The sequence below is a fragment of the Ixodes scapularis genome, unplaced genomic scaffold (assembly GCF_016920785.2).
Source record: "Ixodes scapularis isolate PalLabHiFi unplaced genomic scaffold, ASM1692078v2 PGA_scaffold8__174_contigs__length_109621045, whole genome shotgun sequence".
In the NCBI taxonomy this organism is placed as follows: domain Eukaryota; kingdom Metazoa; phylum Arthropoda; class Arachnida; order Ixodida; family Ixodidae; genus Ixodes; species Ixodes scapularis.
The window spans coordinates 48,755,224-48,827,312 of NW_024609883.1; the positions used below are offsets into that span (position 1 = coordinate 48,755,224).

Here is a 72,089-nt window from a genome sequence, read left to right on the forward strand (position 1 = left end):
TAATTCATTTCACGCAGCGAAGAGACAGCCGTTGGTTTGTACCATAATTAAAGAGAAGACAAGCAAGCCATCGCCCCCTCGTCTAAACTCCGGGCGAACAAGCATAGCAAAAACAAAGACAAAAAATACAACGAGAAACAAAAAACATGACGCAAGGCGCCATTGCTTCCCACCAATGAGAGCGCGGTGGCGCGACGCCTCCACACGCTCGCATTGCTCTCCTTGGCTCTTGCGCCCTCTCCCTCCATGCTGTCTTCGGACGACACAGACAGACAATAGATCACGGCAAGCGCGGGAAGTTTGTGACCCGGCGTTGTAGAAGTCCATCTTTTGTTTTTCTACGGATTCGGCAGTCTGAGACTCTGTTGCAAAAGTGTACTTCTTCATCCCTATGGGCCTTCAGGGCCTTCTCGGCGCTGAAATTTATTTTATCGGACCAGAGGTCTTGCCTTTCACCGAGCACACTTGATGACGTGCTGCTTCTGAGATCATGCTCGGTGCCTTATTGATCATGATCTCATTCTCAAGGAAATGAACATGATCTCAGAAGCAATGTCGTTTCCGCGGATTCCTCTAGAGCGCCTGAATTATATATTTTTGTGTAAAAATAAACGTTACGTTCCTTTTAATTTTTGCTGAGATTTGTTTTTGTTTTTTTTTTTTCATAGAAAGAAACCGTTACGAACCGTTACGGAGCATTATTTTTTCGTTCCGGAGCGAAAACGGAACGGAACTTTTTTGTAGGGAACGAAAATGAAAACGGAACGAAAAAGATTTCGTTCCAACACCCTGCTCGGAACCCAATTTTTTCCATGGACATGCGCTTGCCAATCAGCGAGCGTCCGGACATGACGTGTCCCCCTTTTCCGGTCGAAAAGGCACAGGCAGCACAGGGGTTGGGGGATTCGTGCACTCGCCAAACGTGGCTGGAAGCATTTCAGCGTGGAAAAAGGCAAGCCGATTGGAACATCTAACTGTGAGCAGCGTTTTATGTGCGTGTACGACGCCGTGAAGCTACTCTTCATCGTTTGCGCGAAGCTGCCGCGAAAGCTGCCACCGAAGTTCGCGGTGTGTTCCGACCTCCGACTGTGCGGGAGCGATCACTAATGTGTTGTGTAGTTTTATCAGTTTTATGTACACCCATCACTACGGAATACAACAGTTCTCCATCGAAAACACTCTCGCACAAGCTGCGTGCACTGTCAAAGGTACGGACGCGAAGGCTCTGGGACGCGCCGGCGTAGCACCGTGCTTTATTTGCACAAAAACCCGGCAAAAGAGCACCTTCTGAAGCTGCCCGTTCGAGCAGTTCGAGTCCGTGCCTTACGCCAATGATGCATATATAACCGGAGTGTAAACGTATATATAATCATCACCGTTGTCCATTCAGTGAAGACGGTTGTCTCCCACCTCTCCCACCGCATATGCAATCGCGAAGTGTGTGTGTTTATACAGCCTAGAACTTGGTCTGCCTCCAGTGGCGTACCAACTTGTTTTTGAGTGGGGGGGCAAACCCGACCCTCTTCTCCCCCCCCCCCCCCCCCCCCCCCCCCCTTAATCGAAAATCCGGCGCAACTTTTGTCGAACTTTTCTAAAGATGTGGCAATGATTCGGCAAAATTACAACGTTACCAGACTTAACATTGATATTTTGTTTTTGCTCACGAAAAAAATTTTGCTTCTTCTTCTTAAAATAAATACAACTTGTAGTGCCTATTGAAACAGTTATGATTAAATAAGGTGATATTCTACAAGATAATTGTATCGATGTCGCTTTTGTGTGTTTACTGGCAATTTTAGTGTTTGTTTGCAGAAAGTGGCGTGACAACGAGGTTGGGTAGTAGCCGGAGCAGTCACGAATCACACTACGAGAGTTTTGATTTTGAGGCTTCATCAGCGCACGCCTGCAAGTGTGTTTACATTGTTAAAATAAAGACAATCACTGCGTTCTTACTTTCTCTGGGAGTCACCGTTTCGTGCGCGAAAACGGATGCAACGGTTGTTTAGCCTTCACCAGAAGAGATAACAATACTGTAAATATGCATGTTTTTCGATTTGAGTCACTTGACGTCAGCTTTGCATGAAAGTGCGCGTTCCATATTCGCAACGTGCCGTTTTTAACCTTTAAAATTCCGGTTTCTGGTGTTAGGACACACACGGACGTTTAGGAAGATGGGGAGAGTTAGGAATGTCGGATGTGCAACGTCGAGCATGATAGTTCTGTGTTTAACGAATACTTTTCATCAGTGTTTACTAACGAGTGCTTGGACTTCGTCCCCACTCTCCCTGAAGAGCTTTGCGAGCGCATGCATCCTATTAACGTTAACTCCGCTGGTATTAAAACATTGATTGATAAACCAAAACTTACTTCGTCCGCTGGAACCGATAACATCAACCCTAAAATTTAAAAGAAACACCCGTGTTATTTCTAGCGAGTATTTGAAACTCATCTTCATTCAGTCCTCATCTCAAAGCTGCCTTCCATCTGACCAAAAGGTGGGAAGGGTAATTCCCAGTCTTTAAACAGGGCAGCCGCTCTTCCGCATCTAATTATCGCCCTAATTCATTGACTTCAATTTCTTGCAAACTACTTGAGCATATCCTCTACTCCAATATCATGAGGCACCTATCATCCCATTTCTTTTCTTTAAACAGCAGCACGGTTTTCAAAAGGTACTTTCCTGCGAAACGCAACTCTGCGACTTCATCCATGACTTGCACACTAACCTTGAATGTCACGTCCAAACTGACGCAGTTTTTTTTTTTTTTTTCCAAAGCGTTCGGCCGTGTCCTCCATCAACGCCTTCTTTCTAAGCTATCATCTTTTTGCCTCGACCAATAACCGTTTGCATGGATTCGCGACTTTCTTTTTTCCCGTGTACAGGTCACGTCCATGATGATCATGAATCTTCCTTAATAAATGTATCTCCTGGTGTTCCCCTGGGGTTCGTACTTGGACCCTTACTCTTTTTAATATTTATTAATGACATTCCCATTGGGATTTCTTCAAAAAAACGCTTTTTCGCCGACGACTGCGTCATCCATAACAAAGTAACTTGTGTGCAAAATAATAACCAGCTTCAGGAAGATCTAGATAAAATTAACAATTGGTGCAAAGAGTGGATTATGTCACCAAACAAGTATAAACGCAAACTAATCCACTTCACCAAGAAAAAAACCACTCTGTCATTTAATTACTTCTTGGACTCCGATCTGATTGAGACCGCTACTGTGTATAAATACCTTGGTGTAAGACTAACATCTGACCTTCCCTGGAATAACCACATTGAAGTCATTACCGCCAATTCATCTGGAACTCTTGGACTAAGCAGACGTAACTTAAAAAATCGCTCCACCCTTTGTCCCTAAGCTAACCTCTAACACGTACGTCAGACCAAAAATAGAATATGCTTCAACCATCTGGAATACCCATCGACTGTACCTCATCAATACGCTGTCGAGGCAGTTCAGAACAGAGCTGCTCGCTTCATTTCATCCACTTATGACTTTTCTTTCAGTGTATCGGCGCTAAAAACTGAACTAACCATGTCCTCTTTGCAGCTTCGCAGGAAAATCTCTCAGCTGTGCCTTATTCACAAAATCTACTACCACATTCCCGACCTCAAAACCACTTTGTTATTACCCCTCGACCGAACATCTTCTCGCCTCAACAACGTCTGCACCATCAAACACACTTCTGGCTCTACGAACGCATTCAATTGGTCATTCCTTTCTCAAGCCATCAGCCACTGGAACAGTCCCCCATCCTCCATTGTCACCATCTTGGACCCTGCTGATTTCTCCTCTGCAGTAAAACTACACCTTTCTTGGCCCATGTGATGGTGTGCGGGGCTAGGCAGAGCAGTGAAAACACTTATGCAGAGCGCTTGCCAGGCCAGACTTGTACGTAGTTCAACTACTTTACTCAAGTTACTGTAGTTTAACTACTTTTCTGGGTAGTTTAGTAACTTTTAATTACATTTCTATTCTAGTAATCAGTAGTTTACTTTAACTACTTTTCCGAGTGACTTCCACTCAAATTACAAATTACTTTCTAATTTTAGTGGTTGTTTTGCCTATCAACACAGAAAAGATGTCGGAAGGTCAGCTGATATTTGCAGAGGGGGAAGCATGCGGAGTAGAAAAGGGGGGGATGGGAAGGAAGAAAGTGATTTAGATAGTCCAAAAAAACCCCAAAATTTTAACGAGCCCCCCCACTGCAACAACACTGCTACGAGGCGCGGGGAGCGAACAGACACGACGCAAGAGAGGTCGAGTAACTGTGGGATTAGCTCCGAATAGTGGCGTTTCTTTGTATTCCGAAGCTCAAGGAGACTTGACGCATTTGAAGAAAGGGCTTGTCCCCGCTTCTCTCCAATGTAGGAATTCCTGCCCACTACAGGAGGTGCACACACTGCTCCTTTTACGGTGCAGGCGATAGAACCCCTAACAACGACGCTCACGCCGGATGGGCTGCTCGTGTATCACTCGAAGCGCGTTAACCCACCCCCGCGCCTGCGTTCACGCCGCTTCGCGGTGACGGTGTGCGGCTGCTAATTACAAATCTATTAACCCACCTAGCCCCCCCACCCCCCGTACACGCCGCTTTGCGGCGTCCGGTCGGCAACCCAAGCCCCGCTGCCCCCCATGCACTTCCGTAAATAGAGTCGATACGATTTAGTTTAGCGATGTTTCGTCAACAACATTAGTTTTTTTTAGTGTTAATGGTAAAAAAGAAATGTAAATATCGCCAAATGCCTCGACAAAACAAAATGTTCGAGAAAAAAAATAAAAAGAAGTAAGCCGGCCCACACCATAAATAGAACCCGGGTCTGACACGTATGAGGCAGACATCTCACCACTAAGTTACGCTACCTCTTCGGAAACTCGCATTGCATCCGCTGCCTATGTTGACGGCGGCAGCGCCTATCTCCAAGCAAGCAAGCAAAACTTTATTTTGTGTAAGGGCCTACGTCCTGGTCTGGACGGCCCGTCCGGCCCATGTCTCGCGGATGGATTCCGTAAGGTTACCGCTTTACGAACCAGCCAATCCGGCGTGCGTGAGCACCGTTGCTAGGGTTTGTATCACCTGCGCGTTAAAAATATGCCCGCGCGGGTCGGGGGGCAGTGCCCTTGGTATTCCTTGGGCGCCGCCGGCCTGTGTCTGCTCTGCCCAGTGGCGGCCGTTTCAGGGGGGGCAAAACGCATGCCTTGCCCCCCCACTCTGAGAACTGGGGGGGCAAGTGCCCCCCTTGCCCCCCCGGTTGGTACGCCCATGTCTGCCTCACAGGGGCGACGAGTCTCCCAGCTGTAGATGAGAAATTTAGCCAGTGCGGTACAGCCGCTAGCCTGGGGTCTTTAACGTGCATCACGCAGTAGTGATACGCGATCGCACGCCAGTACGATGCTCATCCAGATCGAAACGGGCAGGGGTGGGGCTCGAACCCAGGATCCCTGCGTTCTGCAGCGCGAGCTTTCGCTCCACGTGCTCCGAGCTGGTGTGCGCTTAGTGTGCGCTAGACCACTCGGCCACCGATCCCGAAATCTGCCATTTTGCTCGGGCCTTCTCTCCCCTCCCCCTCATATAACATTTTGTCATGGGTGCCCCCCCGCTCCCCCCAAAACAAAATCAAGGGGTATTCACACGAAGGAGAAATCCCGGGGATTTCTCCCCGCCACGCGCATCCCACAACGAAAGCGTCAGGCTTTTCATCTCGTGATGCGCGCGTGTCGGGGAGAAATCCCCGGGATTTCTCCCTCGTGTGAATACCCAAAAGGGCCATGAAACGATTTTTCTACTTCTTCTTCCTTACCTGTAATCCTCAACTCAAAGGCGAACCGAGAATTCACGTGGTCGTAACCACAACCAGTCGTGACAGGCTAGGACACCGGTGCGATGTCTTCAAGCTTCCATGGTGCTTTTTAAGCACCGCGTAGAATTTGGCATTCGCAAGTGATGTTAAGTTCCGTCAGGGCATTTATTGGCCATGAGCGCGAATTCAAATATTCGTCGACGAGTATTTGAATTGACGAGCGCATACGTCCGAGTGGCGCAGTTCTCGTGTCCAATGGGGTCGGCGGACGTCAATTTGGCACCGCTGACGTGCGTTTGGCGCCACGGATGTATCATAGTGAAAAGGCGGTGAGCTTTTGAAGGAAATAGTCCGCTAAAGTATATTTTCAAATATTTTTACCTAGAGTCGGGCTTTTGACTTTCTACCCTCTTTTCTTTTTGACCCACGAAACGATATGCGATTTGGTAAGGTCTAATTTAAATTCGTTTATCCCAGCCCAAAAATCATTCCATGACCCCTTTAAAGGGATACTACAACGAAATTTCGGCGCTCATTTTTTGGTCTATATGTGTTCAAAAAAGCAGCATCACATCGAACATACCGATATCTTGTTAAAGAAGTCACGAAAAGGAATTTTAAGACGAATTAAACGATTAGCAAAGAGCACCTAGTGGATGTCGCTAACGCCTCGCCTGTAATGCCCGTCTAGGAACCTTGACAGCTAGTGACGGAGGTTGTCTCGTCTCCGGCCACGACGAGAGAAGAGGGGCAGGAGGAACTCCCCTTTTCCCGAGAATGCCTTTTGTGTGTCGCAGAAGTCGCTATTGTCCCCCTACAAGATTACAGAAGATTAACCCGTCACTCAAAATTCGTACAAAAGCAGCCGCTTCGGTGGCTGGAACGACTAGGCCATCCTCTCGACGTCCGCCTCGCCGTAGCTTTGCTCGTCTTGAGACGACCTACGTCACGATTGCGTTGGATGTCACGTGGTCTCCGCTGGGCCTTCTCCGAGCGCTTGCCAGAGTGGGCCGTTTATAACGAAAAATACAGCCACCAGGCTCAAAACACAAACGTGCGATTGTCATTTACGGATATTGTGGATCGTATTCAACCTATTTTTGAACACGACAGGAATATTTCAAATATCGTTGAAGTATCCCTTTAAAGCATCTGCGAACAAGGACATGCAGAGTGGCACGTGCAGAGTCCGGGTCGCGAGTAAATTTGCCGACTGCCCGAAGGCCTTTGCTATAAATGCCGTATGAAACGCCGCAAAGCTGGCTGTAATATTCTCCGAACTCACGAACACACGAGGAACAGAATTTCAGCCTTTGAAATATTTTCTCCACCGCTTCGCCGACCCCTCGCACGATCGCCTTGTGGACGAACGGGGAGGTTTATCGGCGGAATTGCTTCTACCGATAGCTTTGGGTACTTGTAACCTAAGTATAAAGGTAAACGTGCTTGGAAACACGCTTAGAGAAGGTACGGAAGCAAGTCAGTATCGGTCTTACCCAGTGTCTTATACACCGAGTAAACGAAGTCCCGATCCTCGAAGTCCTTCCGGCACATAACGCCCGACGTTGACGTCGCCGTTATGTGCCGGGAGGACATAACGGCGACATAATGTTTGTTTCGGTGTGGCAGACTCCAAACAGGGTTTTAGGAGGATAAAGTGTTTTAACGTAAACAAATTAATTTGACACAAGAAAATAAAAATTTGCTTTATTTGTGTGTAAGAAAACAAAAGGGATTTGCATATTATTGCCTTTGAAATTATTTATAATGGATAATGACTACTTATCCGCTGATGTAATGCAGTTTAATTGCGTTTTAGCTGTATAAAGCAAATTTCGCGAACAACATGTCTTGATTAAATAAAAAATGTAATTCGGCCGTACCTCTGCTTTACATGCATGTCTGATCTGCTCACGTGAGCGTTTCTGCAGTTGCAACATGTCTTTATAATTACTTTGTGTGCGCATATGACGCGTGGCGTTTGCGACGAGGCGCGTGTCGAGGTACACTCGTACATTTTTCTGAGCACGTCCTCCACTTTATCGTCTACCGACTTCCTTTTAGCATGTGTCGCTTGCCAATAAAAATGCAGCTTTGTGCAGTGCACTGTACGCCGCTTTTGAAAATGACTGTGTCCAGGAGCGGATGTTCGCTTTTCGTGACCCCTTTTTTGTTAAATTGCGTCCGGTTGTGCACGTCAGCAACCGGCTGTGTGTATCTGACTGGAGCATTGTTCTGAAGTACTTGAGGTTACGCACGCATTTGTGTCGCCACCCAGGAGGCCCTGAATCAAGAAGCTACTTATATTCGTCTGCCCAATCGTGAGTCTGTGCTATGTGCCTTCGAAAGGCTAGCCCACATGGCGCGTTTTTCTCCGCGTCTGCGTCGCGTCTGCGTCTGCGCTTTGACGTCACTTCCGGCGCCGGGACGAAAAGCAACGTTTTTGGCGCATTCCGACGTATCTGGAGGAGCGAGATTTTGCGTCCAGGCGTCGCGTCTCCCGCTGCTTTCAGAAGGCAACAACCAATGAACGGCCGTGTTCACTAGTTGCAAGGAGCGTTTGCATCTTCTTCACTGTTTTCGCCACGGACTTTGCGACAATCAAGAATCAAGAATCAAGAATAATTTTTTATTAGGTGTCCAGGAACGACCATGCGGTCTTGGTGCTGGCACACCGAAACTTACACACTTCAAAAAAGTCGGAAAAAAACATAAAAAAACTCAAAACATTGAGTAAAAGATATGATACATATAACGCATGCTGACACAAAGATACGATATACACAACAAGGAAAGAACGGAACACAGGGTCCGAACGCAGAGTAGGAAGACTACCACAACAACGAATATACCTTCTTAAAATAATATAGGCGATAATAATAATAATAATAATAATAATAATAATAATAATAATAATAATAATTTTTATCTGCACAGATTGCGATACCCACTCGGCAGCGCGCAAGGCTAGGCAGAAAGCTTGACACTCTTACGCAGGTGCGCCTGCTAGCCCTTTGCCGAGTGGGGAAAGGGATACGGGAGAGGAAAATAACTTACAAACACTCAAAACAGAGAGATACACGTACAAAGACGGGTAAAAAACCTGTGCCATTCCAAGCCAGAGCGCACGCATGCATACACACGCACACCCGCGCGGGCGGAGTTTACAAAATTTGCACGCCCGCGGCCCTAAATAAAAACAGCCGATTCTCGTTCCTGGAGGGGCTAAACCGCTTCATTCCATTGATTGAATTCACAAACGTAAAATATGGTTCTTAACAGCTATATTGTGTTACTGGCAAAAAGCAGCTAAAAGCTGACGTACTAGTCAAATACATACGGGTAATTTCATTTCAAACTATTCAGGAAACAAAAATGATATTTTGGGAACGTGGGGAAAAAATATATATATTCTGGGCAATATTTTTTTTTAGGAGGAAACTAAAAAATAGCTTATGGCAATATTTCGAGTTTTCGAGTTCTTTTTTTTTTTTTTTTTTACTTCTAAAGGATCAAAGGCGGATTCTAGGATTTTGGGGGTCGTGGCAGGTTGCGTATTTGGGAGCTTTCCCAAATAGGTTCCACACAATGAACATTTGTACTTGTATTTTTAAAGCTACATTAAAAGCGAGAAATCTTCATAAAAGGTAATATTGTTTTTATTTAATTTTGTAAAAAATTTAGAATCTGGCCTCTTGGACGATAATTTACCAGGTTTGGATAATGGCAACTTTTGTAACAATCAGTTTTATAACATTTATTATATATCTCATAAAAGCTTAAACAAATACCTATCCAACAAGAACAGTATTGATATAGCCAAATAAACTTATCTTAGCAAAAAAAAAAAAAAAAAAACGCCTTTGAATATAAGAGGAAACTCTAAAAGTACAAATTTCAACATACATTTTATGATAAAGGTCTTTTTTAAATATTCTAGATTTTTGTATTAAGAACCCTCGATATGTTCTAAAATATCCAATAAAAATCATATGCAATACAAGGTTTGGAAATATAGATTTGTACATTCAAAAAGACGAAATTTCTCAAGTTTCATTTTAAGATGAAAAGTTTGGCCGTCGTCATTTGTATGCTTATGAATTAATAAGTTCTTGGAACTTTGTCCATGTGGCTTCGCTTTAACACAGAGTTAAATAAAGCTGATGCATAGACGGGTGTATTATGTTTAATATATAAAAGTTTTTCTACGCATGTCCATTTTATTAACTTTAACTAAATCTGAAACACACTTACATAGATTCCTTGAATTGTCGCATGAGAATTAAAAGCTTAAATATACTTCCCTCTAAAGAAAAAATATGTGGAATAATGGATTAATGGAAGGAAACAAAATATTTTAGATGTGCCGACAGTCATACAATGAAATTGAATATTTTTACGTCACGCTTACTGCACGCACACTTAGCCTAAGGATGTAGACTTGCTTAAACCAGCTAATATTCGTTCAATGACTTTTTTTTTTTTTTTTTTAAAGTGGACGGTTGCATAAGATGTGGGGAAGTGCATACAATTGCCGAAAATATCCGGTAACGCAAGTTCACGAGAACGTTTAATGTGACTGAAAAACACCGTTAACGCTGGTTAGATTACTCTAGATGCTTAGCTATTTGTTTAACATAACAATGAGAAACTGTTTTGAGCTTTCGTTCATAAGGCATTACCGAATGTTCTTGACAAAACTTACAACATGCTGTTCCTTTTGCTTGGCGTGGAGGTAGTGAGCCAGACGTGCTGTGACGGCATGCGGTGAGAGCCAGGCGCGTCTCGCGGCGTGTGGCGACCACTCACGCATCAAGCGGGGTGGCACAACCGTAGATCCCCAGACACTCGTGGGGAAATCAGCTAGCGGCCTTGTGTGTTACAGAAACGTAAGCCAGTTATGGCAGTTTTGACTCTACGCGCGCCTCTGGGGTCAGAAGGATTGCATCTGAGAAAAATTGGTGGCGTGGCTTTGTCCCTGCATGCCTGGTGGCCTACGACTGAAGCTCTAATCGTGCATGGCCACAACAGCTGTTCTGTCGCGTCTCGCGGCGCCAAGAATGACACCTTGTCCAGGCTACAACTATGAAGTTTTGGTTTGCTGTGGACGCCATTTACATCCTCGGGGGAGTATGGGCCGGTAAGGCAATCAAGCCGTCAGTCATGTTAAGTACAGTGACGGTGTTTACGAGCTCCCATGGCCGTGCACCAGCGATACGCCGGCAGGCTGCAGGCCTTGGCTGAAGATCGACACGGCTCACATAAGAAGGAAGCCCATTCCATTTCATTCCGGGCAAAAAGCATCTAATTCCGTTCCGATTTCATTCCTCCTAACGCTGCCACCGTTCCATTTTCATTCCATTCCGGGGCCGCGGAAGTGCGGAATGATTCTGGAAGCATTTCAACTCCGGAGTGGCAACTCCGCAACACTGGTCTCAAGTAGGGTGTCGAATCGAACCCGAACCTGAACCAAAAACTGGGTCAAAACCGTTATTTTCGACCGAACCGGTACCAAAACCGAAACCGAACCGGAACGAACTCATATTGTGATGTGGCGGTTACCGGTTCAAAGAAAGCGGTTCAGGGCCAATTTTGTCAATAGTTGGTCTTAATGAAAAAAGTTGCGGGCGTATTTCTTTCTTGTATTGCCAAGACTAATGCTATATACTGTCAGATATTTTTACCTTTCGTTTTTATTGCATGCGTAATAAAAAATGCATAATAATAAAAAGCAGAGACACTAAGAAACCGCGTGGTTACCGAGCTCGCTCAGTCCCGCCTCTACTTAGGCATCTAGAGAGCTTCAACTTTACTTTGTTTCTTGGATTGGGACACTGGCGGCGCGGCAGCGGCGGCGGCGATTTCAAAGCACCGCTTGGCCACTTTGCCGCAGCCCTGAACCCCGCGAGAGATACAACGAAGTTTTTCAGTTAGGTCAGTTGACTCTCGGGGACTTTTTTGGGCCGTGGCTTAGGTGCCACAAAAAACATCGAAATCAACCTCTGCTTTTGGCAGCTTCCCAGTAGAAGCCCTAAAGAGAAGAGAAACAATGCTTCTTGGCAACGACGTTTTCTACGCTGGAAGTTACTTAGATCCGAGGTACAATATTCTGCTGCCAGTGAAAGGAAAAGAAAGAGCGCAGGCTTACCAAGAAAGAAAAAAGACAGGGTCAAATATATATTAGGTTTACTAGTCCAAAAGAGAACAGTGAAACAATTAATCCCAAAGTATGTCGTACCAACTCGCTCAAGCCTCAACCTTAGCAAATACGACCCCCAGGATCCGTGCAAAAGCAACTTTAACGTCATCGAATACGGTGACCAGGAAGAAGACAAACTCGACGAGGTTTTAGAAGCCCAAAAAAGGTTGACGAAGGGCGAGCCGCGTGATTTCACTGCAGCAAGCAAGAGCATCGGTCCCCTGCTGAAATCTTTTCTCGGGGAGCTGCGACTCGACTAAAACGAAGACATTCGTTACTGGGAGAACCACAAGCTTGAACGACCAGAACTCTATCAGCCAGCCAAGGCTGCCCTGGTAGCGCCAGCTACGCAAGTCAGCGTAGAGCGAACCTTTTCAGGTCTCAAGTATGTGCTTTCACCGCTTCGACCCACCTTGAAAGATTCGACGATAGACAACATCATGATAATCCGCACGAACAAAAAGGCCCCATAAGTATATATAACGCTATGAAACGTCATAACATGTAAACGCTCTAGTGGTGTTTGATCAAATATATCCCTCTTTCGCTGTGGGATAAAACAATTCCAAATAAATATAAAGATTTCAATATGCCCCCGTTTTTTTGTGTATTTTTTATTTATTTATTTGTTTAAACACTTTAAACACCCCGGGCGGGATTTTATAAGAGATTGGTAACAATGAAAACAGGTAAAAAAAATGGTAGCAGCGCGCAAACATACGAAAGGGACAGGACTAGCGCTCGACTTCAACTGAACGTTTAATGAAAAGAAAACACAAAGAAAAACAACCAAATCACCAGACCGTCACGGCAGCAACAAGTGCTCAAGAAGGCTATTTCTTTTTTATGTAAATTTATCGAGGCTTGGCTGACGCATTGGACTCGTTCCTTTCCTATCTCGTAGGCTTCCAGCAGATCGCGTGCAGATTTGTCAGCCCCCGTCCTCAAAATCGGGATGGTCTCAAATTTCGGCACAGACAAACAAGTGATGCAGTGTAAGGGAAGGTGGCCCCCCGAGGTTAACCGCAGAGACAGTGCGTGCTCACGTGCCCGGTCACTGACACATCGGTCAGTGTGGCCGATGTATACACGACCACAGTTTAACAGGATTCGATTGACTACCCCAACTGCGCACTCGACGTACCTGTTTCTGTGTTTTACCTTTTACGTCACACTGGTCTCCTCTGGTTCCCCTGTTAGCCACTCTGGCGGATAGCTGTGACGTCTTACTGGGCGTCGAAAACAGGTAGCATGTCTAAAAAACACGTGTGTGCAGAGCAAAACAAACAACAACACATAGAGGGCAAGCAACCCAGCTAGTGACTTTTTTACTGTTTACAAAATCACACCTCAGTGTGTGATCTTCACAGCCCAGCACGTGCGTGTTCGACGCTTCGGAAAGCGAGCGAAGCACGTGCTATATATATACGCACGAACTAAAGATGGCACTGACCACACGCTCTCTTTCCCGAAATGACGCCTTCTTCTGGCAGCGTTTGAAATATTGCACACCTGCGTGTGCAAAAGATACCATACTTAATGGAAAGCCAATCTCTTATATATAGTTCACTTAAGAACAGTATTATACAAGTAATGGCCTTGTCACATTATAATGGTGTCATCTGCGCAAGTTACTGTGCAGGGTTTTCAGATCAGCCAGAAGAGGGAGTAGTTGCGGGATGGGTCTGTTGCAAGTATCTCGTGCTCAGAAAAGGCTGCAGAAAGTGCTCGGTCAGTATTCAAAGGTCGAGTTAGGAACCGATTCGAACCGGTTCGCACTTACTAAAACCGATAACCGGAGTGACATTATGTCTGCTACCCTAAACCGGAACCGAACCGGAATAAAATACAATGGTACTGAACCCGAACCCGAACCGAACCGAAATAATGACCGGTTCGACACCCTGGTCTCAAGGGCTGTCCACGACACGATGGATGGTGGCATTCAACTCTCCCATATATCAAAGAGAAAACCCCGATGCTGGGTGCGTCATCAGTCCCAAATACGCAGAAACTGTCGGCGCCGAGGCCACTAAGTTTTGGCGGAGTGAGATGTGTTTGTTAGTAAAATATTTGACAACACAATGTAGCGCTTCTCAGTTAATGGGTATACTCGTGGATAAGATGAGACCTGCGTTTCAGTGACGCTTCCTGCTCACACAGTGAGAAACGCTTCGTATAACAGCTGAAACAAAATGTAATACATTCTTTCTTATTCAAAGTCGTCTTTTCTAGCCAAATACAAAAAAAAAAAAAAGGAGATGACACTCAAGGCCCGGATTGAGAATGGCATCGTCTATTCCCCATATCCCTCGGAACCAGTGCCCGAAATGTCGTTTTACCAGGTGGTGAAACAGTGCCTCGAAAAGCACGGCAACCGAACGGCTGTGGTAAGGTTGTAATCGTATTTAAGTTAACCCAGTTTTGAAATAAATTTCTTTCTGTACAGTGTAAATTTGTTTCATCTCCACGTCCCGAGAAACAAATAATTGAAACAACACACGATCATAGCTCAACGCCGATTAAAATGTATCGCTACTTCTTAACAAGGTAAATAGTCAAGTTGTTTACTGCGTTGACATTCTGGCATATAAAAAAGTGCGAAAACTACATATCTAGTTTTCACTAAGTCTTGCTGTATAATGAATTTCAGAATGCAGAGCCTCAGTTGAAACTTGACTTTGCGCCACACATACACAACCAAAAAGACACGACAAACAATTTTGAAGGGAAAATACATGTACATTTTTATTTAAACGTTATATTTACCATAGATGACAATCATATGGAATGCTAAAATGTTTCACTGAGTGACACACACCGATGCCCATAATCCGTTATACCGCCCTTTTGTTACGCTCGAAGGCGATGCCCGTAACACGACGGTTCACTTTTTTCCGTGTCGTGATCTAAACAGTTTTATCATAAAAAGAAAAACGACAACAACAACAACAACAACTGTGTAGCAAAGAAAAAAAAGAGAAAACTAAGTATTACTAACACATTGCAAGTTTGAGGGAATTTCCAAGAAAACATTTTAGTGGACTAGATTTAAATGAATCACCCAAACCAGAAATCACAATGTGGGCTCATTTAGGTTAATAATAATAATAAAAATAAACACGTTTCACAGAAAAGAAAATAATATAATCTCTTTCTAGCTGTCAAGTGTTTTTTATTGATATATAATCCACAACGTCAGTCCTTATTCTGACAATGTTAGCTGTATAGTGGTAATCGGCTCACGGAGAAATTTGCTTCCAGTGACTTGGGGCGCGCTAGACAGTTCGCCTAGCGCACCCCAAGTCACTGCAGGCAGCACACACTTGTGCATTAGAGGTAGAAGCTGCTCGGCAGGGGTAGGCATCTCGATGCACGTTTCTACGACCCTCCACGCAGCCCTAAACTCCGGCAATAAGGACGCAGGTGCCTCCAGCTCCCGTTTGCTGGAATTGCCGCCAGCAAGGTCGCACCCGGGCACAGTGCCGTAAATATGGCCCCGGCAGCCGACCCCCAACAACCACGACTCCGCGAAGAATCACTTCAACTCGAGTACTGGCCCCGCCTCCTACTTCCATCTGCCTCCAAGGCGTCGTTGACGGGGTGCCAGTGCGCGCACTCGTTGATACCGGAGCTACAGCCTTTGTAATCAGGCCGGAAGTTTTGACAAAGGCAAACCCAGTTGTTCTACAAAACTCTGAAAGCTACGTTGTGCAAACCGCAAAAGGAAATATGGTGACTGTCCTCGGCTCCACAGCTGTGCCTTTCACCGTGGGAAGCCTTCACACTACTCTGCCTGTTATCGTCGTGGCTGTCGAGGAAGAGTGCATCTGTGGCGTCGATTTTCTCAAAACACCCAAGTGCGTGCTCAATTTCGACGCTGGATTATCGCATCTGAGAACCGACTCGTTCCCCCTAGGTGCGGCCACGATGACGGTTCTCAGCGAAAGTGGGCTGCCAATAAATACCACGTCCCCGTATCTGTATCCTCACGCATTATCTATCAAATTAGTCGCGCTCGAATTACACTCTATGAAAGCGCGCCTGCTGACCTGGATAAACACAACGCTGAGAGTTCTTGCCAGCTACTTCAAAGGTTCACAAACCTATTCTGCACGGGAGACGCAGATACAGGGCTCACATCGACATCAACACTTCGTATCGTGACAGGACAAGTTTCCCCCATTCGACAACTCCCTGGACGTATTTCCCTTGCACAGAGCTCAGACGTCGACGACATGGTGAAGGCAATGCTGTAACAAGCCGTGATTGAACCGATGTTCCCCCTGGTCCTCACCAGTTACATTAGTGGCAAAAAAGAACGGTTTAACCCGATTTTGCGTAGACTATAGAATACTTAACGACGTCCCTAAGAAATACTCTTTTCCTTTGCCTCGAACTGACGACGTCTTGGACGCCCCCGCCGAGTGCACGTGATTCTCCACACCCGACCTCAAAAGCGGATATTGGCAGGTTCCAGTGAACCTAGCAGACTGCGAGAAAACCGCTTTAACCACGAGCAACGGCTCCTATCAGTTCAGAGTGATGCCACTTGAACTTTGTAATGCTCCGGCTACATTTCAAAGACTAACGGAATTCGTTTTGTCTGACCTTATGGACACCATTTGTCTTGTATATCTTGAAGACATCATCGTCTTTACCAAGACATTCTCAAATCATCTGACGAACCTCAACACTGTTTTCTCACGGCTGTGAAACACGAACCTGAAGCTGACACCGAAAAAATGCTCGTTGTTTACAGGACAACTAGAATACTTCGGCCGCATCATTTCGGCGGATGGGGTTTCTACCGGCCTTCGGAAACCCTCTACTCTAGCTGAATGGCCAACCGCAAGATCCGCCACAGACGTGCAGAGATTTATCGGGGTGGCATCGTACTATCGAAGATTTATCCCCAGTTTCGCTCGCATCGCCAAGCCTTTGTATGTCCTCTCTCTAAAAAAAAAAAAAAAAAAAAAAAAAAAAAACCCAAAAAACCGAGGTTTGTTTGGTGTTTGGAATGTCGGTGTGCGTTTGAGACACTCAAACAGCACTCACATTTCCGCCAACACTCGCGTGTCAAAAGGACACTGCACGCTTCTTACTTGACACCGATGCCAGGGCCTCAGCTGTTGGTGCTGTGTTATCGCAAGCGCAGGATGGACGTGAACGCGTCATTATGTATTATGCCCGAGTCCCACTTGAGCGACAAACAGAAACAAACGACAATGGCAAACTTCCAACTCATGCAGCATGCTCGCGATGGTACTTTTTGCAAGCGTTTACTCGTTCCGTGCTCGTGAATTAAGCACAAGTGATTACAAGCCTGCCACAGATACCCTCGCGTGCATGATGCTCGTGTCTGAGGATCATGCAACCTTTATTCTGCAAAGCCTGTCAAATCGCGAAAGACTCTGGTTTGAGGATTGTCGCTGTCGTTTGTTTCTGTTGGTCGGTCTAGTGGGACTTGGGTATTAGAAAAAGGACTTTACGAAACCCGCACGCCATTACTGTACCACCCGACGCGATCTACTGGCCATCATCCAAGCCATTACTTATTTTGACCATTATCTACTGGGCCGGAAGTTTATTATTCGTACCGACCACGCATCACTGACATGGATGCTGAATTTCAAGACCCCTGATGTTCAGGTCACTTGCTGGCTGGAACACCTGCGTCAATACGACTTCGACATCCAACATCGTGCTGGCTCACTTCACACCAATGCCGATGGCCTCACCCGTCGCCCATGCAGTGAAAAGTGCAATCAATCAGTGCTTGAGCATTGTAAAACGTAGCTTAGACTCGCTCAACGCACTAAACTACCTCCTTTGCGGCACTTAAACGTGGATATCGGAAAGCCTTTCTGGTGCTCAACGTGACGACCCGGACATCGGCCCATTCGTAAGATGGAAGAGACAGAATAGCAAGCCTCCACCTAAAGAAGTGTCCAGGTTATCTCCGGCACTCAAGAGTTACTTGGCGCAATAATGGGACTCTGTTTCTGCAGAGGACGGTGTTCTTTACCGACGCAGGAAGTCCGCTGCAGGTAAATCTGTTGTCTTTCAACTGGTGCCGCCACGAAGGTTTCGCTCCCAAGTGTTTCATCAGCTGCACACTATCCCCGAAAGACGCCACTTCGGCGTAAACCACACGGTCAAAAAGATTCGGCAACGCTGATACTGGCTGCAGTGCCATAGTGACGTAAAGCAATGGTGCCGTCAATGTGACATGTGTGCCTGGCGTAAAGGGCCTCACGTAAAATAGCGAGCACAACTTCAAGAACATGAGACGGGGGCACCTTTTTGAACGCTCTAGCATTGATGCATTGAAGCTGTACCCTCGATCTTAGGTTGGCAACAAGTTCCTTCTAGCCATTGTTGACTATTTCACAAAGTTGCCAGGGGTCATTCCTACTACAAACCAAACCGTTTCCGACATCGCCGGCGCTCTGGAGAAGAACTGGATTACCCTGTGTAGAATTCCCCTGAGCATCCACTGGGACCAAGGACGGAACATTGAACCTCGAGTGTTCAAAGGGGTTTGCGAAATCTTCAAATTCACAAAGACAAGAACGAAGCCTCTCCACCCGCAGTCAAACGGCTTGGTTGAGAGGATTAATTGCACAATCGCACCTTTTTACAACATCTATCTATGTTCGTGAATGATTGTCAAAATGACTGGGATAGCATCGTCCCTTTAGTTTTGTATGCATACCGCACGGCTCCTCATGAGGTTACTGGCTACACGCCTGCCACAATGCTCTTCAATCATGACCTTCGCATGCCCTGTGAGGTAGCCATCCCACGAGCACCAGAACCGGCCACAGACTCTGTGTCTTATATAGGTGAATTGGGGGGGGGGGGGGGGGGGAGGGGAATCGGTGGCCGAGTGGGCTGAAGCGCACACCCAGCTCGACGCGCGTGGAGCGAAAGCTCGCGCTGCAGAACCCAGAGGTCCTGAGTTCGAGCCCCACCCCTGCCCGTTTCGATCTGGATGAGCATCGTACCGGCGTGCGGTCGTGTATCACTACTGCGTGGTGCACGTTAAAGACCCCAGGCTAGCGGTTGTACCGCACTGGCTAAATTGCTCATCTACAGCGTGTGACTCGTCGCAACTTTAATGGCTGACCGACTACACGCTGTATAAATATCCCCACAACCCAATTATTATTATTATATGTGAATTGAGAACCAACCTCAAACGAATGCTTGCATTTGCTCGGCAGGGTTTGGCAAACGGTCTGGCTCGCATGGAAACAAAGTACGAGGCACATGTCACAACACGTTCGTTCTCGCCAGGTGACAAAGTGTGGCTCTACAGACCGCTTCGAAAAAAGGGCTGTCTCAGATACTACAACGCCACTGGCAAGGATCTTTCACTGACATTAAACGTCTCAGTGATGTGGTCTATCGTATACGTCGCAATGATCGAACGCGGGCCCTTGTGCTTCACCGCGACCGGCTTTGTACGAGGGACTTAGTTAATTAAGCCTCACTGAAGCTTCAAAGGAGAGGAGGTGAAAAGTGTAGCGATGAAAAAAAAAAAAAAAAAACAAGAAAGTAGGAACGCGACGAAAAAGCTCGCGGGGGTTGAGACAAGCGAATGATAGAAGATAACTGATGTTCTGTCCTGTAATTAAATAGATGGAAAGCAGACATCTGCTTCAATATATATATATATATATATATATATATATATATATATATATATATATATATATATATATATATATATATATATATATATATATATATATATATATATATATATATATATATATATATATAAGCTCGCACATGAGATCTCGGAGTTTCTCTTTAGTCTGATTTTTGTAGACCTATATAAGATCATGCAAGTGTGAACGCATCGCAGGTCTGGGAAGATGAAGAAATCACTTTTGCGGAGTTCCTCAAGATGCTGCGAAGGTACGCCACTGGGCTCCAGAAGCACGGTATTCAGAAAGGGGACAAAGTCTTGGTACATCTGGACAATTCCCTGGAAAACATGATTGCCTTGTACAGCGTTATGTTTGCCGGAGGAGTTGCTGTGTTGTCCGTCCCTGCACTGTCAAATGGTGAGCGATAAAAGAAATGGCATTTGCAAGCAGCGTTTTGTAGAATATTGTTGTTTATCACTTTCATCAGGCTACACAATTTGATAACGTGTAAACGAGATTGTGACGCAGACAGTCGGGGAGCATGTCACGTTTAATAATTTTAACACGGAATATGTTTTATCAGCCTAATTCGACGAGGAAACCGTCACGATGAACCGTCGCGTTAATAACCCTCCAAAAATTTTCGGGGGAACAAATGACACGTAACGTCGATTTATCTTCTAAATTTAGTGTGGGAAATTGTCGTCACGCTACCATGTCATGTGTTATCAATTCAAGTGACGTAAATGTTACCGAGAAGGGACATTGACGTGATGTGACCAAATCATGCGTCCTCAAGTCAGGTAACGTCAACGTCTGCGGGATGGTTCTGCAAGGTGGTGGTTTGTGCTGAGCACAATCCCAGCTCTGCAGTATTTGTGAGCAAGATTACGTCATTTTCCATTGTCAGTTTAGTTGAGCTAATAAGTTCCCCCCGCGTCTTTTAACGAAACACAAATTATAATTTCTTTTAACAGCTACAACTTTTATCATAATCTAACCCCTGAGGCACGGAGAAATAAAATAGCAGACAAGGCGACACAAAATCTAAAAACGCAGCTGGGTTTATTTGCGAGAGCAGCAGTATATACGTCCGCACACACAAAAAAAAAATGCATAAAAGAAGAACGAGGCGAGACATGCCGCAGCAGAGTTTTGACAGAACTCAGCCAGACAGACAGATTTTGAACTTCGACTGAATTATAATGCAATTAAATGCAAAGTGTCTCGCCGTGTTCCGTCAAAACTTCACGGCGGCATGTGTTTTGTCTTTCTTCTGTTCTGTCCGTGCTGTTCCCTCGCAAATAAACCCAGCTGCCTTTGAGATTTTTTGTTGATCGTGTTCGTTATTTTATTTCTCCGTGTCTGAGCGTGAAGATTACGATATTTCCAAATCAGCTAACCTGCATATACCTTCGCTTCTTGATGAAACATTTTTTTTTTAATCTTTAGACGAAAGGTGTCAAGCAAAGCACAGCTTCGGTTTTCGCTCTTTTTTTTCCCCCGGTATTAATTTAAGGGAGAGATCCAGCGATGATTCTAGCCATACACCAGCTGAACTGTGGCGTTACGCGTCTGCGGTGGCGCTGCTGTCGGTACTGCGCATACGCAGAAGAATTTCCTCGTGCGAATCCTTGGCTTCCGCGCACGCGCAGTAAGCACACATCGGGTGTGGGCAAACACGGGCTTGTTTGTAAACAGTGTGTGTAGGTGCACGCACCAAAAACTAAATGTATTTTCAGAATAGCTAGCTTTATACCATTTCCGGCATGCTATTTGTTATCTTTAAGTTCGAAATAGCTATCGAAAAGAGGGAAAAGCAAAGTTATGCCAAAACCAACTGCCGAAAGAAATGCTATCGAGTTTAAAGCCCGACGACCAGTTCGCGCTTTCCACTTTTCTCCCGCGTCCTCCTCTCCCCCCTTCTACCCTGTCTACCGTTGCCGGTTTCCTCCTCCCCCATGATGAGGAGGATCTTCTGCCTTGCAGAATCTCAAATCTGGTCGTCGGCATTTAACGATATAACTTTTGAATAATATAAAGGTTCCTCTAGTACTACAGTCCGGGGGAAACTAAGCGTTCAGTAATGCGTTATTCATTTTTGAAAAAAAGAAAAAAAAAACTGTAATTTATTTGTTTGGGGACAATCTGTACATCCTGATTACTAGCCCAATAAAGTGCCTTAGTTCTTCGTTATTTGAATGTATTCGCACGGCCACTCCACTCTATTAGAACTCCCCTTGGGAGCGGCCTGCCGTATGCCTCACTCCGCCGGTGAGAGCGATAGTTCTACTTTACCCCGCAGCGCCAGCCGTGGCGCTCGTTATCGGTGAGAGATAGAATTCCTTTCGGGGGAGCATATCGAGGAACTCTATATTTCGTTTCACGTTAGTATGTACTTGTTAGACGCACGTGCTAAAAGCGCGAGATAGTTGCTTCGACGGAAGCCTCGGCGGCTGCGTGAGCGCTCGTGCAGCGACTGCTCCAGTCAAGGCAGCAAAGGCTAGCCGCTCGCGCTAGCACGGCGTTCGCGGTTAGTCCATGCTAAGGTAAGACGAAATATAGTGAGAGAGGAGCAGTACGCCCGGCCGGGCCCGGTGTGGCTATTTAGATTGCTTTTCGTGAAGCCGCAAGTCTCAACTGAAACGAGTGCCAGATTGAATGAATGATGTGACAAATCTGTGTAGAATAAAAGCGCATGATTCTTTCTGCGAAAAGCTCACTCAGCAGCAGGCTGCGCGTTAGAGCTGCATTCTGCTGGCAGTATGAGCGAATCGTCGTTTTCTTGTTCCCGAAACTGTTGCCCCGTTTCTATTACCACTGTAATATAGGAGTTATAGTTGGATATAGCTAGGGCCGTATGATTTCAGGTTTTAACCGACGCTCGAGCACGCGCGAGCTGTGCTATATATTCATCTGTGAAGGACAATTTAAAATCGGATTCCGCGTGCATAACTTCAGCAATATAAACTTCATTGTTCACAAAAAACAGACCAAGGGAGTCATATAGTTCACAAGCGGAGTACCTTTCGGGAAGGCTTCCGCGAAAGCCTCAATATATTCTCTAGTGGGCTGTTTAGGTCACCAGCCCAGTTTGCCAAAAAAGGTCTGAGGAGTTTTCTGAGAAAGAGCTCGCAGGAGCTCTTCGCTGTGGTAGGGGTCTCGGCAGTTAACGCACCACATCAGCGGGCAGTCCATAAGGTGTGGAAGCACAGCGCTCGAGAGGACCTTGCCTTCCACAACCACGAATCTCTGCCGACTGTAGAACCCCCTCGACAAAGGTGCAGACGAGCTTGCACTGCCAGACAGCTTCAGGTCGTGGACTGCTGAGTCCTCCTTGGTCAAGGCTAAACATGGACTGATATGCTCCGTCATGTGATGCATTTCCCTTAAGTTCCGCTTGCATTCAGGACACGTCACCTGCAAAGTTTAGCGGATTCTACACATTAGCCTTCCTTGCTTTCACTGAGAAATTCTTATTCCTTTGCTAGGTTGAATTTTTCAGCTAATTACTTTGAAATTACGACGATTTCTACAAATAAAAATGGTTACCTTTTGTTCGCAAACGAAGGCCAAGTAGCCAGCCACGTAAGTCAGCTGTGCGAACTTAAGTTCGGAAGAGACTTCATTGTACTTCATCAACTGCAGGATTTCCTGTTTCACGAGTGGAGTTGGCACATTTCATCGCCATCTGGCACTTAGAACTAGAACGCGCATTTACATTTCCGGCAGCTTCCAAAATGCCAACACAAACCACACACGCGAGCGTAGAGTGACACTACGATTTTCGCCGAGCACAGCGGTGCATAGGTGGGGGGAAAGCGAGTTCTGCTGCCTTCTGCAACCGCGGCAGCGCCTCGGTATCGGCGGAGCCAATGACTGGCAGATATTTTATCTGTGTAGCGGAGCAAGAGCGCGGTGGGCGCCTTCTCTGTACTCCGTTTCACCTTATGTTGTACCGCAGCGAAGGCTGGAAGCGCGAGCTCATATAGCGTTGACAGCTGCCCTTACTGTACGAGAACTTGTGCCGCCGAGATCTGCCTCAGAGCAAGGAGCTCGCGCTTACAGCCTTTCCTGCGGTACAACATAAGGTGAAACAGAGTATTTGCTTTCAGCTCACAAGACCGCTCACCGATGTGCAGCGCCCACACGGAAAATGGGAGAAGTTCTCCTCTCACGCGCGCTCTTTTGTTTTCGGAAAAACATCGGCAGGCCACACCAACAGGGGGGATCGAGTGGCCGTGGTATTCGCCTGCACATGCAAAACTTTTCACTGCCTCTTTCTTTATTATTACCAAAGCAATACAAATGACTACACAAACAGTAGTGGGGATTCATAGTACACTCTGAAGAAAAAGGGTGTCGTCTTAACGCTTTTGTCCCATATAATGCACCCCAAAACCTCAGTTCGACTTACAGTGCACTATAGTCGAACAGAAGGCTCAAAATTTTACGAGGGTCTTGACAACGATGCGATATAACTTATCAGACAGCTAAACTACGTATCAAAAACCAGAAAAGAAAACACTGAGATTTTGCAGTAGAACCAAGAAAACCGGGATATTTTTGTTTTGTCAGTAACACGTACATTAGTTATTTTAATAAGTTGTTGTACCAAATGGCTATCAAGGCTCTCGTGAAAGTTGGCACTGTCGGTTCGATGTCAGTGCGCTGTACTGAAGTTTTGGGGTGTCTTATTTGGGACAAGGGGTGTAAGAATACAGCCTTTGCTTCTGAGTGTGTAGAAGTACCTAATATCAAAGTGTGCCGTTTTAATACACATTTTTATGGAACAACAGCAATTGACAGCCAGAAAGCCCGGAGCTGTGGTCATTTTACGTCTTTGATAAACGCTCTAATATATGAAATGATCGACGGATCTTTAGTAATCTGAAATTAGGAATAATTTACAAACAGGCACGATTAATACGGAGCATGCCTTAATGCTGCCATATACCAGATGTCTCTAGAAAAAAAGAAGAAAAGAAAGACAGAAGCGTTTAGCCGCAAAAATGAACTAATTGCTGAACACTCAATGTCCGCTCCAAACGTATTGCAAGCGGCCCGAACCAGACGGCAAAGTTTCAGGGCTTGCCGTTATCTTAGTCAAAAGTTACAAACAATTTTCAGAACGTTTCATTAAGAAAATGGTGGTCGACGAAAACCACGAATACCTGGAGATCAATGTCGTACTATCGAGTACCAGCCGCATTTTCCAGTCGAAATTCTCAGAAAATCCCTTCTAACCTTTCAATAGGATATCGGTTACAGGTCTATACACATCTGTACTTCGGGCCACAAGTGTTATTTCAGCAGTGCGTAGTTTATTATTAAGGCGAAGAAAACTTCTTTTACTTTATTTCCTTTTTCTTTGGGGGAGGGAGAGAGGGGAGGGGGGGTGGACACGCTATTTGTAACTCGCTGTTATTAGCGAGTTTTCGTAGATCGTTTTCGCCGTCCCGCAAGGCCCTCCGCAACCCGCTACGATAGCGGGAACTCCACAGTCAAGGCTATCGGCGCGCAGGCGCAGTAGCAACTTCTTCGTTGCGGAACGCTTAGCGGAGGGGGCAGCGCGGTCTACGAAAACTCCCTATTAGCGAGTTTTAGTAGACCGTGTTTCCCCCTCCGCTATGCCCTTCCGCTACCCAGAACTCTACAGCCAAGGCCATCGGCGCGCAGGCGCAGTGGCAATTTTGCGCTCCGCTCTGCAAAGCGGCTGCACGAAAACGGTCTACTAAAACTCCCTATTCATTTGCCCCAACGAACCAGGATAAGCCCAGCCGTATTTTCTCGAAGAAGAAGCGCATTGGAGCGTTCATTGAGAACAATTTTTTTTCTAGCGGATATCTTCTATAGGACGCAACATAGCAACGCCACCTACATTGTGACCACGGCCAGCGAAGCGAATCGATTCAGCGAAGTGCGTGACAAGCTGCAAGTGAAGGCATGTAAACTCTTCTTTCGACGCGCGTTCTTACGAAATGCGGAAAATTCGAATATTTTTTCGCGACAGTTCACTACGCAGAACAAGCGACTGCGGTGTGACGCTGTATCTTGCGTGGTAGGCCAATGCAGACTGCAAGTTTGTCTGCTTCTTTTCCAGGGGTTATGGTGTCGTCAGAACGCAGAGCTCTGATTGGCTCTGATTGAAAGATAGTGGGTAGACCTCGAAGCAAGCTGCCATTGAGGTATAACCGCTACCCTTCAATCAGAGCCAATCAGAGCTCGGTGTTCTGACGACACCATAACCCCCTGCAAAAGAAGCAGACGAACTTGCGCTCCGCGTAGTCCCTTTTCGAAATACCGTCAAGCAGCATTGGCGGTCGCCATTTCTTGGGCACGAAACGAGTATTGGATATCCCTGTCCCTGCGCGCGAACCCTGACGGAACGCGCTCGATCTTGTTACCAGTTCAGCCGAGTTCGCACCGAATGCTGCCACAACCCTCGTGTCTAATACATGCTCAGAGCCAGTGTCCAAGCGATGGCGGACTGCGTTGGAATGAGTTGGAGCGCGGAACGGCGTTCTTGCGGCAGGAAGCGAATGCTCGCGGTGCGACGCGACCTAGCGCGCTGCTCAGGGCAGGAAAGCAGAAACGTGCGCAACTTTTTCTACGCACCTGCACTGACAAAGTGTAATGGGAGAACAACCAGAAGACGAGAAAAGAAAGTGAGGATCGCGTTCTCGCCCGCGCCCTTCAGCGACGCGTGTACGATTCCCTGTTTGGAAACAGGATCTTGCTTATGCTTGTTGGGGAGCGGTGGGGAACACGGAAGCAGCAAGATTTTCTGAGGCTGCGATGGTTTAAGCTGGACAGAAGTCGCGGAAACCGGCAGAAGCATCCCAAGATTAACCACGTCGACTTTGTCGCTGGGCGCCGCCATGGTGCTTTTAGTTTTGCTTACTATTGGAGTGTTTCAAGTAGCAATAGTGCGTTCTTATTGGCTCTTGACTTTGATCGACTGCGTTTTAACGCAACGGTGTGCACAAGTTTTTTGCGGACGTAGTTGCAGCCGCCTGCCGCAACTTAAGGCATCGCCCTCAAACGCCGAATGTTGGCCATCAGTGCTCTCATATCAGTCATTCTTGGGTTGAGCTTTTTGAAGGCTTGAGAGACCTTGCAAGATATGAAACCTGGGGTTGTCTTTCAGCGTACATCGTGAGGAGCTATGCTTTATTGATACCATTGAGCCTCTAGAAACTTGATGCATTAACAGTCGTGTCAACGAGGGAAATAAAACCTTGAATCTACCAGAAGACATATATGAGTGATTGATTTCCGTGTGGATGTCAGTCATATCACTTGTAATGAAATCTGTCAAGCTCTCGGTTACTGGGCCCCACTTCTCCCACATCTGGAATACTTTCGATTGTTTTGATTTTATCACGTGTGCTAATGTTTGATATATTTCTTTTTTTTTTTTTGTATCCCCCCTCCCCGCCCCCAACTCGTCATGTAATATCCGTGTTTATGTATTTATTTATTTAGAGATACAACCAGTTTCCATTGGAAACTTTATTAGGATGGTTACAGGGTAAAATTCAAGTTACATAGTTTGTAGTGCATGGTTGAAAACGTCAGTGAGGAGGATGGGGCTACGCAGTGGAGACACAGGAGGATCCTAATACGACGTAACACACTTGTAAATGCAAAAAATAACATTACACCAATAGAAGAGCATGGACCGATGGGAACAAGTAGAGTACACACATCATATGAGGTGATTGTCAAGAGCAGTTGAGCATAATTCTATGGATCTGGAGTGAACAATGATGTCAGGTAAGCTATTCCAGTCTGACACTACTCGCGGAAATAATGAGTATTTGAAAAAAGTTGTTACTCTGATATTCTGTGAGTAGCCTTCCATGATTCCTTCTTGTAGTTCTGGACATGTGCGTAGTAACATATTTCATTTTGTCTATAAGTGTTAGCCACTTAATATTTGAAACAGGAACCTTAGTCTCGAGATTTTGGCCCTTTTCTCGAGTGGTACTAGTTGAGCTAAATTGCATTAGTGGGGCGGTGAATCAGAGTAGCGAAATTAATTAAAAATGAATCTTGTAGCCAGGCGCTGCGCCTTTTCTGTTTTGGGCGACGCGTGTTTTGTAGTGGGGGAACTATACGAACGTTAGCATATTCTAATATGGGACGTACCAGTGCCTTATAGGCTACAAACTTTGATTCATTGGATGCTGATTTTAAAACTCGTCTTAGATAACGTAGTTTGTTAATTGCTTTGGTAGTAATGAAGTCGATTTGGGTTTCCTATCTAAGGCTCTGCTGAAAGTGGAGCCCGAGGTATGTATTGTTCGACTTTTTGAAGGGGAGTGTTTTCGATGCTGTAGAGAAATTACAATGTACTTTTTTTATAACTGATTGTCATGCAAACGGATTTCTTTTTTTTCGCGTTTAATACAATTTGCCAATCAGAACACCAGTGACTGATCACTTGCAGTGCATTGTCTAGTTAACGCTGGTCGTTTTGAATGATGACTTCTGTATACAATATGCAGTCCTCTACGAACAGTCTATTGTTTACATAAATGTTGTCTACTAGTCGTTAATATAAAGTGAGAAGAGAAATGGTGCTAGCATAGATCCCTGTGGGACTCTACAAGTGACTGTGGTTAGTGGTGAACTGTGATCGTTAACTTTGACGAACTGTTTTCTATCAGTAAGGCGTGCTTCAATTCAACTAACAATTTATCCTGTGCCAAGTAAGGGTTTAAGTTTTAGCAATAATTTAATTTTTATCACCATTAAGTGTTATAAAATGAAGTGTTTTTTTTTTTGCTGATTGTCAAAATACATCGAATAACACCCTACAGTAAGGTAACATGATATCGAATGTATCTCTGCTTTCGATTCACCTGCTTTTGAGTCATATTCCTTGCTGAGCACCTTTGCACTCCCTTTACAGCAACAGCAACAGGATTGTATGTCAGGGGGCTCCGTTCAAAATACCAGTTGTGGGAGGGGCAGCCTCCCCGTTTTTTCTGCACAGGGCATGTGCGACCCGCTATGCGTGGCAACCCGTACAAATGGGTTGTCCCCATTTAACGGAATGACATTTTAAGTGGAGCAACCCAAACAAATGGGTTGTCCCATTAGCATGGGTCGCCCTGCATGGGGCCCTGTTTGTATAGGGCAACCCGTTCACATATAAGAAAACCCACCTTTAAACAGGTTTAGCATGTCCATAAAACTACATAGCCCAAACGGGATAACTTGCACAAAATGTATACGGGTTTTCTCAGTAGGAAATCAGGCGATGCAGATTTAGTGTAAATAATAAATAAATAAATAAATAAATTAATTAATAAATAAACATTTACGCAATTTTTGCTTTTAGGGCTACTTCACTACAGGGGTCTTCCCAGGATTTCTGTCCATGACTGAGTTCCAGAAATTGAACGAAAACGACTTCCAGGAATGTCACATTGAGGACTTCAAGAGCGAAGTGATCGTGCTGTCCTTCACATCCGGATCAACGGGTCCCCCGAAGGCTGTTGAACACACGCACTACAGCTTCGTGGCCGCTTTACCTCGCCCCAAGTACGTTCTCTAATTTCTGCCTATGAGATAGCAAATGAATTTGGTCTTGCTACGGACGGCCCTTCGCTGTTTCCAAGGTTCTTGGCGCCTGGAACAAAACGGATCGTTTTCCCAAGGCACCCAAGGTTCTGATACTGCTCCTTAATAGTACTGAACTGTCCACACGTCTCGAAGTGTCCTTTTTGTGTCTATGTGTGTGTGTACGTAAGTGAGCTTTAACATGATCCTCGCCAATATCTTGCATCATCATCATTCTTTCATCACTCTATTTTTCTTATCCCTCTTCTCCTAACCCAAGTGCAGAGTAACCAGCAAGGACTAACTTCCAGGCTAACCTTTCTGTCATTAAAATCAATCAAGTTGGTCTCGATATGAAAGTTTGCAAGCAGCCAGGCTTCAAAAAGCTATATAGTTGGACCACCATGTGTAGAGAACGCTTATGTTGGGGAATTTGCGGGGCAATTGCGGGCACCCTTTAAGGCCCTGTCCACTGATGCAACACAATGGCAGCAGCAACAAGACATGTTGTCCGACAGTCGGGCAACTTGTTACTCTCTCCACGCGTTGTCCGACAACCCTGTAACATCGCGGCAACAACAGCACAACATGAACGACAATGAAAATGTTACCTCGGAATGACAGCTTTCGGTAACAAAAACAGCGGCAACTTCTGTTGGACAACGTGTGTTGCCCTGATCGCTGGCTGAGCGAATTTCTAGCCGGTAGCACGGCAGCAGAAATAATTTCGGTGGCATAGCTAGTTCCCGATCAACGTATTTTTAATAGCTTACTCAAATAAAGGCTGGGAGAGAGTTATTTAACAATAATTAAGGCTGGCACGGAGCTAAAATAATTTGATTACTGGTTTTACTGCATAATTACGGAGAGCGATTGTCAAAATGGTCACAGCTACGGTAAAGAACGACCAGACTGGTGTTCTGGTTAGAACTGCCGAGAGACCAGCTCACATTACAACTAGTGAAATAAAATGGCATGCCTACTCAACCGCTGCTAAAGTGTAATATAAATAATCCAGGATAGCAAAGAATAAAAATTCTAATAAATAAAACAACCGCCGTGACCTTGATTGTTGCTCCTTGGAGCTTGGAAACAGCCGCTACCAGACACCTGATTTGTTTAAAAAATACCCAGGACGTTTTATGGAATGGAGCGATCACATAGCGGGCGGTATACGCAAATATACAGTGCTGAAAAATATTTATTTCACCAATTGTTACGAAGGCCGATTGTGTCGGTGTCGCACTTTTGGAGCACGCTCAGTTCAGCTGAGCACCACGCTATAAAAGACGCTCTGGGGTATTGCCGGTTCTAACTCAACTTTACGGTAGAAATAGGAATTTCATAAAAGAGAGAACCGGATAGAAACACCCCCTTCGTACTGGCATTAATCACGAACATGTATCAGCGATCTCACTTTCCTCGATTAGGGCTATCCGCTTTGTCAAAGATTGGAGAACATTTTGAAAAAAAATGAAGGTTGGAAATAGTTTTCCAACCACTGTAACTGGCTGATTTTATCCCATGATAACTGCCGGCCCTTCGAACGCACTAGCACTCTGTAGGATCCCATTTCCAGCGACGCCGCGCCGCATATGAACGATGGTGAACAATCAAGATGGCGGGGTGTTCCCCGTGTCGTCCCCGCCGTCAGCGCGGTGTGACAGAGTGGTCGGACAGTAAATTGGCCAACACGGTAATATTGAAATCGGTATTATTGAAAGTATTCAAAGAAAAGCTGCGAGATTTAGTTTTCACAAATACGGTCATTATTATTCGCCAACAGCTAGAGCTCTTAAAAAAAGCCGGACTATTGTCCATGATCTAGCAAAATTTCGTGGATTGAAATTTTTGTACATTCTTTTAAATGGCTGATATAAAATCGACAAAACCAATTATGTAAAGCGTTCAGAAGTAAGAATCACCAGAAACAAGCACAGCGATACAGCCGTTAAGTATTCCTTTGATAATAACATTTTCCATTTTTTTCAGTTATACAAGTGTTGACTCGTTGATTGGTGCCATTTAAACCGACTTGTTTTGTCAATCTATGAGTTGATATGTTATTTATTTTTTCGAGAAAGACGCGGGACTTTCATTTTGTTTACTCTCGGCTACCTCAAATTGTATATTTGTTTCTTTTGTACCCCAATGCCTTTTATAATCTGTACCAGGATTAGCAGTATTCTGAAATAAACAAATAAATAAACACGGCTGCCTGATAGAGTGACGATAACCAGTCGCCCAATCGTTGTGGCCGCGATGTGACAGTGTCGGCTGAAAACAGGTTTTCCTCGTGTTGCCGGACAGAGCTGTCCAACTGTGTCTTCGGTGCGGCAGGGCCCGTAGCGAGGCTCCATTAAATCCTACCGCGCAGCCGACCCTACGACCCAACGGAGCGAGCCAGTTGGGCAGCGCAAAAACTGCATCGTCATGGCGCTCATCGACTTTCGTATGCTATCCCCCGACTGCACCAATACCGCACAGTGCATGCGCCGCCATCTTGCCCTTTCTCTGCGCGTGATGGATTTAGCCGGCGATAGCGAACCCACGACGAAAGCAACGAGCGCCGTGACGTCACATTTCTGGCGCTGCTCGATTCGCTTCATTGGATCGTAGCTGCGGCCTGCCTTAAAAGTGTAACGAAGTATAGATTAACTCAACTCACTGACGTCACGCCACCGCGGTGGCGCTGCTGTCGGTACTGCGCATGCGCATACGCTTCTCTTCAAGCGAGTTTGATTTCTGCGCACGCGCGGTGCCCACACCTTACGCGGCCAAAGCGGGCTTGTTTGTAGACACCGTGTTGGTGTGTGTGGAGAGAAGTAATTTTTTTTGTCACTTCGTTACTGTCTTAGTTTTAGTGTTGTTGTACTTTTTGCTTCTGCGACAAGTACCGAGAAGCCTCAATTTGAAATTGGTTACAGCTAATGTACATGCAACCGTCGGTGAAGCACATCATCGCCGATATTTCGTATGTTGTACGTGCCTAATGCGCGTGAAAGGCAAAGAAAATCTGTCTCGAATCACTTAAAATAGTAAAGTTCGATGACGAAGCTACTTTCTTTTCATACTTTTCTTAGTACGGGTTTTCCGCGTGGCATTATAAAATATGGTTCGAATGGGCGCATATAGTTTTTTTTTCAGTAAAGCAAAGCAAGCAAAAGATTAAATGTCTTATATGGACGGTGTCCCAAGTCACCAGGCTCGATCTAAAACGGACCGTCAAAATCGACGCCTGCATGTAGCAATCTAAACTTTTCGTCAATGGTGTATTTCACAGGTCGGTTTTTTCTCGTAAAGTTACACAGGGTAGCTCTCTTTCTGTAAAAAATAGGGCCAATAAACGTGCCAGGATGAACGGCGAATGGCGACGCAGACGACCAAGTCGAGTAGCGGGGCGGGTTTGGCGCGCGCATTTTAGAGCGCAGCTCTTAGGCGCCCGTTTCCGGCTTGAGCGGCGTCGCCGTCGCCGTAATTAAGGTCATTACAAGGTCACGTGACCCCCCAAGGTCACCCCAAGGGCACGTGACCCCTCCCAAGGTCACCTCAAGGTCACGTAACCCCCAAGGTGACCCCCACGTGACCCCATGAAGGTCACGTGACCGCCAAGGTCACCCCAAGGTCACGTGGTCCCCTCCCCAAGGTCACGTGACCTCCGAAATCACGTGACCATCTTAAGGTCAACTCAAGGTCACGTGAGCCCCAAGGTGATCCCACGTGACACCCCAAGGTCACGCCTCCCCGAGGTCACGTGACACCCCTCCCCGAAGTCACGTGACACCCCCCCCCCCCCCGAGGTCACGTGAACCCCCCGGAGCATATTAAAGAATGATGGGAGGAGGAGGAGAAGGAGGAGGGGTCTACCCTCCCCTCAGTACCATTCCCTCCTCTTCCTCAAGAGCTGCGCTCCAATTCGGCGTTACAGGGAGTTGGAAACGACTTTCACTTTTTTTAGATGGCACTACCTCTTGTTCCGGCTTGCTTTTAAAGAAATACCAAAAGTGTCCGCGTCGACAGGGGTCTATTAATGTAAACATAATTTTTTGGTAATGTACTTTCGGCTTGAAAATAAATGCGGACAATGATTGCAAAACTCGAAGTAACAAAAATAGAAGAAAGCGCGGATGCAACCGCTTTTTTTTTTGTTTTTGTTACTTCAAGTTCTGCTATCATTGTCCGCATTTATTTTTAAGGCAAAGCTAGATTACAAAAAGGTTATCTTCAAATTAAACGACCTGTCAAGTTGACGAAAAGTTCAGGTTGCTACGTGCAGGTGTCGATTTTTATGGTCCATCTTAGATCGAGACTGGTGACTTGGGACAACCTATATAAAGAGTAACTAGGACACGTCTAAACAGTAATCATGCATGCTTTGAGACGTGACCTTATTTTTGTGATACGAGTCACCTAAAATAAAAGACAGTTAATCAGCCTCCTTTTTTTCCAGACGTTTAAACTGTGATTACGTGTTCAGTGGTCCCGATGTTTTCGCTACTTGGGTCAGCATTACGTTGTTTGCTGGGCTGCGATTTTATCTGCGAGCATCCTGTTCTGGAGCGAAGATTGTGCTATTCTCATCACCATCCGATACTGCAAAAATACTTGACACCATGAGGAAGTACAGGGTAGGATACACGCATTATTTTTAATGCTTTAGTATTAAATAACTATTATTACATAAAACGATCTCAAGGCTTGGTTTCCTAGCTATTTGTACGTGAGTAGCATTTAGCAGAAATGTTTAGATATAGGGGCATTCACACGAGTGCGATGATAAATTCGCTGTCTTGGTAAAGCAAGAAGAGCTAAAAGTAAAGCTGATCCTAAATATTACAGTTTTTCGGTATGTATAGTCAGGTGATCTCTCATTAAATAATTTTGGGGACGGTCCAGGTTTGCAAGTCGAGGAAGCTCCTGCGAAGTATTAACTTTTGCCCCATCCAAGGTTTGGCACAACTAATCTGGGAGTTTTGAAAGCCCCACTTTTGTTCTATTTTTCTCACTATTGTTATGAACACGTTAATATAGACAAGGTAACAAAGGACATGCCTGAGATGAATAAAATACAAAATAATTTTAATAGTAAAAGCGGCAATAAACGATTTTAGAAGACACTGCTTATAGCGTTTGTCCTTACAGACAAAAAAAGAAGATATCCCTGATATAACAAAATGATCGGCCATATAATCTTAAATTTTTAAGGCATATTATGGGATCATTGCTAACGTAATTAAGCTAATTATTCAGATTGGACTTCAAGGTCGATATCGACTTTAAAGTTTGAGCCCTCAATTTTATGCCAGAAAAGCAAAAGGCTAGGTCCTCTTCTATATGAAGGTGCCCGTTCTCCACGTGGTCTCCAAGGCATTTGAACACAAATCTACATAATTCTTAGTGTCTGATTGCTGCGAAAAACTTCTGGTCACACGAGAATTTTCTGGTTCAATGCTAAGAAAAATAATTTTATATTCAAACTGTCAGTTTAAGGCTCTTTTTAAGGGATTTTTTGGATATGTACTATTATTTCGCAAACTGGTTAAAAACAAAAACAAAAAAACTGTCGCTTACCTTATGGGAACATCTTGCTTTTCACAAAAATGAACACCGAAAAACTATTTTCTTCATATACAGAGTATTATGCTAAAAGAACGCCTAGTACACCAACAACTTGGATCTACAGTTAAATCTCGGCTGCGATGAAATTTAAGATACTCGCAATTGTACTTAGAAATTATATTTTTCAACACACACCTTTCTTGGTGCAGGTGACAATGTTCTTAGGAAGTGTCAACTTACTCGTGACTCTGGCCAGGAAGATGGAGGAAGAGGGAATTCGGCTGGATTCTCTAAAGACTGTTCTCACTTCGGGTACAATCGCCTCACCGCAGATTTTGAAGCAACTAGAACCGTCCTTTGATCCGGCTATCGTCAAAGACTGCTACGGAAGCACGGAAGTTGGTGGGATCTGTTCACCCCCGATGGGTGCCTCAAAAGGGTACGGCATAGGGTTTCCAGTTTCAATGGCACAAATTAAGGTAAGGTTGACTAAAATTGCTGCTAACTGCGGTTGTCACTGTTAATTTGACAGTAGCCTATCTTATCACGTTTACACAACTATCGGAACCTGTCACAAGGGGTGTTTGTAAGTGTTTACACGTGGGTCGTTCTAATGATGATGATAATCATGGAAACTTGTTTACTCACATGAAAATGAAATACACAGCGGTTCTCTTGACAAAAGCCATCAAATAAACCATATGTAAAAAAGAAGCGCCATCTAGGGCGCTTATGGCCGAATATCAAAGTTTAGAGAGACATTAGTCCTCTCAAAGTGAAAGTCGTAGATCTAAAAAAATTATCACATACTTTCGGTCCAGTACAAACCTTTATACAACGTATTAAAAAACAAAAAAAAAACAACAGGAAAATACATTTACTTATTTAGATGACCTTTCTCATTGCTTCAGCGACGAGTGTCTTTGCTCACTTCGTAGCACCGAAACTAAATAGGAACCGGTCTTCAAACAATAGGGCGCCGTATTGTTTGAAGGCCGATGGCTTCGCGGCATTTTCATAGGAGTTAAGCCTTTTTCTTTTTTTACTTTTTTCTGGGGTAAATTCGCTCTTTGCAAATTTTATAGAAAAAAAATGCACCACCTGCGAGCGACGCTGCACAAAATCGTAGCGCGAGAAGTTAAGAAACCGAATTTCGCGGTCGATTTAAAGAGCCTGGCCGCTATTTGAGACACCGGATATAAAAAAAAGGTAATTACTTCACCGCTAAGTTACTTCCAGAATGAGAATTCCTCATCTCGTTAGGACTGCAGCCTCAACCGCCAAAAGGAGTTTGTTTGCTGCAGTCGTCGATCCCAGAGAATTTACGGTAAATCAGCTAATTTAATCCGAGTTTGATTTTGAGTTGTGGAGAGGCGGGTATGACGTACCGGCTCGTCTTAATTTGCCTGAGAACGAGACAACGAAATCATTGAAGCTATTCGCCATAGAAAGGGGACTGGGCCCCAAAGCACCGTCAAAAGTGTTCGCTTGTGAGTGAAGAGAAGCAACACCACGCATTTCATTATTCAACGACCAGGATTTAACAGGATTTGATCGATATTCTGAATACTGTTTCTGAAAGTAGGGTCGCTTGGCCGAGTGAATAAGTGCGATCACTCGGTTCCGAATTCTTGTGAATTCAAAAAGTAAGCTCAAGTTATGAGGCGACCGACGGCATCGTTTCCAGGCTATTTTTTAAAGTTAAATGACAGAAAGAATGTCAATATTTAACCAGCGGATACTAGGTTTCCTTTGTTTCATTACAATTTTTTTTAGGCTTCAGAGAACTAATTGAACAGCTGAACAAAGTGGGGATAGAGGTTGGATGGTGTTGTCGATTGTTGAAAACTGTGCCAATCATATGCTGAAATACAGTTCCCCCCATGACGATCAACTACTTCAACCTTACGCTCGTTGTTTCGATCTCCTCCCGACCGGCCGCCGGGGAACACCAGGGCCGGTTTTCTCGAAGCGATGGTAAACCCATTTTGGTAAACCACGGTGCCTAGGAAGGGAAAAGTACCTAGGTACTGTAATAAACAGTTAGATATAGAACAACAATAATTATTTTTGATTGGGCAATAAGATGCGCCATCAATAGGTAAAACAAGCCAGTCATTTTGTTTATCCTCTTTTTCCGCTGGTTGTCATCGATCTAGTATGGTATTTTAAGTCAAAATATAGTAATGTTGTACTTGAAGACCAATTTATTTGCTTCCGATGGTACGAAGAAATTTTAGCTACTATGCTAGAGTTTGTCGACGAATATTCGAAAATGTAAGAAGCATTTCCTTCAATATGTTTCGCCATAAACAACGCATAACTTTCCCGTGTTTCTTCCAGTCTGGCAACGCCGGTGCTGTAGTCTCGTTTTCGTTCCTTGCGACGCACGTTTCTGCGATTCCTGCTGATCTCAACTGTTTGCCCTCTCTTCCGTTTGCCCAACCGATTCACCGGTGACAAGAAGCTAAGCTTCTCGTCACCGTTGAATTGCTGGCCACCGGGGATATGTAGAAACCTCAATGCTGTCGGCATACTGTCGCCGGACTGTGAACAAAAAAAAAAAACAGTACAATGTCTGTTCGCCCGGAACGAAGACTTTATTGAGGATAACCCCCTTTCTCCGCAAAGTAATCGCTGCTCACGAGTTGGCGTGCATAGTGTAACAAATTAAACGTCTTAGTATAAATATGTACCAACACTCGTTCGCAAAACATTTTTTTTTACTCACCATAAAAACACTTGCAAGGCTTATGTACCGTCATACGTCTTGGATCCCGGACTGCTGAAGAGTGATGCGTTCGCGGAATGCTGCCGTCGGTTAGTTTAGTAGTCCCTCTGAACTATCGCTTCGCTTGACGTGCTAATAGGTTGATGGTGAGTCATTAACATAACAGCCAGATCGAAATGAATGTTCAGCAGAAGCGAGCAGAACTATTAGCCCTCATTAAGCGACGCCGCGGCCATTTTGCTTCTAGGTACTGCTCCTCCCTCGGCGCCCCTGCTCTCCCAGTCACGTGACCTGGAATTCCCCCTTCTAGGGACAATAGTTAACTTTAAACCACGGTACGCGTTCGAGAAAACGGGCCCAGGTGACAAGCCACAAAGTAGTGGTCCGAAATATTTTTCGATATAACTAATGTTTTTTGTTGCTGCTGATGGTGCTCTCAAATTTATATGGTCAATTGACGAAATCGCAAGATTGTCTCCTACGTGTTCCTCCCTTGTGGCGGCCTGAATTGCAGGTTCAATTCCATGATCTGCCAAAAGAGTAAGGTACTCGGACACCTGTGCCATCGATGGTTTCAGTAGGTCGAGGCTGAAGTCTCTTATTAGGCAAATGGAAGCGCTATCCGGCAACGAGGGCGAGTACTCGCGAAGGTCGAGAAGAAAGTCATAAAGTTCTTCAGAACGCGGTTTATAGACTTGGAAAAAATAGAGGTCATAAGCAGACGTGAGTATTCGCAGTGGAATTGACTCCGATGAGCGAAGCGAAAATGGCACCTCCAAAGAAAAAAAAGCTTTCTTTTAAGAAGACAGCGACACCACCACTGCCCTTCTTGTCCCAAGTAAAGAAGGTGCTTTTGAAGCCTGGTAGTGAAAATAGGCTACATCTTCATTGTGAATATTAATCTCCGTTAGAACGAAGCCGTCCGCTATAGAAAGCATAAGGTTAATGACCAGCTGAAATTCATCCCAGTGTTTACGAATGCTCGTTGACATGAAACAAGGTAAAGGAAGTGCCAGCGTTTGTTGTGAACATTTCTAGCAACATTGTAAATTTTTAAGTTGGAAAAAGTTAGCCGTCAACGCCTTAACTATTCGCTACAGTACAACAGTGTTAGTAATGCGAAAGAGAGGGAAGCCTTTGGTTCGTTTAGCGAAAATTTTTCTGTGTCGTACCCACACAAACTTGAACCCTTTTTCCTTTCCTCTAGTTTGTGCCATCCAAAAAAAAAAAAAAAAAAAGCTTCCTGCGGCTTTTAGTCTAGTTGTCGTTAAAATAGATTTTTAGGTGGGAGTCTTCCCGGATAAGGGTGTCCAGCCGTCCACGACGCGACATCCAGCGTTCTTTCAGAGGGACTGACGAGAACCGAATCACTAAAAGAGGCACTGTACCAGGCGTAGCGGGAAGGCGATGGGCAGCCACAACGTCCGCGAGCTGAAAGTTTTCTATGTTCAGTTTATCTGCGAGACCTGTCATAAGATCGACAAGATTATCTCATGGGGAAAAGGGAATCCCATGTATCCCCATGCTGCAGAGACGACTGGCTTGATCGGTGTTATTTTGATCAGCTTTGAGTTTCTGGATTTCACGGGCCTGCTCTGATACGATTGATCTCAAAGAGCTGGTTTTACTTTGAAGTTCTTTGATTGTTTTGACTTGAGATGCAATTGCCTTTACCAGAATGTCGTATTCCGAAGAAAAAAAAAAAAAACGTAAGAGACTCCTGCATAGTGCCTATGATGTCGCGCATAGTGTCGACCGTCTGCTGCTACGACAACAAAGTGTCAGGTTTCGGGTGCAATTCCTTAAGGGACTCAACAGTTTCTTTCCAAGAAAGAAGGTCAAGCTCTTGATGGACCACCGAGAGCTGTACCAAATAGTCGCTGGGCTCAAATTGGGATGATGTAGCAGACCCGACTTCAAAGCTTTTCTTCGGCAACCCTCCACGACGAGCTAGACAACGCCATTTGTCAATCTTTGCGGCGCTCCTTCCTTTAGATGTGCGTTCCGCGACTCCAGAGCATTTCTTTTACCAAGTGATATGCATGCGTGCAATCAGCGGCCATGAAGCGACAGTCGGCTGGTAGTGGGTCGGAACAAAGAACACACAGAGTGCATAGAGCCATGGCGCCTAGTCGCGATGACAAAGAAGTTGAAGGTAAAGATTGAAGCTTAAGATCAAACCAAACGCGAGAAAAAGAAACAAATCCAGTCTCACCCGCAAAATAAAGTCACCAGCATCGGCGCGCACGCGACTATCAATCAAGATCCGTTGAGCCCAATGTAATCGGGATGAAGCAGGAGGCGGGGCTCGATGCCATATCAGGAGGTTAAGAAGATGCTTGCTGGGACAGTCAGCAAAATCAGATGTGGTCGCGCGTTCTGAGTCTGCAGAAAACGAGGGTCGCAGGGACGCCAGATGTCTTTAAGAACGGGATATCCAAGATGGAAACTGATCCTTGCACGGCGGCTGGCGGTAGCCTAATGGGGATGCCAGGATTTCATTGGAGGACCCTATATTGGGAGGCTCATCGCTGCTCCAGAATAGACCGCGGTGCTAACACCAGTTCTTGACGGTCCAGCGTGCCCGTAAACGATGGATTTTAAAATCATAAATTACTGACTATGAGAGCTGAGATTGAGGGGACCTTGCTTTGGAAACTTCCTCCTCTTCTTCTTTTCTATTATAATAATAAAAATAATATTAAAGTTTAATATAATAATACTAATAATACTAATAATAACTGTTTATTGTTTGTGTACAAAACAACCGGGAAGGTCTTTATAGTGACGCACACAAGAAGATAAAAAGAATAAACAATACACGCACAGCACCAAGTGCAAAATTAACATGACTACAAATAGTTGGCACATTCCACACAAAATTTACTAGTTTCAAATTTCAGCTAGACTCTCCAAGTTCAGGTGAAAAACTGAGGGATCCGTGAATATGTCCAAGCTACAGGATGCGATTGTATTCAATAAAATGTATGTGTGTCCATCCTGTGCATATAAAAAACAATGTATTATTGTTGTTTTTGTGATCCGGTTCATTAGACATTAAAAGAAGTCATCGTATATCCGAGGATTTGAATAAAGCGTGCAAAATTACATAATGACGTGAAACAATTTAACAGGGGCCAACCAGTATACACATCTGATGGTCGATGAGAGACATAGTCTGATTGCGGTGAAACAATTTTAAGCCAGAATCGGTGCCTATTTTGGTCAGATTGTGGACACGACGAGTGGAAAAACCCTGGGACCAAACGAACAAGGAGAGGCATTAGTCAAGTCGCCATGTGCCATGAAGGGATATTACAAAAATCCAGATGCAACATCTCGAACCATCACTCTCAATGGTTGGGTACGAACAGGTACTTGCCACCCAATGATTTGTCAGTGGAGTGCACAAAAGGTGCTGAGTGTCGAAACTCACACTCATGGTAACAGATGTATAAACATTGCCAGAGAATTTGCGTTATCTTGTAGTCCATAAGCTCACAAATTTGGACAATTCACAAATCTGCATTTAAAAAAACGATAACCGGCAGGTAATAAATTTACTCTAAAATAACCGACTTCCGAGGGTTTGAATTTGGGCTAGTTGGTTGAACATGTTTAGAGTTTAAAAGCGCTAAAAACGACGGACGAATAGAAGAGACACACACCACTGAGCGCAACTTACAACTGGTTTAATCTTTAGAAAAACACAGTGACCCTGTACGAATAGGATCTATCGTATTTACGATCATGTACAGTGTGAGAGCAGAAAATCTGATGTGTGGCGATTGGTAGTGAATGTGTGTCTTGTCAGTTTCGCGGTAGGTGTATTTTTTAAAGATTAAACCAGCTGTGAGTTGTGCTCCGTGGTGTTTGCCGTTTTTACTCGTCCGTCATTTTTTAGCGCTTTGAACTCCTAAACAGCGACTTCCTATATTCTTGAAATTTCTTTGCCGTCCGAGAATTTTATATCAACTTCCGAAGTAGAGAATACGCAGTTGAAAATATCGTTTACGTAAACACCGGACAACAATCTGGCCCCCAGTGATTACTGCCTTTGCGGAGTCATGAAAGGACCCTCGCGAGAACTGCATTTCGTTGTCATTGATGAGTTGGAATTCTAGGTGTGGAGCGCAAGACACTTTCAGATTGTCAATAATTTTAAAACATTCGGTGTAGTTTTTATGTTAATGTGTCTTGGAATAGTCATGCTCATTATTTGATTTAAAAATTATCACCTGACGACCGTTGCTGCAGTATATTAACAACTTTTTAATCTTTCATACTTAAGCAAATGTAGTCTTGTCTGGGGTACAACCGCGAAAACCAATCTTAGCAAACTTTATACAACTTAAATATGTTTAGAGCTATCTTCAATACCCCTATAATTTTTACACCGAGACCATCTGTATTAAGTTTTCCAAAAAAGAAAAAAAGGTTTATAAAATAATTATGAACTATGCGCCAGTATAAAAAAAAATAAAACTTAAATTTGAAGGTGGGGCGAGAGTTTGAAAGTGAAACTATCAAAATGAATTCTAATATTCTTCATGATTAAAATAAGGTTTATTCCAGGGTGTCGAACCGGAACCGAACCGAAAACCGGAACCGGACCGGTATTTTTTCCGGAACTGAACCCGAACCCGAACCGTTATATTGTTATCGCGATGAACCCGAACCGGAACTGAACCGGAAAAAAAAAATTACGGTTACCGGCTCATGTCAAAACGGTTCGGCCACGCGCTGTTGACAATGAATGTGCTAGCAATGCCATTTGTTCTTTAAGTGCCGTCAACTGACACACACCTCGCTTACATATTTTTCTTCTCCACTCAGTCTTAGGAATATAAACGCTGCATCCATGAATCTTGACATAGGAACCAGTATTGCGCTGGTCGCGGCTTGCACGGAAGAAAGAAAATTGGAAGGCTGTGCAAAAAACAAAAAAAAAAAAAATCGCGTCACGGGATTTCATTTTCCTACAATCTCGTAAATCCTAAATGCTGCTGTGTGCTCATTTCATAACACGTTTCTTGAACGCGCGAGTTCTTGAAGCTTGCTTCCATCGGAATGAGAAAAGAAAAGGCTGTGGAGTTTGATAATAATGCATCCGGTTTCGTATAGGCACTTAGAAGCTAACATATTTGTGAGACAGCGAACTCTTCTATTTTAATATTTATCCTATTACGTCCTTCTGGCGTTGCGTTCGGTGAAGTGTTTTTCATATTCCGTATCCTGTTTCATGAAAACTTCTTTAAGGGTCTAATTTGAGTTACCGAAGGCTAGTTCAAATAAGGAAGGCTGTATTTTCTCCCCACTGTTCCTTCAATTGCTTACACGCCGAGGTGGCGGGATAGTTAGCGAGTTCTACTTGTAAGTGGGTTTGTAAGGAGGTCGCGGATTTTACAGCTACTGCGTCGGACCCAATTAGATGAAGTCCGAATGCGTAAACGTCGGTGAGGTAACCTTTGAGTGCTCATAAAGAAACCATTCCTGGTAGAAATTCCTGAGCCTTACGTACACTACGATGTATCCCGTTTCGTATGTGCTGATTTCAGATGTTTTATTTGTAATTTATTTTGATGTTGCAATTTGTCATTTATAATTTCCGAACCGGTTCGGCGAACCGGTTCAGCGCCCGAACCGGTTCGCGAACCGGTTCGCGGATCGAATTAGTCGAACCGGAACTGAACCGGAACAAAATAAATTTACCTGAACCTGAACCGTAACCGAACCAGTATTTTTTTCGGTTCGACACACTGGTTTATTCAATGTAAAATATTTTTTGTCAATACGTTGTAGATACACAAAAAATAAAAACAAGCTAATCTTTAATTTTTTATTTTTTCGTTTGCATTCCATATTTTTATATTAACTATGCAGTTTACTGCAACTAATATTTTGAAGGGTTGTGTCTATGCTTCGAACTTGAGTGGAACTAGTGAATTGTTCTTTTTTTTGTGAGTTTCCAATGAGAATAAACTGTTAGTAGTTGGTAATGTTGTTTTATGGAACATAAAACATAAATTTGTTGTATTAAGTTTTCACAGAAGCTTTAATTTTTAGTAGAATGCATGTAGGGATACAGGAAATATCTGCCTATCAAATTTATTAGCTCAACAACGAGTTGTTTTTTTTGCAATAAAATACAAATGCAAAAACACAAAAATATTATAAGTCTATTTATTTATAGTTTGAATGTATCTACCATTTATTTATAATAATGCAATCGAATTTGATGAGACTCCTATGACAAACTTCAGTTATAACTTCAGTTATAAAAATTTCAGAACCCACTTCATTAGTTTCACTTTCAAACTATCAACCCACCTTATCTGAACTTGATTCCTGTATTACAACAAAATAATAATTAACCCGATACGTTACAATGACTACTGAAAAATTCCTAAGTGAATATCAAATTAAACAACACCATGGTTAGATATATAGTTCCCAAGTTCCTTAACAGCGGTATAGAAAAAATATGATCCTTGAGCAATTTTTTGGACCATGTCCTAAAAAAAACAAAAAAACACCGCCTTTCCCTCTCAAAAATAGGTACCTTGTTACCATAAGGTTTACTGTCTTCCCAATAGAAGCACCGACCATTGATCGTACTTTACATTTCTACCTCGTCCTACTTTACACTACCTGCCATTTTTAAGATGATCAGTAATGGGTATTTACAGGTGACATCTGCTATTACAATGAAGAAGGTTGGTTCTTTTTTGTCGAGAGGATGAACCAGCTTTTCCGATGCATGGGGATCACCGTGGCCCCTTCCTCGATTGAAAGCGTGTTGCTCAGCCACGAAGGTATTAAAGAAGCGGCGGTCATTGGCGTTCCTCATCCAAAATATATGGAAGCTGCAATGGCATTTGTTGTGCTGAACACTGCCCACAGCAAACTCACGGAAATAGAAATAGAAAAATTTGTTGCAGGTGAGCACGTGTGTCATTTACAATGCATGCATACAAAAAAAGACGGTTTCTTTAAAGGTTTTTGCAGGATTATTGTCACGCATCATTTAATAATTACGACGCATCTTAGAATATAATTTAGGCATTGGTGTCACAGTATCACACATAAAGTTTTAATACGTTAAGCAGGGAACACATAAGCGACAAAAACGAGCGTCGCCGCGCGTCGCGCGCATGCTGTGAGGTCAGGGGTGGCCAGGCTGACCAGAAAATTGGAACCTTTCTTTTCAATCTGAGAAAAGACAACTAGACAACTTTTATTGCCGGCCTTGGCTGACGAGGCTGCTCTTTGCGGACCCCTAGAATGCCTTCGGGGACCCCAAAGGATACGCGGACCCCCATTTGAGAACCACTGGTCCAGAGCAATAAACGAAACTCGAACTACTTTTAACCTATCCGAGTCAAAAGCAGTCCAACTGTACGTATAAGGTAGCAGTAGCACAAAACTACAAAACCACAACCTGTCTTTCGATTTAAAACGCGTTCTATTTCTCTTTTTGGAGAAGTGCTCGTGTGATCGGGAAAGAGGCGGGGAAGGGGGGGGGGGGGGCAAGTAGGCGAGGGAGCCGCGTGCCAAAAGCCGCAGCTTGGCCACCCTTATATAGGTCCACGTCACAGCGTCCTGAGCTGTTGCTATGGGAATCAGGGCGCGGCGACCGTTCTTGCCGCTCATGTGTTCCCTGCTTTAGCATTAGAACGCTCGTTTTGACGAAAACGCGGTGGTGTGTTTTGTTTATCAGCGCCGGTGAGAGAAGAAGAAGGAAGGTGACGCGTGCGATGTCCCCTTTGGCTTCAAGCGCTGACGTCAGCAAGCGTCAAACTCTCCCTCTCTCCCCGGCGCAGACAAAATGAATGCGCTCGTCAAAACGAGCGCATTCATTTTCGCCAAAGTCACGCGCGCAGCTGTCGCGAAGCCAGAGAAGAGAAGGCGCCGCGGAACAGCTCCTAGATAACGAAGTTCTGGTGCTGAATGAGAAGGCGTCATAAGGAGAAGTCCAACGCCTGACACAGATTGGAAACGAGTGCTGCGTCAGCGCCCGGCTTTGAGTCATGTTTGAGCCAAACGTTGACGCAATCGTCGTCTCCAATCTGTGCCCAGCGTTGGTCTTCTCTGATGACGCCATCTCGTACAGAACTACGGCCTTGTTATCTAGGAGGTGTTGCGCCGCGGCGCGGTGGAATGCGAGCGTGCTCAGTTGCCGCTCTGCCGTCGGCTGTGGTTCTTCGCTCTGGGTTTCCATAGTTTGGGCTTTGAAGTATGTATGTAGTTGAGACGATGGAAGGCGGTTCCCTCCACGAGCGATATAGATGCGGTTCCTTCTACGAGTGGTATGAATGGGGTTCTTTTCACGAGTGAAATAGATGACCGTATCCAAGGGCGTCGGCGTACTCTGACAAGCAGACCGCAGAAAAGTGGTGAAACAATTACAGGAAGATCCATTGGTGGATTCTTAGGGAATTCGTTAGCATGACCCTTGGAAACTCCACACAGGTCCCCTTTTGAAAAACGCTAACACTGACCACGTAACGAAGCCAAAAAGAAGCAGCAAGAAATAGAGGAAGCAAAAGGGATATCCAAAAGGGAAAAGTGAAGGGATCACCGTTAGCGTTCCCCAAAGGGGGACGTGTGTGGCGTTTTCGTCTATGCTAGGATTTATTTACGTCTATGGTATAAAAAATGGCACCTGTTGATGCGCTGATCTTTTGCATTGTTCTTCAGGCCAACTCGGAATCTACATGCACCTACACGGGGGAGTGAAGTTTGTCCACACGATACCAAAGGACGGTTCCGGTAAAGTTCAGAAGACGAAACTGCAGGCGCTTCAACTATGCGACTAAAGAACCTCGTCATGTTCAGCAAGAAACCACGAACTGGCCCGGTCTTGAATGAAAAATAAAATTCGAGCGAATTTTAGGTTGCGGTTTAACAAAATCAGTGGAAACCAATCGTATTGATGCACCAGCAGACATATATTTTTCTTAAACCAAGTTATCGGAATTTTTCCGTTACTTTTCAGATTACTTAGGATTTTCAAAACTGCGGATTTTTCTGCCAGTTTGAAAACATGTCTTTCGTACTGTCCATTACTGGATTATGATCATCGGGTTAAGAAGAACCTATTTTTTTAGTCCATCCCCTTTGGTAGGCTGTACACTTATAGCGGACTCTAGGTTCAGTATTCCACGATCGGAAACTTGTGGAAACAGAGGGACTCTGGGTTGAGTATTCCACGATCGGAAACTCGTGGAAACATTAGGCAGGGGGTGGAGGGGCGGCTGAAAATATTTGATGTACGAACGATTCAGGAACAAAGTGAGCCACAATGAACAAAAAAGCGATGTTTTGGGAGTTCAATCTGGTCACAGTGGCTAAATTGCAAACAGGATCTGGCTTCGTTGCTCGAAGGAACGTTCGCGGTTACGCACTGGATCGGCTGAAGTGTCCATTCGGCTGACGGCTCCCTTTGGCTAGAATCTCCGATTCGGCCGGACGCTTCGATTCGGCTAGGTTCCCGATTCGGCTAGAATCTCCGATTCGGCCGGACGCTTCCATTTCGGCTGGATGCTTCTATTTGTCTAAATTTTCGATTCGGCTGGGCGCTTGTGCCACGCCCACGCAGCTTGACAAAGAAAAACACTCGAAAGTTGAATCAAGAAAATAGAGCATTTTTGCAGAATGCCCACCGTTCATCTTACATGTGACAAAAAGATCTGGTTTGAGAGCGCAGCTCTTAGGCGCCTGTTTCCGGCTTGAGCGGCGTCGCCGTCGGCGTCGGCGTTACCAAGGTCACCTGACCCCCCCAAGGCCACGTGACCCCTCCCAAGGTCAGCTCAAGGTCACGTGACCCCCCCTCCCCCTCCTCCGAAGTCGCGTGACACCCCCCCCCCCCAGGTCACCTGACCCCCTCCCCCGGAGGTCAGGTGACCCCCCGGAGCATATTAAAGAATGAGGGTAGGAGGAGGAGAACGAGGAGGGGTCTACCCTCCTCTCAGTACCTTTTCCCCCTCCTCCTCAAGAGCTGCGCTCCAATTCGGCGTTAAAGGGAGTTGTAAACGGCTTCCACTTTTTTGTCACACCTTAGCTTTGACGTTATACACGAACTCATCTCTGTTACGTCATTGCGCGGTGGTGGCGCGTCGGACGCACTTCCGGTCTGGGGCTGTGGGCGGAAGTCCCCATGTGAGACGTGTATTCCTGCGTTGTTTTGAAAGGAACCTGTCAAAAACCTGCCTTCTCGCCAAAACGCCGCGACTGGGGCTGTAGCAAAAGAGTCGAGAAAGGTTTGAAGGTCAGTTTTCACGTGCTCGGTTCGTCCGAGAACGTGGATATGTGCCGTGAAAAGGGAAAACCACACGCCGTCGGACGACGATTGCTTGGGCGGGAAGAACTTTGGGTCGAATTCACGGATACTTGTGGTTATCAGATTTATTTGTTTTGTTCAAACATGAACGCCGGAATACCGTCAAGTTGTGCGGATCACCTGCGGACAACGTTCAGAGCGTTTTCAAGTTCGAACGGCCGCTTGATCGTTCGAACTGCCGTCTGCTCTTTCAAACGCTTCTGCTGTCGTCTGCTCTTTTAGGCGACAACGGCCCGTAGACAAAATGTTGGCCCGGTACTTACGATAAGAGGTAAGTGCAGGCCTCAAAAGACTTATGTTTGAAGGCTGGTAAGCAGGCTCCATGTAAACAGTAGATACAGGGAGATGTTAATCCCTGTTACCAGTGGCTATCACCGACTTGTTATGCGTGATTCACTTGGTTCGATTCTGCTAGAGATTTTCAGTATCGACGTCGACCATCTCTACGGTTCACTCACTTGCAGCCCGAGCGACGTCGCGACCGAAAATTGCGAGCGAAATCTCATAATGCGAATCAGGCTTTAGCGTACATTCTGCGGCGTCCACGCGGAATGAATCGCCGCATGTCACATTTTTCACGCGAAGTTTCGCGGTGTAACGAGCCTCGGTAATTTCGTCGAGGCCGGTCAAGTAGTCAGACATTGCCAGGAAGACGTGGAATCAACAATTCGAACGCGAATAAGGGCAGGGGGACTAAAACCGACGCCGACAACATCGCATTTCAATGGTTTGTTTATGGGATGACGGCGAGCTTCTTGCCCCCACTCCATCGCGCATGCGCGGCACCGGTGGCGTCCGCTAGGGGCGCTCCGGTTTGTTTGTAAACATGAGTTTGTGTATATATGCTATTTGTTATCAGGGGGTAGGGGGAAAAATTGGGAGGGGGGGGTGGGAGGGAGCGCCAGAGTGTAGATGTGCATTGAGCCAGATTTTGATTTTTTTTTTTTTTAAGGGGGAAGGAGAATATCGTTTGAACGATGAAAGACCAAGATGCATATACATTAACCAGCACCCCTCGTACTCAAATGCTTCTGTAGAGCATTAAGACTTCATAGCCCCAATTTTGAGCACAACAAACCAACGTATAAACTGACGAGACTAGAAACCTAGCCTGCCTTTGTATACAGCTAGGTCAATAGGCGTATTGTCTGTAGCTCGGATGATTTAAAATTTTATAGAGCGGACATATCACAGCAATTTTACTTAAAACTGTCGATACTAAGAGTCGTAAACTCGAAAACAGAGGGGAAAGGGGGAGGGTGGGAGGAGGTAAAAAATATGGTTATCGTTACAGGCACGTATATCATTTTAAATGTTATAAAATTAATCTTGTGATTACTACGGATATAAGTAATCAAACTATTACAAAATTAATCCAAAAAAAGTAATCGACTACAGGTAATTTTGTTGCTTTTATTGAGTACCGTAAAATTCTAATACTTTCGTTTCTTTTGCAAAACTGATCACATTCAAACATAGTATACTTTGACAAATAAGCTTCTGACCAACTGGCGTCATGTGAGACTAACTACACTCGTGTTGGCATGCTTGTGTAAAGTGCGTAGCGATGAAAGCCAGTGCAGTTCCTTGGCCAACCTAAAGACTTGGATTGTTTCTAGTATAGTACGTGTTGCTTTGACTGGCTAGATAATAGTTCAAGTATTCGTTGAGTGAAAACCAAGAACGACATGGTGTCCTCGTCAAGAAACAACAATGATCTCCCTGTGCGATTTGCCGTGTGGGGTAGGACTGATGCTTTTTTCTTTTTCCTTCGAAACCCTGTGTAACAAAGTAAGCTAATTGCTCACATCACAAATCGCAACACTGATGACAAATTGATGTAATTTGGCTTCGTGATCGGTTTTTCGTATTATTGCCGCGCGCGCGGCTGGCCAAGCAGGCAGCGCGCGCGTGTCCTAACGGTTTTCGCACCTGCCTCCCACGAAAAAAGCCAGGGTTCGATTCCTGGGAGCGGCGCATGTTTTTGTTTATTCCTGCAGACTAGTATTCTGGTAAATTCGAGAATCCTGCTGCTTGTTCGAGGTCCGAATGTTCTACGCGTCGAATTTCTACGCCGATTATTCCAGAAGCCCACGCATGTACAGTGCTAATCACACTTGTCTATAACGCGCGAGCGTGCGGCTTTCTCCGGGGAGCGCTAGACTGGTGGCATTCGCGGAAACTAAGCTAGTCACGTGGCGCAACATGGAACGGCCCACTCGAGGGGTGTCCTGCCCACTCTATCAGCTGGCGGCGAACGCGGAAGGCTGCTCGCACGCTTTTTACAAACATCATCGCTCGAACAATAAACAAACTAAGCATGAAGGCGTATCAACGATGTCGTCATCAAAAAACAAAGATATATCACAGAGCACTTTACTTTTATCGCTTATCAAGCTGATAGAGTGGGCAGGACACCCCTCGAGCGGGCTGTGCCATGTTGCGCCACGTGACTAGCTTAGTTTCCGCGAATGTCACCAGTCTAGCGCACCCCGGAGAAAGCCGCACGCTCGCGCGTTATAGACAAGTGTGATTAGCACTGTACAGTGCACTTCAAACTTAACGCCGCCACTGTGTTCCGAAACATTAGGCTCGTCTCGGCTACTTAGTAATAAATTTGTCACCAAAACGTTTGGGATGCCGTCTGAGGATGGGATAGAAATCAGGAACCCAAAAAATCTTCAGATAGTTCACTCGGCTGCCGCAGGGACTGTTAGAAATGACAAATGCCGTGACGACGTTAAGTTTGAGGCGCATTGTACATAAGGGGCTCCGCGTGGCGAGCCACAGTCAGTTTTCGCCCCAGCGTTAGACTCTGCTGTTACGCCGACTTCGACGCCCGCGACGCTCTCTTCTTTTGTACCCTTTCATTTTTGGCACAAGTTCGCCACATTAAACGTTTATTTATTTCTGTTTATTTATTGTCCTTTTGGTCACCACCAGTGACATTATACCGGCAGCCCATGCATTGCAAGGATGGCTGAAATCTGTAAGACAACGTCTGGCAAACCAGAATGCAGGAAGCGTAAGAGCCTCGAATACAAGCATGATGCTAATCGCCCTTGGAAACCTCGCGAAATGGTGAATACAACAGAATATTGCCTGATACACATGATGCGATTTTACTCGCGATTTCGTCGTTGCGATGTCGCTTGTGCGGCAAAATAAATAAATAAATAAATAAATAAATAAATAAAATAAAAACACGGTGAAAGCTACGGCGCTCAACGTCGCAACTGCAAATTCACAAGCAAGATCGTACCATGTGAGTCGGGTTTATCTTAGTCTGCCTTAATGCAAATAAGTAATGCACTTTTTGTTTCGGCAGTCCCTGAAGTGGTTTGCAATCATTTTTATTTAGACACTCGAAGATCTAGCCCTCAGGACTAGATCTTCGAGTGTCTAGGTTAGGAATACAACAATTCCTCTAGGTTAGGAATACAACAATAAGAAAATATTTACAAATCGTGAGCCATTCCACTCTGTGAGGGTGGATGACCAGCGAAGCTGTTTAGCACACGACACAGACGTGACACAGGACTTTGAACAAAGGTATAAATACATTTATTGTCTTTATCGGTGGTCATCTTGCCGGAAGGTACGCACACCCATGTGAAGGACTATCGCCGCCCCGAGGAGCCGGGGGAAACTAGGCACGCGCGGCAAGACCGCCACCAGGCGGAAGGAAAGGAGACTAGGTACGGAAGCGCTTGGAACGACGACAAAGAGAGGGCGGTGCGAGCCCTCTTTGAGTTTTTGTTGACGCGCACGAAAAATCCACGGAACCCTAGCCATAAACAGCTTCGCTGTAAAACAATGTCCTTGGAGCCGACAGCTTTTGAGTAGTTGGCAACGTCTGGACACTTGCGGCCTCAAGGTTTTCCTCTTTGAAATGAAGGGGTGGCTGGCTGCCGCCATTTATCGTCGTCGAAACCGGTTGAAATAGCGAGACAATAGTCTCTGCTCTCTTGGCGATTCCAGTATCTCGGTTTGCAGCTGGCAGCACTCTCCCTCGGCATAACACGAAAGCGCGGACAGCGCGAAGCAGATGCCTCCTCTCAAGCGCGGAACGCTCACGCCATTGGGCGAGGATTTGACGCAGTGGGTGCGCCGCCTAATGGAAATGAACGAAGCGGAAGATACTCATCTTATAGAACTTGCCAATCATTGTCTTCTACTCGCTGCCACCTTTGGTAAGAGGGCTACAGAATGTCTGATCATGCGCAGTAACTTTCTTCCGAGGAATATAACATATCAAGCATCTTTTCGCAGCTCAGCGACTCGTCCTTATTTGCCTGGGTGATGAGTAGGGGCGCCGCGAACCACCCTAAGTTCGATTTCGAAAGATTTCGATATTTTCGAACCGAACTGATGTTCGAATTCGAAAGGTGTCGACATTTTCGACCGTACGGAGATTCGAATTCGAAAAATTCGCAACTTTCAAAAATTGTGAAGTTTCGAAATCGAAAAGTTCGAAGCTTTCACGGTTTCTAAAAGTTCGGGTTCGATTATTTCGAATATTTTTTTACTTGAGGTTCGAGAAAATCGAAGATTTCGAACTTTCCTAACTTCAAAATTCGAGAGATTCGAATGTTTCAATTTTTTTGGATGTGAAATTCGAAAAATTCGAACGTTTTGAATTCCTATTGACATGAAGTTCGATAAATTCGAAGATTTCGAATTTATTTCCACACAAAGTTCGAAAAGGTCGAAGGTTTCGATTCTCTTTTAGTGCTAAATTTGAAAAAGAAACTTAGGTTTCGAATTTCTTTAAAGTCCAAGTGCGCAAAGTTCGAAGTCCGGTTTTCATGTTCCGCGACAGTTTCAGTTTCAAATAACGTTTTCACGCCTCACTGGTTTTCACGAAATCAGGTTTAGAAATGTTCGGGTGTGATATTCAGATTGCGCGAAGTTGGTCAGGCAATTAAATGAGACGACGAGTGTCCTGGATGTGCTGGATTATTTGCCAGTGCAGAGTGACGTGTGCAGATCAGTAATTGTGGCCGCCAGCCCCGGGGGGGGGGGGGGGGGGGGGTCTTTAACGTACATCACGCAGTAGTGATCACAGGAACGCACTGTTTAACGATACACATCCAGTTTGAAACGGCCAGGGGCAGGCAGGTGGTTGAGGGTCACTTGAGGCTCAGAAAAACCTTGCAGCGATCTGGCAAACTGCCTCCGCACCCCTTTGCACGCTGGTAGTAATCCGCTCGAACGCCGCCCGAGTGACGCTGGCATATAGTAAGTTTCGTTTGTACATGATGCAAAATCCTGAGACTGCGAATGAAATTGGAAAAAAAAAAGTGTAAGATAGAAAAAAGGGGACAGGACAACGTCTCAGACTCAGCTCAGGACAACGTCTCAAACTCAACACAGCTGAGTTTGAGACTTTGTCCTGTCGCCTTTTTTCTTTCTTCTGACACTATTTCTTTCGAATTTCATTCCCAGTCTCGGGATTTCGCATCATGATCAACAGACACCTGCTCGCCTGCACCTTGACATTTTTTTTAGTTTGTAATTGCTTTGGAGGTTTATTTTCGGAGACGGAAGAAACACCGAGCAAAAAGCACAGAAGCCGACACAGCTTGAGGTCGAGGAGCGTTCTACCCTACCAGCAGCGTCCGAATAGGAAAAAAAAAGAAAAAAAAGGGGGGGGGGGCACCGGTCTCTCCCCCCCCCCCCCCCTCCAGATATTTCGGATTGTTAAAGAAAACAATACGGGGAAAGAGGCCATGGTCGAGCTTATTTTAATCTGAAATCATTTATGCATATGAATAGCTACTGTCGCTCTTCACTGCATAAAAGATCGCGTAGATGGTCATTGTTAGAAACTCGTTGTCAGAAGGCACTACTCGTCACATGCTTAGTGGTTCGGAAGTTCAAAGCTATGTCTTTTCGACCTAAATAACTGTGCCATTGGTAAGAAATAATAAATAAATAAACATAACAATAAATGCAAAAATAAAAAACTGGAGAGAAAAAAAAAATCTATTAAGAACCCACCGGAAGTGTTGCATTCTTGCATATTCAGAGGCCCAGAACTATGAAACAAGTTTCTCCTACCAAAATGTGTACAGGCTAAAAAAAAACAAAAAAAAAAAAAAAAACACGTCCCAAAAAAGTAAAATAAAAAATGTTTTTTTATGACGTGCCGAATTTAAACAATATTAGAAATCTTTCTCCCTGAGTTAATTTATTCCTCAACGTGAAAAGAAGAATATATACAATAATTTGTATTCTGCAGATTTTAATGATATGTACTGTCTGTGGTGTCAATTTAAATGCGATACTTCAAACAATTTCGACGAAAAAAGTTACCAAGTTTAGGGCATAATTGCCCGTGGATACATATTTAGATATTTCTTCGAAACTCGTCTTGAACAACAATAATCATATCTTAAGACGACACTGACCTAGGTTATACATTTATCATTCTTAAAAAAGTTGAACCTATCTACCATAAATATCTTCGGCTATAGCGCGCTTCAAATATGGCACAAACGACAATTGTCAAAAACCCGTCGTCCTTCCTCACTCGTTCGGGAATCCATTTCCTTGAAACCAAGCATGGTAGATGAATGAAATAAACGGCATTGTCTTTCGCAAAGAATGCGGCACCACATGTAAAAATGCTAGAAAAAAAATTACGAATGTACCTCACTGCTTAAATCCAAATGAAACCGCCCGCCCGTATTTACCTTTTACCGTAAACATTGAAGTTCGACGAACTTCGAACTTTTACCCTAAAAATTCGAAGTTCTTCGAACTTTTGACTTTTCAGGAATCGGAAGTTCGACAATTTTCGAATTATTTATATCAATAGGGGCGAAAGTTCGAAAATTAGCGAATTTCTTAGCGTAGGAAGTTCGAAAGTTCGAAAAGCTTCGACCTTTTTAGTGCAAGAAATTCGAAAGTTCGAAAATCATCGATTTTTTTTGTCTATCAAATCAAAAGTTCGAAAAGCATCGAATTTTGCAGCGTAATAAGTTCGAAATTTCGAAAAGCGTCGAACTTCTTAGTTTAACAAGTTCAAAAATTCCACTTCCGTCGAATTTTTCGATATGGAAAATTCGAAAATTCGAAATCTTTCGAACCTTTCGAAACGCTTGATTTGATCATCGAAACTTTGATTCGAAAAAAGTTCGCGGCATCCCTAGTGATGAGCTGTGAATAGCTGTATAAGCGCCGAGATGTTTCGGTTTCCGTTCGCAACGTCACGATCAGAATTTTCCTCGCGGCAAATTTTGAATTCAATTCTGATCTACAGGGTGATTCAAGGAGAGGCCAGGCTCTTTAAGTCGACCGCGAAATTCGGTCTCTTAACCTATCGCGCCACTACTTTGTGCAGCGTTGCCAACAGATGATGCATTTTTTTGGTAAAATTTGCAAAGAGCGAACTTACCTGAGGAAAAAGTAAAGAAAGAAAAAGGCTTAGCTCCTATGGAAACGCAGCAACGCCACCGGTCTGCAAACAACACGGCGCCGTTTCGCACGGGAGACAAGAGATGGCGCAAGCGGTCGCGACGCCAACTGCCGCCAACGAACAAGCATACGACGCCGAGAGCCAGCGTCATTAGCAGACAAGCAACTGCAGTTCCTTGTTGTTACCGCGCCTGTTTTTGCTTCTGCGACTGTCGCCGCCTGCGGAACGCGCGCCGCTTCTGAGTCGAAAAGATTGTCTGCTAAAGGCGCCGGCTCTCGGCGCCGTATGCTCGTTCGTTGGCGGCGCTCGTTGCGCCCTCTCTTGTCTCCCGTGCGAATCGGCGTCGCGTTGTTTGAAGACCGGTAGCGTGGCTGCGTTTTATAGGAGCTAAGCCTTTTCCTTTCTTTATTCTTTCCTCAGGTAAGTTCGCTCTTTGCAAATTGTACAAAAATAAAAAAAAAATGCACCACCTGTGGGCAACGCTGCACGAAGTCGTAAACCGATAAATTAAGAAACCGAATTTCGAGGTCGATTTAAAGAACTTGGCCTCTCCTTGAATCACCCTATATTTGCTTTGAATATTGACCTACAAATTGTGTGTTGAATATTATTTTTCTGCTTGTAGTACTTCAAACTGTACCACCCTACAACAAACCCGAATGGGGTTAATAGTATTAAAAATAAAATAAAATAAATAAAAAAATTTACAAATTCGATGGTGCGTGTAAAAAAACAATCTAAGCTTCGAGTTATCACGTTCTCAAAGGGGCACTGACAAGTCAAAATCTTCTTTTTTATTATGCGAAATGATAGACAACGATGCCTGGACATTACCCTAAAAATTCGAAACTTAAGAACTTAGTATTTGTGGAGTAAATAATTTTTTTTTTTTTTCAAAGCCCGAATTTTACGTTTTTGCTTGATCCGCGCCAGTGGAGTGACGTCAAAGATTGAGTCGTCCTGGAACTCGAGTGTCTCTCATGCCTCCGTGCCGTGTTCGCCTGCGTCCCGCTTTCAACTGCTCCGTGCGTGCCGCCTATCGCTGTGTTTTACTGTTTTGCTGTTTTACTGTTTTACTGTTTTGACGTCACAGGTATGCATAAACACCAGATTTCAAGAAACATTATGGCTATCCAGAAATTCAACATGATCACCATATTGTTTTTGCTGTTCCACCTAAATTCACACAAGAAAAAACCGCAGATAGGTACGCAAACAAAAATCTGACGCTTTTGGACTTTAGAAAAAAAAAGAAGTATTAATTTTTTTAAGTCTTGGAAATATTATGTAACAAATAACGTAACTAGGTAAACCGTTACTCGAAATAAGTGACGTAAGCACGTTACACGATGCTGTTTTGAAAATGGAAAGGGTATGTTAATGCGCTACCCAAAAAAGTTACGCGCTACCGGGAACGCCATTACTATACCCATTTTCACTCAAGAACCGTAGTGAAAAAAGTCGGGCTCCTCATGTAGCATAATTAATTTTACCCTTTTAACGGAGGATTAAGATACATATAGGTACATTTTAGATTAGACATAACGAGTATAGTAACGCGTTGCCACCAACACTGGACTTGAGCCGTCCTTCGATCGTTTCCCCAGTCTCAAGGTTTTGTCTTAAAATACTGTTTTCCGAAGGCAGTAGACATTTTTACTACGTAGTTAGATGTAACTGTGAATCAGTTTTCGTACTGTGTAGGAGTCACGCAGTTTACGTTTGCAGTTTGGAACATGTCGCACGCACTCACTGATGATCTTCTAAATTACGGGACACAAAGCGGTACGCCTTGACACGTGTTTGCAGCTACTCTGGGTTTTCGCAATGGCAATGTTCAAGGTGCCTTCCTGCAGTGTACCTCCACACGCGTGAGGATCCGATGCCCCTTCGTGGGTTTACCTTCTTCTACTCTCTTTTCTTGAGCTCCCGGAAACGCGTGAGCTTCTCTTTGGCAATTGAAGGTAGAACGATCCCGTTGACTTTCGGCCTGAGGGCCACAACGAAGCTTTCCGCGTTCGTTATGGAGTACAATTCTGTAGTTGTTAAGTTATACATGGATGACTCGTGCTTGAGCACGCCGCCCACTTACACAAGTTTTTCCCGTGTCCTGATGCAGGGTGATTCCACGTCAATTCATGCAATGATGGTCCGGGTCATAATTTAGATATTTTTGTTAAAAATATATATGAAAGCCATGTTTTTGGGAGGAACATTCAGCTAGATATGAACGCCGTAAAAATTTTTTTCGCTGAGATATAAAATAGAGAAGCTTGAGGCGTGGAAATTGAGAAGAGTTCACAATGCTACTTTGCACAGTCGTCATTTCCTTATCGAACCTTTCACGGCACCATAACTTTTTTAATAGGTTTTACAAAGGTTATACAACACATACATAAAAAATTAAAAATATCAATAAAATATTTCTATGCAAACAAACATATCAAACATGGCATAAAAACGCGTTTTAGAGACATATTCACAATTTTTTTTCAAATAAACTATCTTTCATAATACTTCACAAAACATATCAAAATACGGCTATTTAAATTTTCTTTACGGATATGTAAAAATTATATGCCCACCCTTAATTTTCTTCTTGTTATTAACGCGGAAATGCGGCTGATTTTTCAAAATGTGGCAAGATTGGGCGTCGATATTTAAAAAACTCCATCTTTTATTTTTTTTTAACTCCCCGTGGCTCTTTACAGTGACCTGAACTAATCTGTGATGGCAAAAGATTGAGTAACATATGACCTCCAAGCGGGAAAAGCTACGACAAACCTTCACTCGGAGCGAGCCGACGTCTTCGTCAAGGCGGCTTTGCCGCACAGCACCAAACGTTTTGAGCGTTAGTTATGGCATGTATTTTATATTATTAAAATTCTTTTTTTCATAAGGGCTGAGTATTAGTGACGCGAAAATGGACTTTGAGCTGGAATACCATTAATTAGCTTACAATTCACAGGAACAAAACGGCCCCACTCTGCAAATTCGCTAAGCATAGATAAGCTCAAAACTCTCAGTTATGCGAGTGCCTATGTATACATCCGGCCTCTCGGCATATGATGACTTCCCCAGATGAGAAGCCTGGATTCCTCTCACAGGTTTTATGGTGGTCCACTCTGCTTGCTTTACCGCACGAAACTCTCGAACCCGTTCCACGGACAGGTGGAACATGCAGACATTTGTTACTTTTTTACGTAGCACTTCCACAAAGTCTTTAGCGGTGGCAATCGTTGAGTTGAGCGAAGATCTCAACTTGGTGAGCGTTGGTTCTTCCACCTACTTCATCACAAGCGCTTTCTCCGTGTCCAGTGGCTGAAAAGATCCATCTTGCCGAAGAGTGCGGCTTCCGAGACAATTAGTGGAATTGGAAGCGATTCTTGAAATGCGCCGCCGCTCCGTCTGATACAAAAATTATTTCAAAAAAGACTGGGAAATGAACATTAACATACTCTTTTATGGCCTATGTGGCTATAAGAGCGTGAGCTGTGTCATGTGTCGTGTACCATCGGTGACAACGGCAAAGCTTTGCGTGCCTTGCGTGGACGTAACCACACTTGTGGAGAGAGACACTTGAGTATTTTTTTTCAATGAAAACTCTGCACTTCGGTTGGAAAGAGTACTGTCCATTTTTCCGCAAAATCGATGTGGAACATCACTGCCTTGTGTGATAAGGCGGTTCTTGTGTCATGTATCAGGCTTCGTACAAGGTCAAGGATGTAAGAATGCCTCATATAGTTTTCGCTCTCCTATTGCCGCAGGAAGGCAGAAGTGTCCATAACCTTTTTGACGAGTTCGCCAGCGTCCCATAACGCGAAACAGATCTCTTCGTCTTCGTCGAGATGAAGCGACTGCAGCGAGATGCTCAGCGTTTTTGGGCACTTTTCGCAACGGCGCAGAAAGCAATCGTTCTGTGGAGCGCAGAAGAGGTAGATGTGCTTGAGGTCGTCTTCAGTAAATGCCTTCTTTGGGGCATTTGTTATTGCCGTTTAAAGCAACTGAAAATTGACGCAATATATGCATGCGCACACCTCGTGCTCGGGACTTTTTTTTTAACCCATTTTGGTCGTAGGGAATAAAATTTGGAGATGCCTAGTTCGGGATGGGGATGGTCCTTCCTAAACAGCTGGTAAGCTTCCTTAATAGAGCGGGTCATAAACCTTTTTACGACTTTGAACATGTCGTTGATCATGGCTTTGACGACGTCCTTTTTGTTGGGGCTTTGAACAGAGCATGCGAGGTCGTCGCGTGTGTAGTACTCAATTGCAACCCTCACGTCTTCGCAGAATTGTACACGTTACTGAAAAAAAGTAACTGATTACAATTACAATTACTACAGTCAAAAAAGTAACCAATTACCGTTACTGATTACTGCCTCCCAGAAGTAATTGAACAATTACTGCAAAGTAATTGATTACTTTTCAAGTTACTTTCACGTTACTTCTTATTGCGATGACAGAAATACACAAATACACAGTAAAATATTGCGTACACAATTTTGTTTGGTTATTGTTCCCTTTTTTGTTTTCAGACCCGGACCTTGTCGTGTAGCTGACGCGTCGACCTAAGGAACAAAGCCCACTAAAAAGTCAATAGCGAGTTCCCGCTTCCCGTCGACTTTATCAGCAATCTGCAACGAGATCCGGAACTCCCCAGCCAAGGCTGGTGGCGCGCTTGTAGAAGAGCGTGGCGTAAAAGAAAAAGGGATTTACCGACTAATCCTAGTTTTATTTTTTTTAGATGTTAAAAAAATGTCAATCATTTTTCCTCCATGGCTGAGTGACTATGCTGATTTTTGTGAGAAAAAAGAATTGTGGGATGAAAAATGTAATTCGTAATTGTGTAATTGAGTTTGTAATTGATTACAGGAAAAAAGTAATTGAATTACTCCGAGCGTTACAGCTTGACAAATGTAATTGAAGCGTTACAAAATTACACTTAACTGTAATTGATTACAAGTAATCAATTACTTGTAACGCGTTACGTACAAGTCTGCGTCTTCGGCATTCGCCTTTTTCCCCGTGTAGGGATCAGGGGTTGCCCAAACACCAACTTTGCGCTTCAGTTTTCATGTTTGATCAATCATGTAGGCAGTCGCTTCCGACACCAGACGCAATATTTTTTTTTTCTTCAGGATGATTGGTGGCAGAAGCACGTACAATCGCTTGCGTTCCTTGTGGGAACTACATGCCTTCAGCACTTCGCAAAACGCGTCAAACCACTCTGCGCAGTGCTCACAACTGTCTTCGAGTTCGAGAGTTTCGTGCGGTGAAGCAAGCAAAGTGGACCACCGTAAAACCTGTCAAAGGAATCCAGGCAACTCATCTGTGAAAGTCATCATATGCCGAGAGGCGAGATGTATACATGGCCATTCGCGCAACTGAGAGTTTTAAGCTTATGTATGATGCATAGGTAACGAATTTGCAGAGTGGGGCCGTTTTATTCCTGTGAATTGTAAGCTAATTAATGGTATTCCAGCTCAAAGTTCCTTTTCACGTCACTAATACTCACCGCTTATAAAAAAGAATTTTAATAATATAAAATGCATGCCATAACTAACGCTCAAAACGTTTGGTGCTGTGCGGCAAAGACGCTATAACAAAGACGTCGGCTCGCTCCGAGTGAAGGTTTGTCGTAGCTTTTCCCGCTTGGAGGTCATATGTTACTCAATCTTTCGCCATCACAGGTTAGTTCAAGTCACTGCAAAGTGCCAAGGGGAGTTTAAAGAAAATAAAAGATGAACTTTTTTAAATATCGACGCCCAATCTTGCCACATTTTGAGAAATCAGCCGCATTTCTGCGTTGATAACAAAAATATATTTAAGGGTGGGCATATTATTTTTATATATTCGTAAAGAATATTTAAATACGCGCATTTTGATATGTTTTGTGAAGTATTATGAAAGATGGTTTATTTGCAAAAAAAATTGTGAATATGTCTCTAAAAACGCGTTTTTGTGCCATCTTTTATATTTTTGTTTGCATTGAAATATTTCATGGATATTTTTAATTGTTTGTGTATGTGTTGTATAACTTTTTTAAAACCTAATAAAAAAGTTATGGTGCCGTGAAAGGTTCGATAAGGAAATGACGACTGTGCAAAGTAGCATTGTGAAATCTTCTCAATTTCCACGCCTCAAGCTTCTCTATTTTATATCTCAGCGAAAAAAATTGTTACGGCGTTCATATCTAGCTGAGTGTTCCTCCCAAGAACATGGAATTCATATATATTTTTAACAAAAATATCTAAATTATGACCCGGACCATCATTGCATGAACTGACGTGGAATCACCCTGCAGAGAATATCCACTTGGTGACGACATTCTTTCTCTTGAATTCGTAGACCTGGTGCCTGTTTTTGAAGAGGCTTGGAGCACCGTCTGAAATGTAAACGAGTTGCGTGAAAATAGACAGTGCTTCCTCGAGCCGCCCTTCGACAAACGTGAGCGCAAAGAGCGCATGGGACGAGTCATGGATAATTTCGTCGCTCACTACGTCGAAGCTTAACTTTCCCTGTTCGGTCGTAGCCACGCAGGTAAAGATGGAAACCATCTTGCTTTTCCAGTGATGACCTTGTACCGCGCGCTGGATCAGGACACTCCAGTTTTCAGCGAAATCGAAGTGCAAGATGACGGCACGTGGCTTCACAAGCGCTTTCTCGAGTCATGACTCTTCGCTGGGCTTGTCTGATGAAGAAGTAGGCAATGTATTTTTTTTTTCACCTCTGAAACTCGTTACAAAAAATCGTGGTATCCAAATGTCTTTTTTTGTTTTTGTTTTTATCAGCTTGCCATTGTATTTTTACAAGGCAAGCTCCAGTACGTCTTCGAGGTCGAGTCCTAGCTTAGCCAGCGATGCGTCATTCTTCTTCAAACAGACTTCACATTCTAGAAAGGAGCAGTCTTGCGAAAGGACCTTTTTCAAAAACATAAACAAAAATATGTTTTCGAAATTGTAGAGGCGCACAATTAATGCCCTTAAGTTTGCTGTATTTTAGTCAGATGAGCACACATTTCGCACGATTGCGGCTCGAATAGAGGGCATGCAAACAAAATATTACATTTTTAGATCGTTTTGTATAGTAAACTACTACATCTAAACAAATTAAACAAATAAAAATTTACAAAATTGTTTTTGTTTTAGAAAAGTGAATTAAAACTTGCAACATTTATTTCTCATAACGTTTACGTGAAGGTGCTGGAGCAGCTAGGCAACAAATTATAGTGGTATCGTTATATCTATAATGGGCTTGCTTTGGGTTTACTATAGAGCTAAAGAAATAAAATTTACCTTAAGTACAAAGTAAGGACCTGTCAAATTTGATCGAAAATCGACTTAAACGACGAGTCTGACATTTTTTTTTTGTAAAAAAAATCAAATTCCTAAAAAATACTTTTAGGCGTCAAGGTATTTTTATGGTACCTATCAAATTATGGGAAAAAAGTTAAGAGGGAGGAGAAAAAAAACTAGCGCCAGCAGAGGGTGTCAAACACGCGACCTGGGCAAAAATACTAGTTTCTGCCAGTGCGGCTTGTACGCTTTGTAACTCGAGAACAAAAAAATCTGGGAACATGCGGTTTCCGCCCTCCTTCATTTCAGAAATGCCCCCAAAGCATATATTTTTTTCGTCGAAATTAAAAATTAGACTTTTATAGCCTGCCCGATTTGAGATGAAATCACCCATATATATATATATATATGTATATATATAAAAGCAATAACTTTTGAAGGATAATTCAACGAAATTTATAATATACCCGTCTTGTTCAGAAATAGGCTGAATATGGTCCACAATATCCGTAAATGACAATCGCACGTTTGTATTTTGAGCCTGATGGCTGTATTTTTCGTTATAAACGGCACCCTCTGGCAAGCGCTCGAAGAGCAACCAGCGGAGAGCACGTGACATCCGGCGTAATCGTGACGTTGATTGTCTCGGGAGGGGCAAAGCTGCGGCGAGGCTGCCGTCAACAGGATTTCCTAGCCGTTACAGCCACTGAAGCGGCCGAAGCACATCAGCGATCAGGGCACCGCAAGTAACCCCAAAGCTGCTTGTGTACGAATTTTGAGTGAGTGGTTAACCTTCTATAATCTTGTAAAGGGACAATAGCGACGTCTGGGACATACAAAAAAGAGTTTCGTCGTGAAGGGAGTTCCTCCTTCCCCCTTCTTTCGTGGTGGCCGGAGGGCTGGCGAGATGACGTCAGGTTCAAGGCATGTATACACCGTTCCAAGGAGGTCGATGCAGAAAGGAAAAAACACTCTCGAACCAGAGCGCTGCGCCAACGCTCCGCTTACCCTTTCCCTCGAAAGCTCGTCTGCTTCACGGAGTGGACTGTTAGAAAGCACGTGCGCAGTGTACGGAGGCAAGTTGTTTCGACAATGGTAGGCGCCGCTTTGATATTATAGCGTGTTTTCGCGCGTGACATGGCCTATGCAAGAAATGAATCGACCGGGCAGCCCTGTGTTGTAATTGGTTGTACAAATAAAATTAAAAGAAAAAACGTAAAATAAACACCGTTTCAGTTTGCGAGACCCGCGCTGTCAAACAGGATGAATGTGGGTACAGCGTGCTTATGCTGCACCGGTTCCCCACTGCTCCGGACCTACGACGCCGGTGGCTGGCGAAATTAAACGGGAAAGACTTCTTGCCATCGAAGAGCAGTCATGTGTGCTTTGACCATTTCTTGGACGGCTGGCGAACTGCGGAGAACCCCGTGCCGTTCCTTCGCCTGGGCTACGACCGAAAGGTAAGCGGAGGGCGGCTTAGACATTGAAAAAAGAAAACAGTTGCGTGACTCCTGTTCTACTGATTTAATAGTACACGCCGCGACACAGTTTGCGCACAAACTGTGTCGCGGCGTGGATTGCAAATCAGAAAAAAAAAAAAGCGGATCCGTCGCACTTGCTATCTGTACTAGGTATTTATATAACGATCCATAATTAAATTTGAGGTTTCTACTATTTCAATTAAAGCAGACGTGGCAGCGCAGGTCTGAGCCGCTAACCGCGCAGTTAGTTCAAATGTTCCCGGCGCCTCCAAGCTGCGACAATTCGAGTTTAGCTCAAATTCGCATGCCGTAATTCGTGCCATCCTGGCTTGTTCAATCCTCACTTTCACTAGCGATCCTCAATTTCACTAGCGATCCCCAATTTCGCTAGCGATCGAAACGCCGAGTTCGGTTTGGGAGTGACGACTGCCCCAGAACCGCGCTAAAAATTACCCACAAAAAGATGCCAGGAAAGCAGGATGCACTTTTCCCCATGCCTGACATACCAATTAGGATAGTGCTTTCCTCCATGGACGAAGACGACGAGCCGAGGACGCCGAAAACGGCAACCGTGCCGGCAGAAGCAGCTACGATAGGTGAGACTCGGTGAGCAGGGTAACAGTCCAGTAATGGCGTAAAGTCCAGTAACTACTGACCTGCGTAGAGGAAAGCATCGATAAACACGGGGTGGTGGCCTTTCAGAACGCAGCAGGAATGACTTTAGATGACTTTCTCGAATTGCTTACATTTTATCTAAACTCGACCTTTGTTGAGTGGAACAGCGGAGTGTATATTCAGAAGCGAGGGGTGTGTATTGGCTCGTGTTTAGCTCCAGTTTTAAGCGATATATTTTTAGCCCATCATGACAGAGTTCTCTCGGAACGCCTGAATGACTTTAATGGTAGTAAGGTTTTTAGATTCGTCGACGATTATTTAGTTTTTCTTCCCCATGACGTTTCTCACTTTCCCTCGGTGGTGAACAGCCTTTTAACAGTTTTTAGTACCGTCCTAGATCCTCTCAAGCTTACGCACGAGGTACCTGTGGACAACGTCATACAGTTTTTAGATATCAGGCTCACACTTTCGGAGCAACATGTGTGTTGGAAATACCAACCAAGAGCAAATAAGCCCCTGTTGCCTTTCAATTCATCCCATTCAAAACTTGTCAAGAGAGGAATTGTAAATTTGTGCTTTGTGAACGCCATCAGAAGGTCGTGTCATCATGCGATGCCTTCAGGTCTGAAGGAGCAGTCAGAACGCTTGGTGGCTGCCGGTTTCCCGGGAACGCTCCTGGTGTCGGTTGCTGAAAAGGTTTTAAAGAAGCTACGAGTAGTAGCGAGTCCAGACCAGGATGTGGCCCAAAAGAAACAAAGAGTGGCGGTTGTGCCTTACATGCACAAAACGGCACACAATCTCAAAAGGATAGCAAACCGCCTAAACGCTCGGGTGGTTTTTTCTGCACCCGAAAAACTTGCCAAGTTGTGCAAAATGACGGACCCTTACCGCAAACCACCGGTTGGCTGCGTGAAGAAGCATCGCAGCCCATTTGTAGATTGCGCAGAAGGCGTCGTTTATGAGATCCCGCTGACGTGCGGTAAAAAGTACGTTGGGCAGACGGGAAGATGTCTCAATGACAGATTGCGCGAGCACAACCTAAAAGTGAGCGGACAGCGTGACGGTCATTTGTCGATGCACTGCCATGACTGTGGGTGCAAACCTGAATTTAATTTCTGCACTGTCATTAGAAAACATAGAGATAAGACGGTAAGGGAAATTATAGAGGCGGACCTGATAAGAAACTACGGGGATCGATGTGTCAGCGTGGCGTCGATCGATTTGGCAGACAAAGAGATACAGTTCTTGCGATCAGTGGCGTGGCTTGGGATTGGTTGAATGGCGCGATGATGCAGAGTATTTATACCTTTGATTTTCTGACGATTAAACCAGTTGAAGTTAGCGCATTGTGTTGTCTCGTTCCTACCCTTCGTCCCTGTCGTGAAGCGCTATTATGTTCTCCAAGTTTCAGTACCAACTCGCCCAAGAATCCGCATTACTCAGTAATGGCGGTCGGTCATTCGGGCGGGTTCAGATTCTCCCAAATGCTCGGATGAGGGTAGGCGGCGCTACACTCGCTAAAATGGCGCCGGCTAGGAAGCCCAACTTGGAACGAGGCATCTTCACTGCATGTCAAGGTTCCTAGATGGGCATTACAAACGAGGCTTTAGCGAAATCCACCAGGTGCCCTTTGCTAATCGTTTGATTCGATTTGAAATTCCTTTTCGTGTCTTTTTCAACAAGAGATTGGTGTATCCGATGTGGTACTGCTCTAAAAAATGAGCGCCGAAATTTTGTTGTAATATCGCTTTAAAACAAAACGAAAAGTTGCCAAGCTTGATGTTTTCTGTTTGTTTTTTATAATGCAATTAAATGCAAAGGTACAAGCGAGCTGGACAGGAATAAAGAAAATAATTCGTGGAGAGGGGGAACAAGGGGAACAAAAGCTAGGAGAAACACAAATTTCCAAACACAGCTAGGTGACTGGTGCGCGACCGAAAAATTCTGCCTGGTCCTGGTATCAAAGCACGGACCTCTCCATTTCCAGTCGAGCGCTCTACCAACTGAGGTAACCAAGAGTTCGACGTCAGTAGAGCAACCGCGTTTTATCAGCTCTCACAAGGCTGACACCAACAAGGGTGAACGGCTCGCATTTTAAGGTTGTGATCATAATGCAATTAACCGCAAAGCTGCAATGAGCTGGACCAGAATAACGATAATATTCCCAGGAAAAGGGGAACAAGAGGGACTAAGGACAAACACAAATCTCCAAACACAGCTAGGTGACTGGTGTGCGACTGAAAAATTCCGCCTTGTCTTGGTATCAAACCAGGGACCTCTCCATTTCCAGTCGAGCGCTCTACCAACTCAGCTAACCAGGAGTTCGACGTCAGTAGAGCAACCGCGTTTTATCAGCTCTCACAAGTCTGACACCAACAAGGGTGAAAGGCTTACAATATAACTTTATGATTATAATGCAATTAAACGCAAAGGTACAAGCGAGCTGAACCAGAATAACGATAATAATCCCCGGAGAAGGATAATAAGGGAAATAAAAGACAAACACAAATCTCCGTTAGCAAACCAGCTTCTAGGCTGTATAAGCGTACACACAACCCAATAAGTTTTTGGAACTCTATATTCAGCGTGACATTTTAAAATTTTAATAAAGAATGCGTAAGTCTTTCAGTCACGGTATCAATTCTGTGATACCGCAATGAACGTTGACTCAAAAAGAATCCGCGAGCACAGAAACGTTTCGACTATTTCGAAGGATCGTAAGCGAAAGTAAAAGCTTTCTTTTAGGGATGCGAACACATATTGTAACAGGCTATCTCACGCTATAAAAAAAGCGGCGATCACTAATAATAATAAACAAGGAAATCAATATGAGACGCAATCTCTGGTACCATATTGATAAAAAGTTCGTAAGAAAACGTTTTGGTATTTCTTATTAATTCTAAATATAACATATAGCTAAAAGTTTCATTTGTTTAGAAACTGGTAAGAAGGCCATGATGATTTGGGATGTAGTTTATGGCAGAGGCAACTTGGGCAAGTACTCTACTGGTAAATACATCTTAGTCCGTGGAAATCCAGTGGCAAGCTTGGCTGCGACAGCTTTTTCGTATTTGGAAGGGCTGAGACCAGAAACCAAAGGCAATGTGTAAAGTATTTTTTTAGCTGTCCTTGTCCTCGAATGTTCCTTTCTTGTGAGGCTGCGACCTTAAATGTATGGGGCTAAGTGCTTGCCAAGCCTCCAGTAAAGATATCTGCAAAAAAAAAAAAAAAAAGGTTTGTTCTTTTTTTTTAGTTACAGGAAGTGATTACGATTGTACAACGATCGGGCCTATGTAGATCCAAGTATTATATACGTTTTATCACATCCTGTGTAGGTTGTATAAATTATTGCTTTATTTAATTGTCAATCTAAATACAGATTTGTTATAGCCCTGACTATTGATACTCGGATGGTTCTTTTTTGTGTTGTATCTATTGCATGTTTTGTGGGAAGCTGCACCCACATTTCCTACAGCCTCTGTCACGACTGAAAAATATTCATAAAATAATAAAGAATCATTGCATATTGCGATTTGGCATATTTCACGTATCTCGTCCTTGCTTTTGACCCTTTTAACACGCCACTTTTTTATTCATCATGCATACCAAACAACCTTTCTGACTCCACGCCTAGGCATTGGCGCTAGCTGTGATGTCACGGGTTTGGTTCTATGCGCAGTTACCACATCACTTCTGAGTAAACAAGGTTCATTATAAACAATCGATGTGTGCACAAATGACAGCAAGGAAAGGGTATAGTTGACACGGTACTTGCTATAGTTGATGTGCCATGTCCAACCCCAAGAGACGTGACGCTTTTCTGGTGACTCCAACATATACATTTTCGTTTGCAATAGAGACTTGCACCCTGTAAACATAAAAAATCAAATTCAAAATCCTAAGGCAAGACAGTGTGCACCCCACGGTAGATTACACATTTTTTGATCAAAGTACATCGTAGTTTAATGAACTGTTATGACCATCCAATAATGTAGCACTGCCTGTCAAAGGTCTAACGAACGTACTACAACACCATCCTGCAACATTTTTACCTTAGAATTGCTTTTTTTGCGACCGTCATCTACAAACGGAAAGTATTTATTAACTTGAACGGTGTGAACTGCGGAATTGTATTTGAAACGCTCGGAGGGTCCCGCCTCCGCAGTGAATCATTCATTACCCTATAAAAGTCATAACTCAGATCTGAAGAGAGCCTGCATCAATAACCAGAACGCGCGAAGCATTTGTTTACACCTCCTCGTGTCGGCAACGCCATTTGAATACATGAATATTCGTGAAAACATCAGGCGCATAACGGGCCGCTAGAGGTGCTCCATACAACCCTCCGAAAATATATTAACTCGTACATTTATTAACAGAGTTCATCCGCAATTCGCAACTATTAAGTAGCACCCTCATTACCACTGAATATCGACTTGTCTCTTCCGCACTTGTCTGGTCTTTATTTTTTCAGCAACCTTTAGACAAACCTACCGAAGTTCCTGAAACGCTGTTCTAATTTGCACCACACGAGGGAACGCTGTCTTATTTTTGACGGCACCAAGAAGCCCTTTAAGAAACCCCCTTCTATGTTTGCATTTTACGGCTCGCGTATAGAGGCATCAATTCGAGTCACCTTTTGGTCATCTGTCGTCGCCCCTTCAAAGTGAGTTTCTTTCTTTTTTTTCTTCTGCCCGTTTGAACTTTAGAGAGAAAGATAAAGACAGAGAGAGAGGGACCGGAGGAAAGATAGCGGCGGGTAGCCATAGTTAGTTTTTCCTACGCGACAGTTCTCGGCAACTACAAAATATTCGTATACATAATCTATATTTGTGAAAATTCATTAAATGTATTATTTAACTTAGCTTCAAATGGCATGAAAGATTTTCGAGATAAAGGCGCTGAGTTTATATGTGCTTAATCATGGCCTTCTACACAAACCATAACTTCTGCCCTTAATGTTGCGGGATGAGGACGATTCGTCACATGTGCACTCGTCACAGGACGATTGGTCACAGGACGATTGGTCACATAAGAACATTCGTCACAGGATGACTCGTCATGCCGGCAACTGGTTACATCGATCGAGTCTGCCCACATTCCCTGATGAGAAATTTCACGATTTGCTACTGTCACGTAAACCAATGGTTAGAAAAACTAATCTCAAGTACTCATCCGCTTTTCCTCTTATTACATTATGGGTCTTCAGCAGGTTGATCTCAGTTGCTGGCTTGAACGAGTAATAATCCGACTGGCAGCCAAATCAGTAGTTTTGCCTTGCATACACCTATTAGACAAAACCAGTAAGTATCGGAATTCTTTCTGCTGAATGTGTACGAGTACCCCTGCAGCATCATGGCCCTACCTCTCTCGGTTGCGATCACCTCTATCCTTTTGAATGTAGTCTCAGTTCAAAAGTAGTCGCTCTCATATGGCCTCCGCATTCACCGTTCGGGACGGACCCAGTAGCTAAAACGTCTGTTATAAATTCTTTGACTTTGAGAAGCGAAAGACATGCTAAGATAAGAGGTGACCCACCTTGTCATGCCGAACCAACATTCAATGTTCGGGACCGACCCAGAAGCTGAAACGAATTTGTTACAAATTCTTCGCCTTTCAGAAGCCAAAGACATACTAAAATATTAGGTTAGCCACTTTGACCGCCCGAACCAAACTGAACAATACATTTTTGGGGGGACAAACTGTTGTAGGACCGGTTGGCAGCGTGACGAGTCATCCTATGACGAATGTTCCTGTGTGACGAATCTTCCTGTGACTAATCGTCCTGTGACGAGTGTGCATGTGACGAATAGACCGTATCCCAATGTTGCCTTCCCACTGGGGGCAAAAAAAAAAAGAAAAAGAGTATACCTCAGAAACAGATATCCACCAGGCATGTCGTAAGGTATGTGTTCATTTAAACTATAATTATAAGGTATTGATAATTATACGGCAGCGAAGTTACGCTAATAACTTACATTCTTAACGACTGCTACGTGATCACATATTGTCCGCTTCTAGCGTCGCCGTTTTCTTGCAGATCTTTCATTAACCCTTGATAACAGATGTCCTGCTGGCTCAATAAAAATAAAGTTATTCCGAGCGCTAGTTCGTCTGCTCCTTTGGTAGGGATTGTTGTGACGTCAGAACGCCGAACTATTTTTGGCTCTGATTGAAGGATAGTGGGTAGACCTCAAGGCAGCTAGCAGTAACGCCTATCCACTATACCTCCACCAGAGCCAATCAGAGCTCGGTGTTCTGACGTCACCACAACCCCTGCAAAATAAGCAGACGAACTTGCGCTCCGCAAAGTTACCGACAGCCTAAGAAACACAAGGCGCGGTTTATTATGACATTGCTTCTTTGTTTATCATTCGTTCTTCGGCGGTCGTTTTTGCCAATGCTAGGATCGTATCGATCAATGTCGCAATCGGATTGACCGTAGAGAAATATTTATATGCCCGAGACTCGATGCATTCCCTGCGTTCCTAAAGTGCCAGTGACTATATACTGATACCTGTGTAAGCCAGAATGCTCGATATTTTTTTTTATCAGCATTCGAACTTCCTTAAAAGGTTGAGTTCGTTCCATTGCCAAAAAACAGCTTGCCAGTTTTGTTGTTAATTTTACTTCGCTGCACGTGACGGGGTGGCACAGACTATTTATTGTACATCAGTTCTAGAAGAATCAGTAAAACTCGGGTTAGGTTTAACCCTTTCACAACCCGGATGCATCGTTAGGTCACGAGCAGCCAAGAAACGCGCAAGCTCGCGCGCGTTATCTTCAATAGTTGAACGAAGCTACTTCTTTGCAGCAAACCACACGGCGCTGATGACGCGCATTTCTGTAATGCTTCAAGCGAACGAGACAAGAGCCTCGCCCACAAGCAGCGTTTCAACAGCGGAAGCAATAAATAGATCCCTTTCTGAAATATGAAAATAATGTGTGTGCCGATAAACATTAGGTTAAGTTGACCACGTTTTACTGCATGTCACTGACAGCTTTAGATAACGGGGGCGTGTTGGGTTCTCATCACCTTATGATCGTTCAGCAGTCCATCAGATAGCAGCATTAGACGATAAGAACGCTAAAGATGGAATAACAAAGCCAAAGTGTGGACATAGTTACCCACACCCCTCCATTCTTAAGATGTCAGTAACTGTAGTAAAAGTTCTGACCATAAAACACACTGCTATTTTTAGAATATAAAAAAAAACTGAAACATTCAGGAAGCAAACGAATGTGGTTTCTATATTTATTTCAGATAACGATTCCTCTGACTTTCATCTGATAAGGAAGAATGAGGTCCCTCATGCTGCAACGTGCCGCCCCCTACGCGATCCTCTGTCGAGTGCACGGATGTTTCTTCATCCACAACTTTCGGGGAAACTCGCTG

General features: G+C 44.3%; 1 protein-coding gene across 1 annotated transcript; it reads left to right on the forward strand.

Annotated features, from left to right (window-relative positions):
• The first annotated feature begins 14,272 nt into the window (after window positions 1-14,272).
• On the forward strand, window positions 14,273-46,354 carry LOC120848502 (4-coumarate--CoA ligase 2). The gene is made up of 9 exons (XM_042286978.1): window positions 14,273-14,401; window positions 19,888-20,089; window positions 25,513-25,616; window positions 29,025-29,227; window positions 33,696-33,873; window positions 35,014-35,283; window positions 40,765-40,909; window positions 44,225-44,476; window positions 46,236-46,354. The coding sequence occupies exons 1-9, from the start codon at window positions 14,273-14,275 to the stop codon at window positions 46,352-46,354; spliced, it is 1,602 nt and encodes a 533-aa protein (XP_042142912.1).
• Window positions 46,355-72,089: the final 25,735 nt, after the last annotated feature.

Bases quoted from the DNA above. Each gene is read 5' to 3' on its own strand.
- LOC120848502 (XM_042286978.1), top strand. From the start codon at position 14,273: ATGACACTCAAGGCCCGGATTGAGAATGGCATCGTCTATTCCCCATAT. The intron at 20,090-25,512 runs GTGAGCGATAAA...TTTTTTTTCTAG, and splicing joins CGTCCCTGCACTGTCAAATG to CGGATATCTTCTATAGGACG. The intron at 44,477-46,235 runs GTGAGCACGTGT...ATTGTTCTTCAG, and splicing joins AATAGAAAAATTTGTTGCAG to GCCAACTCGGAATCTACATG.